Source organism: Micromys minutus (genome assembly GCF_963924665.1).
Source record: "Micromys minutus genome assembly, chromosome: 18".
In the NCBI taxonomy this organism is placed as follows: domain Eukaryota; kingdom Metazoa; phylum Chordata; class Mammalia; order Rodentia; family Muridae; genus Micromys; species Micromys minutus.
Genome location: NC_137953.1, coordinates 32,152,762 through 32,224,249, shown reverse-complemented (window position 1 = coordinate 32,224,249; position 71,488 = coordinate 32,152,762). Strand labels below are relative to the sequence as shown.

Sequence of the window (71,488 nt, the reverse complement as noted above, 5' to 3'; positions counted from 1 at the left end):
GAGGGTGTTGGCTATCAGCCTAAGAGGACAAAGGGGAACAGCGATGTGGAGCAAGGCTCCAATGGCCATGAGTATGGTAGAATGACCTCTGGAGACCACTGCAGCTAGAGAAGTTATTTGTTGTTTCAGGGATGGGATATATAAAGGGTTTTTTAAGGGGCTTGAATGGAAAGGATTAATTGGTCATAGCATCAAATGACTGGGAAGAGCTGGTGAGTTATAATACAACATCGAATTGCCTTGTGAGTAGGAAGCCAGAGTGAGATGGGTGCCTGAGTCATGCAGCCTTGCAGAAAGCCCTGAACAAGGTCACTTTTAAGACAAAGCAGACAAGGTCGACCAGCTGTGTTCAGGGACACTTTCCAGACAAAGACAAGCAGAGACAGAGAAGGCCCACTGAGAAAGGGTGACATGCAGACAGACACAGTGCTTAAGAAAGTGCTGAAAGTTCTGTATCTCCATCACAGGCATTAGTAAGGGCAACACTGGATCTGGCTTGAGCATCTGAAACGTAGAAGCTCACCCAGAGACACTCTTCCTCCCAAAGGCCACACCTACTCCAACAAGGCCACGCCTCTAATAATGCCAGTCCCTATGAGTCTATGGGGCATGACTTCATGAAAAAAGGAGGGCTAAGTTCCTTTCTATTTACTGTGAATTTTAAGTTTCTGTTTCCTGGAATTTGACTTGTTTCACATCCTGACCGTGCTTTGACCTCTACCATCTACAAAACCAAAAGATGTTCTGCCAAGCGATCTTAAACTGCTTATGTATTTTGCTTGCCAAATTCTTCTGAAAATCTTCCAAGCCTTGGAAAGCCCCAGTATTGTGATTTTGAGCTATAAACCCTCCCATTCCCTGTGTTTGGGCTTGTTCTTTAGAATTCCACCTTAGGGAAAGACAGCAGCAGTCTGGCTCTGCTGTGCACAGAAGTCAAACTTGCTTTAATTCAATTAAGAAAGGTCACTGGTCTTTGCTTTTATTTGGTGGAGTCAATAGACATTCTACCATGTTGGTCATTTTGTGGTTAATAGGCCTGACAATTAATTGCTTACTTCACTTGTCAGCTTCTATAAGCCTACCAAGATTTAGTGTCACATCAAACCCAAATTCTCTGAGTCTCATGTCCAAAGTACTTGGTGTTTTAGCAATAGAACATTATTCTAGACGTTAGGAATATTAGCAGGCATGGTAGCCTTTGATCTCATTAACTAAGACAAGAGTCAAGAGAAGTTATTTGAGTTCAGTATCAGTCCAGCAATGCCTATGTAGCAAAACCTGGCCTGTGAAATCCAAACAAATTGAATATGAGAAATGGATTAAATAACTATTGATTGAATAGTTGGAAACATCAGAGAGCGAAAACCACATTTTAAGAAGTCTCCTTTATTTTGGGCTCAAAATAAGGTCTGTGGATTTCACAGTGTGAAATAAGAGACATTTTTTTCATCTCTCCTGAGTGTCTCATCCCACTGGTTTTTCACAGTGAATCAAATCTCAAAAGGCTTGTGCCTAACATGGATCAACTAACATTATGTCCTAATTTCCATTACCAGTGCTCTGATGAAATGCCATGGCCAAAGCACATCTAGGAGGAAAGGGTTTGTTTGGCTTATCCTTTTCATCATGGAGGGATAATGGACTCAGTAAGGAAGGAACATAAAGACCTATTCACAGGCCACGGAGGAATGAATACTGACTTGCTCCTCACAGCTTGCCCATCCTGCTTTCTTACAGAACCCAGGACCACCAGCCCAGATGCAGCATGACCCTCAATAGGCTGGACCCTTCCCCATCCATCACCAATTAAGAAAATTCCCTAAAGACTTGCCTATAGCCCCAAAGCATTTTAAGTTTATTTGCCGTGTGTTGGATGTCGTATCTGAATCAACACTCCTTAGGCCATTGAAATAGGAAAATTAAGATGTTTTTAGGGGAGGGGTTGTGACGTCACCTGTGAGCTGCTGTGCTCGCTGCATCCGGATTTCACCAGTCTCTTGGGACCCCACACATCCTGTGAGGCTGGTACCAGAGAGCAGGCAGAATCTGTGCCTGAGAGTTGCACCCTCGGTGCAGCCACCCGCGCCCGTGAGGGTTATTAGCAAAAGATGGTGGGTCACCTTGCAAACAGTGAAGCAAATACTAGGCACTTTAGTATTGTGGAGAAATCTGGTCAGCCCTTGACTATCCCCAGATGGGTGCTGATCGGCGAAGGGGTATTGACTAAGCTGTGTATAAAGAAGCCTAAAGCAAGGCAGTTTTTCCTTTTTAATGATATTCTTGTATGCGGCAATATTGTTATCCAGAAGAAAAAATACAACATATTCTTTCCTTGGAAAGCGTCACCATTGAGTCCATTAAAGATGAAGGGGAATGACGGAATGGGTGGCTTCTTAAGACACCGATTAAGTTGTTTGCTGTTGATGCTGCCACTGCCACGCAGAAGTCAGAGTGGATGAGTCACATAAATAAGTGTGTCACTGATTTACTCTCCAAAAGTGGGAAGACGCCCAGCATGCTGCCATCTGAGGCCACCGTGTGTATGCGCTGTCAGAAATCAAAACTCACACCAGCGAATCGGCGGCACCATTGCCGCAAATGTGGCTTTGTCGTTTGTGGTCCCTGCTCTGAAAAGAGATTCCTTCTTCCCAGCCAGTTTTCTAAGCCTGTGTGGATTTGTGACTCCTGCTATGACCTGCTTTCCACAGGAAACCTGGCCACGTCTCAGCCGACTAGACCAGGCTCTTAACCAGTCACTGAAATCTCCTTTAAATGACGCATCTGATGACGACGATGACAACGATTGCAGTGACTAAGGACATTCTGTGAAATATTTAATTGACTGCTTGAGATTCAGCTTCATGGCTCTCTTTTTGCTCTAGCTATGACTGCCTGGGCAGGTCTTGGCCTCTGTGTCTCTGTATCCAACAGAAAGCAGCCCTGCGCTTTCTGCTCGTCTCTGTATCCTTACAGGGACAAACTGCTGCAGAGACATCCAATGGGATCTTTGCTTTCTGCTCTCCTTACTTCTAAATTCTTTTCTTGAAAGTTGGAAGAGATGTTTCTTTAACCGACCTTGTATTACATCCCCCCCCCCCCAATATGGAAAAACTAAAGGCACAGAATGGTGGGAACAAGAATATGTTGTGCCTGATGTCCGTGGCTTTCCCCCAAGTGTTCTATGTGATCGTTAAGAAAGACACCAGTGACAGAACACGGTTTGGACATTGTTTCCTTTCTTTTCTCAATACCAAGTGGTGCCTTACTGTGGCAGCATTGTCACTGAAATAAACGTAAGCCCTGCCTTCTTCTTTGATTGATTTCAGCATACTGGTACTCTTACAGATGGAGAACAAGCGTTTAATACATGTAGGTAAGAATATTTATTTGACAGCTACCAGGAACTAAATTTAGAGGTACCTCCTTATGCATACATATTTTTCATAAAATAGTTGTGATTATATTTTTATATCTTTTGGGCATCAAATTATATTGGTCGCATATATGTTTAAAAATAACCAGTTGCCACTCTTTGGGATTTGATCTGAAATTCATCACTAGTATAGAAGGGGTATACTCCACTAGCTTCTACTTTTCTAAGATATTTTCACATATAACTTTATTTGCTTTACATTGTTTCCAAAATAAAAAAAATCTGAGGAAACACTTATTTTTTCCACACAGGGTTTCTCTGTGTAGCTTTGCTTGTCCTGGAACTCGGTTTGTTGACCAGGCTAGCCTTGAATTCTCAGAAATTCATCTGCCTTTGCCTCCCCAGGCACCACTACCACCTGGTAAAAATGAAAAGTTTTAAGAAAAATTTCACAGTAGAACATAGAGCCTTACAGATCTGGAAGAAATCAGAATTTGACTAGATTTTCTGTCTGCAAGAATCTTCAATTTGTGTGTGTGTGTGTGTGTGTGTGTGTGTGTGTGTGTGAAATTATCTTGATTTATACGTGGTGTTGTATTTTATAGAGTTTATGAAGCCCCAAACAATTTTTTATTTTTGTAAAACAATTGCATGTTTAAGCTCTTTCTGAAATCATTTTGCAATACATGGAGATACAGTAGCAGTTATTATTTCTAACTTGTGACCGTGGGTCAAGACTGCTTTTGAAAGGCCCCCAGAGCAGAGAGACCCTTACTGAAGTCTCAGGATGACATGATTCCCCAAGAACTCACGAGAGACCGTCCTTGCTGTAATCACGCAAGGTTTATTTGGAGCCAGTGCACTGGGGCCGAGACTTATATCCTAGGCAGGGGTAGAGGAGTTTGACCCCAGTAGCTGGGAGAAAGGGTATTTAAAGGAAAAAATAACTACAACCCAAAAGAGGTAGGAAGGGCACACCTGGTTTCTCACAATTGTTAAATACTTGTGAAGAATCACAAGGGAAACACCTGGTTTCTCAAGATTGTCCTGGAGCAAAAGTCACTAAACTGGCTAACCTATATTCTTGGCTCTATTCTGCCTGCTGGGGGCTGGGGGGGGGGTCTGGATTTATAGTGGTCTTTCACTTTGAGAACTGGTAGTTATTCTTTTTATGTTTGGAAGCAGCCATTAGGCTCTAAGCCTATTCACTGCATAGCACTGGGCATGCTGAGCACATTCTGGCCATGCGGTGGTAACGAGGTTTCCAAATGTGGAAAATCAGCAGGATGAAAGAATTTTTTTCAGAGTTTTTTTTTCAAACCTACCCCCCTTCTCAAATTTTAATACCTGCATAATTCTGCCGACGTCCTGGAGTTTGATTCAGTAACTTGTGAATGGAAGAGTCATTGGTATTTCACCATGTGGTTACAGTACTAATTTTGCTTTTCTGTTTAGTTTTGAAAGGGTATGGATTATATAGGTCTCCCTGTAGGAAATGTGAGAAAAAACACAATGGAACATGGCTTGTTCCTGCTTTTTGTTTTGGTTGGTTTTACGGTCAAATGGATTTTTGTTTGTTTCAAAGCCACATATATGTAGTCATTAAGCATGCTTGAGAACACCATAAAAAATCAGAGGAATGCTGGTGGGAACTTGCAAATTCAGGAACCAAAGGGAAATGTCCTGAGGTAACATTTGCATTGTTGACCTCTGTTGATTGTTTTTACAATAAAAATATTTTGCTGCTGAAGAAAATATTTTTAGGATAATTCTTGGCTTTTCAGAGCCGGGCAGTATCAATCCATTTTCGAATCAATCTGAAACAAAAGGCAGTCGAGGATTCTGTTGATCCAGTAAGAAGCTGAGCCTGCTGCAGTCTTTTCTTCTGTGTTGCCTTCCTTGCAGATGAAGACAGTAACATAGGGATGGATTTGAATATAGAGATGGAGCTTGGAGAAATGTATGGGTGGTGCCAAGGACCAGCCTCAGCTTGGGTTCTGAAGAGGGAGTGTTCAGGAGCAGTTAACGACTCGAAGTCAAATTGTGAGGTGCAAGCTGACAGCCTGCGTTCTGCTTGAGACAGCTCTCCCTGGAGGTCTTTCAGGTACCTCATCCAGATAGCTCAACTCTCAAAGTCCAAAGCCCAGTCTTCTATTTATATATCAGTTCTGTTGTCCATCTGGGATTCCCTTCTGATTATCAGCATTTTACGGGCCTAGTCCCTTGACTCCTAGAAAAAGACTGTAAGCACATTTTTAAACATTGCAAATGAATTCATACATCTACCTCACTTTGTAAGCATAGACAATAAGTTTAACTGGGTGGAATCCCATCCTGAAATTACCATTTCCACGATGCCTGGGCCTGGACCTAAACTCACTCGGTCCCAGGCTGACCTTGAACTCAGGAATCTGCCTACCTTTGCAAGTATAAACGATAAACTTAGCTGGGTGGGGATCTTGCCCTTTGATCACCCCTCCCTTCATCTTTTAATCTCCTTCCTTAACATCTTTCTGAGAAGCTGGCTCATAGTGCAGCTGCCTTTGTTCTTATAGGACCATGAAGCTCCTCATACAATTCACATTGCATCTTTATATGTTTTGCATAGTTGAGAAATTATATTTGAGCTCATGTTTTCAGAGTTCTTTCCAGTAGTGCTAAGGGCTGTCCTGAAGGTCTTAGCATTCATCATTTTTTGCTAAGGATATAGATACATCCTTGTCTTCCTGATTCATGGTATTTCTGATTACCATGGAGTCATTAACTTTGGCAGAGAGGATATTCCTGGATAACTTTGGCAGGGAAGATATTTCCAGATAATATTGGCAGGGAGAATATTTCCTGGAGGAGAAATATGGATATACCTCCATCTATCTGTCTGTCTGCTGGCTTTGCTTCAGGGGTGGGAAGTCATGTCACATGGTTCCTTCTGTGTGGCCATACAGAACTCAGCAGGGTGGCATGGGTTATAGGAGAGGATAGGGCATATACCCTGGGATGTCAGCTGGTTTAAAGGTTCAAAGTAGCTCTCCCTGTCACCAGAGAACCTGCATGACCAACATGATGTAATGTTTGTGATCACGACTTTGTAAAAGTATGGCTTCCTATACAGGATCAGCTCTTGCTCCAAATAACCACACAGAGATCTTAATATTTGAGAAAGGTTTTACGTAAAATAGCTGGGCAGATTCTGACCTATTCTAACTCCACAATACTGACCTGGTCTCCTTCCCAGTCATGGACTGCAACCAGATCTCTTGGTGCAGAAATTAAAATTAAGTACAAAAACATCCTCCACATGATCTAAAGGCGGAGGCAGGGGCAGTGAAAGAAAATGTAGAGGAAAGCAGTTCTGCTGCAAAATTTTACAATGATGACTACCCATTAAGAAGTTCCTAAATTTTATAATGAAAATAAAACCACAGTTTTCACATTTTCCTTCTCCCTCCCTGTCTCTTAAATCTTCAGCATCTTTTCCTTTATCAATGATACCTACTTACAGATAAATACATAAATGTTTGCTGAGTCTGTTCAGTGATGCTTGCTTCAGGTCTGAACACTAGGAATTGGATCACCAGGTAGAGGACTCATTTCTGGAACGATTAATTCTCCCTCTCTGAGCTGCTCTTGTTTCTAAAGAGCCAAGAGTAACTCCAGGCATTGTCTGCAGATATATCTTACTGCATGTCCTCAAGCACCACTTTCTTTACAGTTGCAATAAAACCAAAGGATGAGATAAGACCACTGTCTTAGAATAACCCAGAGCCTATTCAATAGTCTGCCATCCGCCACACCCTGGGCTTGAAAACTAATCTTCGATTTTTAAAATTTCTTCTTATTATCCCCTGAAATCTATCTGCTTATAAATTTATGCTTCAAAATGAGACTGCTCACACCTTTCCAGGGTCCTGTTTTCAGTTCTGAGCCTGACTGTGACCCTAACTGGAGAGAAGTGTTTTCCTATGGTGAGTAAAGTTGCTTTTGGTTTATTTCTAACTTCAGTGGCCCTTTCCTCATTATTTGCACACCCTTGGACCCCAGCAGCTCATAGCTCTCTGTCTCAGATGAGTCCCATGATGTACCTATTCACACTACAGTGCCCAATGGCATTGTCTTTGTTTAGGTCTCTTTTAGGTAGTCATATTGTTGTGATTATATGAGTGCAGCCTCCACGTCATTCCTAGAAGACACCAGCCCTGCGGTTGTGAGGATAAATATGGAGAATGTAGTCAGGAATCACAGTGGTTTAGTAAAGTGTCAGTAGTAGGTTCTGACATAAAGTCCATATCCTTAGTAGCCATGAGTAGTTTGCTAGGATAGCAGTACCAGGCAGGATTTCCTTCCTGTTGAGCAAGCCATTATTTAAGTCTAATTTGAAAGACCAGAACTGTATTGTGTATAGAAATGAAGACAGAGGTCCATAGAAATCAGGGAATAAGTCTAGATTCTTCATAGGCTCTGGTGTGACTTTCAGGAAGCACAGGAAGCTGTATTTCAACAGTTACCACCACAGGAGGGATCGCTGGATTTTCCATTACACAGTTGAATTAAAATTGTGTCTCTATTCCTGGGTCACCATATTCTTAATCCAATGGTTTACTTGATATTTCTAATTGGGTCTGGGTGAGGACTATGGTCAACAGGGAATGGCTAGGGAGCCTGAGATGTTAGGATAAGAGAGTTTGGACCACAGCCTTGCAATTAATGAGGGTAATATCACATACCAGACCACCAATGCTGGTCACTGTAGTGGTTCCAATCTCCTCGGAGGTCTTGGTGTTGGCTAACACACACATATATGAGATCATTGTGCTCTGGATCTCTTGAAGACAAAATAGCAACTGGGCACATAATGGCTACCAAGTGCCACCCACACACCCATTATGCCAAAATCTGCCCAGATTGTTTTTCTACTGAGGTCCACACATTTGGTGGTTCTGTGTCCTCTGAGGTGAGCATAACTCCTGGGTTTGATGAGTGGAGGCTGTGGCCCACAACCCTTCCTGGTGACATGGAGACCCAGCTTACACTGTTATAGACTGAGGCTCAGTTATCAGCTTAGGAAGCCTTGATTATGTATCTATGATTTTTAGTGAATTAAATATACCCTAGAAAGGGGTTGTAATATGGTAAGTCATGATCAGGCCAAGTGAAATCCAAACATTCTTGATATTTAGGTTGACTGGTCATTATAGATAGTCCTTTTCCCATTTGAGGCCATAATGTGTGGGCCTGGCTCCTTTTGCTGTAAGCATAGCACTGAGTCATATGAAGTGAGGGTGTGACCCACACACCCTTGAATTTAAACTGGACCCTGGGTACTCTGTGGTTAGGGCGCTGCCAGGATCCCACTGATGTCACTTTATGGCCTTTGCCATTATCCAGCTCATCAGACCAGCACCCCTAGTGGTTAAGCTGTGTCCAACCTTCCTGGAGTAGTGAGTGTGGCCTAGGTCACACTTGAGGTCAGTTTCTTCTCCTTGATCTCTGGAAGGCCTCATCTAGGAAGACCTAGGCACAGATGATTTCTGGGTGTGGCCCTCATACCTTTGATTCCAAGGTGTCCTCTAGTTATGTTCATATGTGGCCAAGACTACTTGAAAGCAATGGTGTTGCTCTTAACACACCTGATGTGAGAGTGTTGCCTCTATTGGAACAATGTCAGATGCAGCCCACAAACCACAGTGGTACCACAAGGAGCTTCCAGATTATCATTGATGAGAGTTCGTGACCAATGATCTAATGTCAGCCATCTGTGCAGGAATGGTTGTCAGTGAGTCCACATTTCTTGGTGAACATGGCCTGAACTAGTCACAAATGGAGCTTTTGTTTTTTCAACAAAAGAAACTGAAGTGAGGCAATGCCTGTTCCAGACCAGGTCAGGACTATGGTTGTATCCATTGCCTTCCATCATGCAGGTGAGGTTTGGTCCCTTTAAGGCTTGGATCCTTTGTGGCAGAATTGTGTCTTGGGTTACATACTGGCTGGTTTTGTGTCAATTTGACACGAGCGGGAGTTATCACAGAGAAAGGAGCCTCAGTTGAGGAAATGCCTCCATGAGATCCAGCTGTGAGGCATTTTCTTAACTAGTGATTAAGGGGGGAGGGTCCAGCCCATTGTGGGTGGTGCCATCCCTGGGCTGCTAGACCTGGGATCTAAAAGAAAGCAAACTGGGTAAGCCAGGGGAAGCAAGACAGTAAATAACATCCCTCCATGGCCTCTGCATCAGCTCCTGCTTCCTGACCTGCTTGAGTTCCAGTCCTGACTTCCTCTGGTGATGAACAGCAATGTGGAAGTATAAGCTGAATAAACCCTTTCCTCCCCAACTTGCTTCTTGGTCATGATGTTTTGTGCAGGAATACAAACCCTGACAAAGACAGGTTGGATAGAGGATGTGGCCCACACACCCTTGTTGAGAATATGGGCCCAGGCTACTTGGAGTTCAAGGAGCTGCCACATTTCCTTTGAGGTCTGTTTATGGGCTGGCACCTTTGTTAACAACAAGGTCATAATCAGGATCTGCTTCCTGGAGATAGCATGTGTCCAGATATCAGTTAATTGGAGCAAGACCAATTTTGGCTGGTCCAAGATTCTTGGTGAGCTGGCTGTGTAACCTGAGTTTCATCCCTAAATAAATAAATCAGTTGATAGCAAGTTAAGGTCTTGCCTGAGAAAGATACAGTTTCAGTATAATACCCTTCTTGGTATGCTAAGTCTGTACTGACAAGTTATTCAGGTGAGCCCTTGGCACATTATGGTGATAGTCATCTTTGCTCACATGTGTTCGGAATGTTGTCTAGATTGAATGAAGTATGTATGTGCGAGCCACAGAGCTTGACCTCTGATTGCCAGTTTATGGAGTATTATAGATGGATCCAAGATGGTGGATGAATAAGCTGGGATTTGTCTGCATTGGTGACTTGGTTAGTTGTGAAATAAAAATTGAAATTAAGGCTTGAGATCAGAGCTCCGCATGACACTGACCATGTGCTGATAATCTCCACAGGCTCACAGTGACTGTAGCTGCTTGTCTACTGTGGAAGGCAGCTTGTATGTGGCAGTGTATGGACACACACAGTGCCCAAATATTTATTAGAGTGAGAAATTGTTCTCTCTGCCCAAAACATCTCCAACTCTTGAGGGTTCAAGAACAAATTATTTAATCAAACTTGATTACAACCCTAGGATTAGAGCTTAAAGTAGAGTTAATATTAAATTCATATGCACTAGCATCAAAGGTTCAATGATGTGTTTATTCTATGGTGAAACTCACACGTGTGGCATGGACTAACTGATATCCATGAGTTCACCTCACAGTTGTGTTTCTGCTCTAATGAAAGGGTATCCTGGGACAAGGAAGCCCAGGGACCATGCAGTTCTCAGGAAAGAAGGTATCCCAGTAGAAGGGCATCCTGAGACACCGGAGCCCAGAACATCACAGCTCCGAGGTGGGGCAGTGTCCCAGTCCTACGCCTTCTCTCCACTTCTTCATGTCTTCTCTCCTCTTTATTGCTTCTTTCCTTCTTGGCTTCTTCTGGTGAGTGAGTCACATCAGGCAGAACATCACAAGAAAGAGATTTTTTGGAGGGTCCAGGCTGTGGAGGGATGAATCCAGGGCTTGCTGCCTTTGCTCCCAGAGACAGACATCAGGGAATTAGACAAAGGGACAGCTTATGTAGGATTTCTGAGGGAGTGGAGCTTCATAGAACAGAGATTTTCAGAGTGAGGATTTTTGGGATTTTGAATCCTGAGCTTTTTGGGAAATGTGGAAGAAGGATTGGGGATTGGTTTTCCTGTTCAGGGATTGATGGCTTTGTTTTTTACCTTCCTTTCCCTCCATCGGGTCCATAGGTTAGGGTGGAAAGTTCTTCTAGCCTGCAGTCAGTTTTTGCTGAGGCGCCATCTCTGTCGGACTGCTGGGGAGTGGGGTAGGCTGGAGAGGAGGTGCTGACACCAGGACGGCTCCTGCTGTGGTGGTTCACAAAGCTGTAGGCTGATGCAGGAAAGAAAGTATTGCCACCGTGGACAGCTCCCTATAGGAAGAGGCAGTAAAGGTGTGTCACTGTGGACAGCTCCTGCAGCTCCTGCGCAGCTGAGATGTTGCAGAAGCAGCCATTTTGGACAGCTTCTGTGGAACATTTCTCTGAGGTGGCCCACAGGGGCTGTAGTCAGTTGAAGGTTTCTGCTGAGGAAGTCAGTTTTCTTTAAGTGATGTGTGCGACTCCTGGTAAATTCGATATTGTCCTATGGATAACATCAATCCAGCAGTGTATAGACAGCTCCAATCAGGATAAAATCTTATTTGTTTTTGTTTTTCAAAAGAGGACACCAAGTTGGGGAGTCAGAAAGTGAGGGTGGGTCTTGAAGGAGTCAGTAGTAGGAGTGTGAGGTAAATATAATCAGAACACGCTGTATCAAATTCTTAAGGGATTAATTAAAACATTTAAAAATCAATTTAATTAAGCAGAAAATCAAAACAGAGACATGTTCATATTTCTTACTATTGTTAGGCTGTGGTTATTTCTGCAACCACAAACTTTAGGTGTGAACTGCAGTCCTTCAAGGACAAAGAACGTGAAGATAGAGCTGAAGTCAGCAGAAAGAAAATCTTCAGCTGAAGGGCATCAAAGTCGTCTGCCCATGTGGGACCACGTTAAGGTCATGTGCACCAAGGGAGAAGGTATTCTATGAAACACACAGAGTCCTGTGTCAGCAAAGAGTGATGCATGCTAGCTGCTTTGACCTGCACACCTGCCATAGGTGCCTCTGAGCACGTCTTATGTCTTATGTTCCCATCTTCTTTTACTTCAGCTCATAGATCAAATGGATCCAGCTTGTGTTAACTTTACTAATGATCTGTGGTTTTGCCTGGACCCTGGCACTGGAAAAGACTCATTCATCCATCTTAAGAAGAGACTGCATTTTTTTTCCATAGGGCATCATAACATGCACGTTCCTATTAGAAGGCTAAGGTGGGCTTAGGGACCAGACACCAGAACTATTTATCATATGGGTTTGTTTTCAGGCTATTTTCTGGACTTTTTTGATCAGTCTAACAATGTAGCTAATTTTACAGGACATAGTATATTTAGATCCCACTAGTACTAATCTTTCCTATGAAAATTCTAAATTTATCCCTGTTCTTCAGTTCAGATGAAGATTTCAAAGGGAAAATAAAAATATTGATTAAAATTATTATATGTTAATTGATTAGAATCTTCATGGAAATATGTTTCTAACTGTTCTTCAGATAATAGTTAATGGTGTAATTATGATCAGTTGGTTCTATGGCATGTTCACAAATACACTCATTTTTTTTTACTGTGAACCCAGTGTTAATGAGTTGGCATGCTGGAAGCTTAGCTCAGCCTAGGCCTAGGATTTAGTCTAATAATAGACTGGGACTTGAACAACGACACATATAGAAAATTCCTATAGGATTAATTCTATACAGACATGGTCTGGTAATTTTACATGCACTCATCCCATTAATTATACATTTAGTTTAAAAAATTCCTTTGCATTTCTTAGTAAATTTGCCCTATGGTTACCCTAGAGGTGGCCTTAACATTAATCTTACTGTAAATAGTATTGATTATTTTGATTGCAAATTATATACATGGCTTAATAATACTATTCCTTTCAATAAGTCACTACATTCTATTATTTTTATTAAAGTCTAGCATAGAATTATGGTTAGCTGTAATCTGACCAGGCCATTGGAAGAAGGGCTGACGTAGCACTTCATACATCAATACAAACTAATGACCTTGAGGTTGAATAGTGAGTGTCCTGGGAGGTCAGATGGCTGTCAGACATGGCTTCTGGACACGGTCACGGACACGGACATGGTCATGGTAAAGCAGAGCTTCCAGATTACAGACAGTGGGAAATTGAAGGAATGCCATTAGAGATGTTGCAGAAGAGGCTTGCTGCACGAGGTCTGAGGATCCCTGGACTCGCAATGAGGCTTGGAGATACGTGGGTGGCTTCCCCAGCAATGTCTCCTTCACGAGTGTAATGTTAATAGGATTCAGATGGGGGTTTGTTATGCTTGTGGTAGCTTGAGGGACTGAACATTTCCTGGCTTCCCAGAATGATCAGAAGCATCACTGAAGAGAGCACCTTTGTCTCTTTCATAAAAACGAGATTCTCTCACTGTAGCATCCTTGGCTGTATGTTTGTCCTTGAAAGAAAATTAGTATGGTTTAATAAAGAAAGAAAAACTGTGAAAAAAAAAAAACCCCACAAATGAATGATCTTGTAACTGTTGAGGCCTGCCCTCCTAGCATAGCGGCAGCCATTTTGTTGCACGCCCACCAGCTATTTTATACTGTTGCTGTAATCTGCCAGCCAGTCATTGACACAGAAAAACAACTTGACTCAGCAGGGTCATGCTGACCACATATCTCGTTATGTTCTGTATGTTATGAGTTTTGTTATGAAATTCCATGACTATAAGTTTCACATAGGTCCCATCAAACTAAAGGTCAATATGAACTGTTATGTCTAAAATGGCTTGAGTCAGGGCCACTTCCAGGAAACACTTCTAGAACCTGTGTATGAGCTTATTGTGTTTTTTTGTGGCTTTAACCTTTGTAAGCTGGCCCTGAGAAATGTCCAGCACACAGCTTTTAGCTTTCAGTTCTGAATCCGTTGCCCTGGTTGATCAGTCTTTAGGTATGATTCAATGAACCATCTCTGTTTAACTGAGATCGGGGTTCCTGTGGTTTGTGGAGTGACTCCTAGACCCCAAGGCAACAGGATTACCATAACTCATGGGTAAGGCAGACAAACATTGATGAGCAGACAGAATAAGAGGCAGGAGAGTTACAACCGACAAAGTTAAATTCCCGAAGGATCAGATCATAGATGTGCAAAAGCAACTGTCTATCGGGTGTGATTGAAGTTTCACTTTCTTTTGCCCTACTCCCACAAATTTTGAATCAACAAAATCATACCTGAGAACAGATTGAATCCCCTATACAAGATTTTTGAGGAAATTTAAATTTTGATGTCAAACAGTAATGATGAGAACTTTTTGATACATCTTTACATCAATTACCAGGCATTTCCTACTTACGGCATGGCCGATGGATAGCTAGAGAATTACAAGAAGTGGGTCTTCGTTCCTGGCGACTGAGTGTAGCACACTGCTCTCACACTGCTCATTGTGTTTATGATTTTCTTACCTATATGTGCATCAAACAACAGTTAGACCATGTCTACCGTGTCTCAAATTAAAAAATCACTCTGAAATTAAAAAATAAAATGGGATGGGGAGATATTGGAAGATGGTCCAAGAAAGGTTCTGTTTGAGAAGAATTCTGAGAGCTTGTGAGAAAACCCCAAAGAAATGAGCCAAGAGTCTTCTAAACATGTTCCTTCTAAACATGGATTTGTCTTTGTGTGTGTTTTCTGCCCTTCCTGGGTAAATAAAATGAATTTACTTCAGGTTACCCATTATTTTACTTTTGTTATCCCCAAATGTTAATAAACACGGCCTGTCCTTGAGTTCGTATACCGCTTGACGTCCTGTGAATTTTGCTCATGTAACCTTGCTTAATCCTTAGAATATAAATTATTGCTCTCAATAAAGCTGCCTGTGGAGTGAGGCTTCCGTCTGTCTCATTTTTAGGTTCCATTCTCCCATGCTCACACTGCCCAGTAGAGTGGTGATGGGGAAATTTGCCCAGATTTGGAGATTGTATGGCTGGGGACTCAAAGAACTTTATATAAAATACCAAATTCTAGTTGGTAAATTGGTTCTCACAAATCAACAAAATACTAGGGGCTCAACAAATAAGTTGGCATAATTCAGAGGATGGATCTGGGCTTCTCCTTGCCAGAGAACAAGTTACACAGAGTCAAAGGGCTAATGCTGGAGTAAATTCTGGTGTTGGACTGGAGCATGTATGTCAAAGTTTTCTCATGGGGAATTTCTTTCTTGTAGAAGAATAAACATAGATATGCTTTGACTGTCAGCTTTATTGGTTCAAGAAATACTGAGAAAACTAAGTCCCCTTTCTAGGCGTGTCTGTGAAGGTGCTCCAGAGGGTGATTGGCAGGTAGATCAGCAAACTGAAAGTGAGCAGAGCCATGCAGAAGATGGAATAACAAAGCAGAGGCACACAGCTCTCATGGACCCACATGGGGCCTTTGGACAGGAATGTCCTCTGCCGCTGCTGTGACCTGGGTTTCAGACACCGGACTCCTTAGCCTTGGGCTATGGCCTTGCACCAGCATCTCCCTGGAGGTCTCGGGCTTTCACCTGGGGCTGGGGCTGCATACTTGGCCTCGGTTGTTCTGGCTTTATCTATTTTAGACTGGGGCTGGGGCTGCATACTTGGCCTCGGTTGTTCTGGCTTTATCTATTTTAGACTGTAGGCAGATGCTGCAGGACCACTTATCTTCTGATTGAGCCAATAAACCCACTCTTTTGATTATATTATCTGGGTTCCATTGCTCAGGAGAGGAAGTAATACAGTGTTTGTATGTGTGATGATACATATTACTTATAGGTAATTTGGTAAAACCAAGGTGGCGTCATGTTATAATTCCCAAGATATCCTCAATAATGTCTAGACTTCATTAGAAGAGAAAAACAACCACATACCTTCAGAAGAAAGGGCACGCACTGTGAATCAGCTAGGGTACTGTGGGCCCTGAATGTTTTATGTTACTGAGTATATGATGGTTAATTTTCACTGTCAACTTGCTGTGCTTAGAATTGCCTAGGAGGCATATTTCTAGGCAGGTCAACGAGACCGTTTCCAGAGAGTTCAAGGGAGGAGGAGGCTCCATCTTGAATGTGAGCCACAATCACTGAATGGAAATAGGAATAAAAATAGAAAATGAGAAAGTCACCTGAATGTGACACGAGCAGCCACAGTACATTATTGCTGCGATACCTTCTCCTACATGGAACGCACTGCCACCAGGTGTAAACCTTCCTTCCTTAAGTTGCTACCTGTTGGGTGTTTCAACACAGAGATGAACTAAATGAGTAATACAAAGTGGTTGCTAAGCTTTTAACTGATAATAACAAAGGAAGAGATTCCACAATTTGGAAATATGTGCAGAAATGATTACAACATCTAAAACTGCCCTTTAAATTATCAGAAGGGATAAGGACTTAGATGACACAAGATGCCTACCCAAGGCAACTGTTGACATCTAGCAATGTGTGAATCAAATTCAGTGTACCGTTTCGCCTCTTCCTCCTTCTTCTTTTTCTCCTTCTCCTTCTTTTCTTCCTCCTCCTTCTTCTTTTCCTCCTCCTTCTTCTTCCTCTTCTTCCTCATCTTCCTCTTCCCCCCTCCTCCCCTACTCCTCCTCTTTCTCCTTCTTCTTGGTATGGACATCTTGTCACTTAAACAGCTGTTTGAACCAGTTTTATTTCTGTTGCATGATAAACACATGACCAGAAGCAACTTGGTGAGCAAAGGGCTTATTTGACTTCTCCTTCCAGAAAATAGTACGCTACTGAGGAAACTCAAGGCAGGAACTGAAGGAGAGGCCATAGAGGTACATTGCTTGTGGGCTTAATTCCTGGATTCTGCTCTGCTAGCTTGCTTATGTGGCTAAGGCTCACTTGCCTAAGGATGTTGCCTCTCACAGTGGGCTGGACATCTCCTCTCTCCCACCAACATCCTTAGTAATGTAGAGGATTGCCACACAGACACGCCCACAGGCCAGTCTGATCAAGGCAGTTCTTCCGTTGAGGGTCCCTCTTCCCAGGGACATTTGGTTGTATCAGGTTGACAGTGAAAACTAATACATTTTCTAAGTAGATTCACAGCAACTACTAAACTATTAAAATTCACAATATTTCAACTTTCCCAAACATTTTAGATTGATTAGTTTATCAGAATTCTTCTCAACTCAGAGATAGAATTTACAGTCATTTGATAGGTCTTGTTAATGGTTTTTGGTGTATGACCCAGATAGTGACGAACAGACAGGTTCTAATGACCAGCTAGAGACTCCTCTGCAAACCAAGCATTTTCTATCATCTTTTTTTTAAACAAAAAGGAAGGCAGATGTGTCCATTAATGGGCCACTAAAAATTAATGATAGACCTCCAAACTGTCTGGGGCATTTATCTTAAAGGAGTGCAAAGAACCAACAGGCATCACTATAGCAAGATTGTTCCCATTCTTGTTGATTTATTTATGTGACAAAGATTGCTCACTAATCAAAACAAGGGAAAAACAGGAGTTATATTACATTAATTACAAACATTGTCTTGTTCTAGAACAATATGATATCGATTGTGTGTGTGTTAAAAAAGACATTTTTAGCCATTGAGAGGTTCATTCCCCAAACTTGAGAATTACTGACCAATAAGTTTACAAATGTTTTCACATATTTTCGTCATTTTGATTGTGAGTACTAATTGATAACGTGAGGAAAATGTCACAGTAAAATATTTTGATTGTAAAAAATACTTTAATGTTAATGTCTTATTTGGGATTTCTATTGCTGTGAAGAGACATCATTTAATTGGAGCTGACTTCCAGGTTTAGAGGTTTAGTCCATTATTATCATGGCAGGAAGCATGGCAGTGTGCAGGCAGACATGGTGCTGGAGAAGGTCTGAGAGTTCTACACCAGGTCAGCGGTAGCAGGAAGAGAATGCCACAGTAGGCCTGGCTTGAGCTCCTGAGATCTCCAAGCCCGCTCCCTAGTGACACGCCTCCTCTAACAGCTTCATACCTACTTCAAGGACACACCTCCTAATAGGGTGTCTCCTATGAGCATTTTTGGGGGTCATTTTCTTTCAAACTATCAACTTGAAAGTTCGATTGTCTTTACTGGGGTTAGGGGAGGGATAAAAGGAGGAGGAAGATGGAATGGAGAGAACAGTGAAATCCTATGAGCAAGAGGCATGCTTTCGAATTTTCTACATAGAGAACAGTGGGTTTTTAATTGCACACACTTGTGTTATCTTAGAAACACTTTTTAAAAGATGTAGTCATTTTCTTTTCTTTTAAAATGTTAATATCTACAACATGCTTCAGAAATCATATTCTTTGCAAATGCTTTTAGTGAAAAAAATAGATTTAACCGTTATTTAAGCAAATAAACAAAGCTGTAAAGTGCTTTGCAGAAACTCCTACAAGCTCACATCTGAACATTTTTAGTAGAAGATTCACGTCAATAGAATGCAAGGAAATTCACCAACAGTCAAGGGAACACACAAGCTCTTAGCATTCCTGTTCAGCACAGTGACACACAGTCACAAATACCAACAAGCTACACGGATGTGGTTAAATTCTGTGTACATCAAGAACAGACATTCTCTTCCCAAAAGAGGACAGAGACCCATCTCATTTTCTCCAAGGTTAATCATAGGGAAAGTCTAAATTTTCTATTGTAGAGAGAAGCAGCAAAGCGCTAAAACCATAAAGAAGTATAAGAGCATCGTTGACCAAAAAGAACAGAGAGTGATTCCACCCAGGAGGGCCAGGACAGAAGGTGCGGAAAACCATCAGGAGGGTGTGGCGAACCAGTAGGAAACTGAGGCAGACCAAGAGGACAGGACACAGACACTTCATAATTAGTTATAAAAATGCAGCCCCACTAGAAAACCAAAATAAAGTCTGTTTAAACTGGAAATACACCTTGTTCCTGTGTAGAATCACTCCTCATGATAACAATATTTACTCTTTAAAAACTGACACAACTGAAAGTTCTGTGTATAAAATTTGATTGTTCATTGAATTTTCTTTTTTCAGTAATGAGGAATCATTTGTGGCTCCTCGTGCATGGTAGACACATCCTCTGTTGCCTAGTTGTGTCCTCAGCAATTAATAACGCCTTTAAAAATGTTTTCTCTACTTTACTAGGTACTAAACATATTCAACATAAAGGCTTAACCACATAAGTAATCAAGAAAAGTGGGAGATATTCCAGATAGTGAGAGCCCTACATAATTCCAGATAACAGCTAAGTAAAAAGTTGGATGATTATTGCACACAAGAAAGAGATGCTTCAGTTATTTCAGAGCTCTTTGGGAATGTATTTATTAACAAAGAAGGTTCTTTTCAGTACTTCTTGTAGTAAAAGTGTTGGTAAAAGGGCCAGGACTGGAGAGATGGCTCAGTGGTTAAGACGGTGAGCTCTTGCAGAGAAGCCAAGTTCAGTTCTCAGCACTCACAGTAGGCAGCTCACAATTAACTCCAGCTCCATGAAAATCTATGCCCTCTAGTGGCCTCCATGGGTACTGTAGACATGCAGCATACACAAATTAAAGGAAACAGTCTTTTTTTTTTTTTTTTTTTTTCTTTTTTAATGGTGCGTATGGGTCGAGGAGGTGACTCGGCAGTTTGGAGAGACATCTGCTCGTCCAGAGGACATTTGCTCAACTTTTAGCACCTCTATGGTGACTCACAATTGTAACTCTCATTCCCGAAGATCTGACACCTCTTCTGGCCTTTGAGGGGGCTGCACACACATACATGCAGAAATACACCCATTAAAATACACATTAAAAACAACAACAACAACAACAGTCTTTCTTGCATTTGATGATAGAACTGCCTACTTCCTGCTAAGAAACTAAGACTTGGTCTTCTCCCCGTCCTCCCCAGTTTCATAGCTCTGTTTTATAATTCTTAATGACACGTACCAACCGTAAAGCTTTTTGTTGTTTTGATTGTTTTATTTTATTTTTATTCTAGATTTCTTTGCCCCCATTTGGGATGGTTTCTGTTTCTGTGCCCTTTGCTTTGTAAATGAACAGGACAACTCAGGTATGAGAGACTTGGCTTTCTCTTGGAGTCTTGTACCGATCCTTGCCACCGTCTTGGCTCTGGGTTCACCACTACTTGGAGGTTATCAGCTCAAATCCTTCACCTCTTGATCACTGGTCAGTAGAAAACCAGGATCTGAGTCTTTCAGATGCCTTGAGGTCTAATCAGGATCCCCAGAGGGGCTTCTGGATGGGACAGACTTCATGTTTCCATAGTGACCCCCAGCAAGTGCTGGACACTCTGATCTCAGGTAGAAACCCCACATCTGCTGGTTCACCGTGGGTACTGTTTGCTTCACTGCCACTTACGTGGACTTTCTGAATGTTTTCCAGCCTTTGTTCCAGGGCCCTCAGCTTATCTCTCAGCTACCAGAGTTCCTCCTTCCAACATTAGACAATCAGGGGTAGATTGTTGGGGCTGAATTCCACCCCTCCCCCTTAAGGCAGCTAGACACACCACTGCTAGGCTCTTTCCTTGTCTTGGTGCATTTCCCATAAATACAACATGAGTGGCTGTCAAATACAGCATTCCCAGTGCTGGCTTTTAAAAGATACTCTGTCAGTCAAGTAGATATTTTCGGCCACTGGATGAGTTGGCTGAGGTGCTCCCTGGATGTGCTCCACAGCTGACCAGCCTCTCCTCTCCAAAACACTTGTCAAAGATGCCTCTAGAATCAAAGTGAATCTCTAAACACAACCAGTCTGATACCGGCACAGTTGGTCCCAAGAAATTCTGGGACTTCATCTAAATGTGAGGACAGAGTGACTATTGAATCAGTGGGGTGACCCCAATCCCAAGCAGATGAAGATGAAGGTGGGAAGATTACCTCACACTGTGTGAAACTCCAAGAAGCTGCTATCTCAGGACATGGAAGGCCAGAGCAGGAGGATCCTAAACTTTCAGTCAGGGTTACGGAGAAAGACCCTGTAGGAAGGAAGACAAAAAGTCCTCAGTCCTACAGGAAGGATTTAAGTTCAGATCCATGTCAAATAAATTAGGTAATGAAACCCTTAAGCTAAAATACCGCAGACTGTATGTAGAATTCAAGAACCAGGCATACTTTCTTCACCAAGACATGAATCCATAAATTATTTTTTAAAAAAGAATACAAGATTTTCATATGCCAAAGACATTAACAAAGTTGAAAACAAAAGATGATTTTAACAAAAAAAAAAAAAAAACCTTATAAAAATATCTCCCAACTTAACATGTAAAGCCTGCGCGGACTTCTGTCAGATGGACCATGAATGGCCAATCCCAGTTTTTAAAGCATCAAATGACGACTTGTAATTCTTTGAAGGTTATGACGTCTACCGCTGGCACAAGTGAGTGTTGAATGGGTAAAAAAGGGAAGAGTCCCTTTAATGCAGGCTCCGCTGAGAACATCATCCCTTGGTGGTCTTTGGCAAGGGCTCTCTGATCAAACTCACCCTGGGTTTAAATATGTGCACCCTTCAGTGCAGAAGTGGTCGTAGTACTGTGAGTCTGGAATAGATTCTTCACTGGTATTTCTCCTACACTGGTGAGGAGTTGGCTGTGCCTTTTCTGTGCACTTTACTTCAGGCTTCTTTACTGGGAGCCCTTTGCCTCAGCCATGAGCACCTCCAGTTTGTTTGTGGTCATGTTACTAAAGAAATAAAACAATCAAAGCAGGTGTAGTGACAGAGTCAGATGTGTGCTGTTAAGAGATACTAGGGAGGACCAAAGGAACATATTCCTTTATCTTAACGTTTTCTTTAATGCTCGAAGTTACTTTGTAAGCCAAGGAATAGTTAAAACATATAAATAAGTACAAAACGAAAAACCTCACTCACCAGCTTCACCTTTTGGACATGTTCTACCTCTAGAGGCAATCTTGGTTGCTGGCTTGGGTGTTTCCTTTCCAAACTATTTCTATGTATGAATGAACAAATAAATAAATGGTGTTTATATGTGGGGAATTGTATAGCTCACAAACATATACCAATTGCTGTTTTGCAATATGGTTTAGTAAGGCAAATTAATTTACAAAGTATTGGCCAATAAAAGGAATGGTGAAATTCAGAAATCACATTGGTACACAGACTTAATTTTTTCCTTTAGTTTTTTATCCGGAGAGGCCACAAACCAGAGCGCGCGCGCGCGCTCTTCCATTTTCACCAGTAGGTGGCGCACTCGCACTACGTGTGCTGTTCACATTCTCGGTTCTCTTTTTGTGATTTTTCGGTCTTGAAAGAGTTCCACCAAGGTTTCTCTGATGTGTTGTGCTTTTTGGTTCCATAATTTAGTAGATTGCACTATTGCTTATAAGCACTGCTTTCCATCAAGTTGGTTTTATTTTTTTCCCAAAAAGTAAAGCCAAGGTCTTATGTATCCTAGGCTGGCTTTGAACTGTGATGCTGAGGGTGGTCTAGAACTCCTGGTCCTCGTCCCAATTCCACTTCTCAGGTACCGAGATTACAGGCGTGCACCATCACACTGAGTTTGTGTGGTGATGGGGATTGAGCATGTGTGCTAAGCAATCACTCTACCAACTGAGCTACCACAGCCCTGAGATTTTATTACACTGTGTCTTTCCCATTTATAAGGAACTAACTAATTCATCACTTTCATTATTATGTGGTGTTTGGGTTTTTGCTGTTTTTGTTTTTTGTTTTTTTTTTTTTTTTTGTTTTTTGTTTTTTTTAGCTTTGAACTCTCTACATTCAGTGGCATGGATTCTCAGCAGGGGTCATGCTGATCTTCACATGCTGGTAGAGGTTATTCGTATAACATTTGCAGGGCACCGGTCTTCAAATGCAAAGATCTTTATCAGGAATTACCACCCTCCCCCAACACACACACACACACACACACACACACACACACACACACACACACACCAGCTTTGAACAAATAACATGCACTCCCCAGAAGTAGACTGTATGATACCGACATTTTTAAGACCTGCGACCAATGTAAACGCTGCATTAAGTAGGAGCGCCGATGCCAACGAAGTCGCGCTGGAAGCCAAGCCGGGTGGCGGTGGGCAGCTCAGGGAAGACTGATGGCTGGGTGTGATTCGCCAACCGCGAAATCAAGTGCACAGAAGGTCAGTTAAGAGGGGGCTTGATTCACACCGTGGTCACGGGTGAACAGGGCTGAGAAAGTCTGTTGTGCTCTCCGGGGTACCCAGGTCCTTCCCGGGGTAAGGAATTCAGCACCAGGGAGGAGCACTCGAAGTTATCCTTAAGAAAGGCGGAGTTCGCTTCCTGCCGATTTCCTGATCTGGGGAGGCTGCGGATGTGGCAGTCTACGGCAGCCCCGCTGTTGGTTACTACACTGGGAGTAAATCGGAGGATTTCTTAAAAGCAGAGTCGCAGTGAGCAGACATCAGGGCCCTGAAACAGGGCAGTCTGTTGCTTATTCTTTTTTGCTCCTTTAGGACATGGGTTTCAGCCATTGGATTTTGAGTTTATGGACAGTTTGTGTGTAAAGTCTCACAGTTGCCAAAGCAGACGCTAGAGGGACACCAGCAGTTTTAAAACCAGACAATGAGACAAATCCATGGACATAAAATAAACATGCATGGATTTTCAGAAACAGGTGTTAAAGAAGGAGTAAGGTGCTTAGAAGACAAAGGCCAGCTTACCCTGCTGTGCATGCTGTGTGGGAATACTATCAAGGAAGCTGCTGGGAGTAGGGTCAGAAAGGGAGGCTGTGCCCTGGGGTGTGGCTAGGGTTAAAAAACGGTGAGCATTCTGAGTTTGCAGTTCTAAGTAATATGTTAGAACCCACAGGCAGGGCTTGAAGGGTTTCTAACCATGCACACCAAGAGGGTCACAGAAGCAGAAAGCAATCAGTTCTAACTTGAGTGTAGCGTATAGCAACGGAAGCCAGGGCCATTTATGAGGAACATGCAGTGTAGACAGAAGAAGAGGGGTGGGGCCAAGCTGCCGAGAGGCAGAGGGGGCGGAACAGGTGTCTGAGTTGAAAGTTCAAGAGCTGCAAGACCCTGAAACAGAGCTTTGGCTGGACCATGAGCAGATGGGAAGGAGTTTGGAAGTGCAACACAGAGAATTAGAGGGGAAACAGTTTGAGGAAGAGAAAGCAAACTGGGGAAACCAAGAATGTATCTTTAGAACGGTCTTCTTGAGTAGAGCTGTGGCAAAAGAGAAGAGAGGCTAGGTGTATGTGTCCGCCACTTACTCATTTGAACAGTCTCTCTGCGTGGCCCTGACTGGCTACAAGGTCTTTTAGACTTTATTGACTATGCACTAGCTGCCAGTATGACAGCTTGGACATCAGTGTTTGTTGGATCCATTTGACCAGTCTGCGCCAGTTTTATCTATAATGGTGGATTTATAGTGAAAAAAAATATTTTTTGTTGTTATTGGTCTGGATGGAGATTTAAGTGACTTGAACTTTCTACAGTTCAAGGTTCTTAAAAATTAACAGCCATCAGTACACATTTGTATTCTCTTTTCCTTAGTTAATTAAAAAAACGTTTTCAGGCTTACTTACTTACAAACATGTTCTGGTGGTTTGATTGTTTACAGAATATTCCCCCCCCCTCCACCCACTCCCAAAACGCCAACTCAGTGGTTCATAAAGTTTTCCCCATTTTAAGTCTCAACCAAAACCGGTGGGAGAGCTTGAGGAAACCCTAAGGTGCTTCTCCTTCTCTCTGTCGATGCTTTTCCAATAGATGCTGAAGAACATCACCACATTCAACTACTGCCCAGTTAATCACGCCGGTCACTATACAAACTTAAGTACAGAAGGCACAAACCACACATCTAGATAAAAATAGTTCACGGCGTTTCTTCATTTACCCAACAGATACTTGGAGATGGCCTCCTGCTGGCCCTCTGACGACACTGCTGCTGTGTACAGAAGACAGACACAGGTTGTTGCTATTGAAGTTTATTGTCAACTCTCAGATTAATATGTACAAACGTGTAAAGTACAGCAAATTTGCCTCTGCCAGTGGCACGCTGTAGCTTAGTATACAGACGGATCCCTTACCTAATGTGTGAGCACAGTCTTGGGTAAATACAGGAGTCTCAGCCAATCAGGGCACCGAGAGGTGGCCAACTGTCCAGACACAGCCATGAATGGGGCAGGCTGGGCTGTAGCCAACCTGTTTTCTCTCTGTGTCCCCTTTTTTTTTCCTGTCAGCTTGGGCTGACAGTTGCCTGGTGGTCTTCTCTGAACTTTTACTGGTTCAGGCTACTGTCCAATTCTTGAATCTTTGTTAAATTTAATCTGTCTCACAAAACGAAACAAAACAAAACAGGGCCAAATGATTAAACTCCAAACTAATGAGCTCAACTGTTTTCTCAACATCTCAATTCCTCTTTCAACCCACATTCACACAACTAGGAAATGTTATACACTGCCCTAGAGATTTATTTCTTTTTTTTCTAATTTTATTACTTCTTTGAGAACTTCATATAGTATGTTTTGATCATATCCAGTTCACTCCCCCAACATCTCCCAGATCTATTCCCTTCCACATCCCCCCAACTTTGTGTTCTTTTAAAGCTTTTTTTCCCGTACAATATACTTTTTATCAAATTTTTCTCCTTCAACTTCTCCCCAATTCTCCTCACTCCCATACCCACCCAACCTCCTGCTCTTTCAAAAAGGCATCAAGTACTTTTTGATTCGATTACTGCTCTAATTTCTTCCCTCTCACGATTAAGGTCTAAAGTCCCGCCGGTGTTTGCCTACATTACCACAGGGATTTATTGCCGTATTGCTCAATCTCACTGATCCCCATGAATCTCTCACCCCACCCCCAGTTCCATACACTCCTGCTTACCCCGAGTCTAAAAGGAACGGAAGCAAGAGACATCCAGAACTGTTTTTCATAAGAGGAAAAGGTCCTCAGTTGCTGAAAGCCTTAGTTGGCCACACGCCCCTGTACTTGACTCTGGGATCATGCCTCTGATACAAGACACTGGGAAAATAAGGACATGGGGCTCTGTGGGTACCCCAGTTTCCCTATCTCACACTCTTCTCCATCTTCCCGTTGCACTAGCCCGCACACCAGCCTCCATACTTCCCTCCTTTACTTTTGTGCTAAGTTTGTGTTCTCTTTTCAGCTTTAGGACTGGACTTAAATAAAGACCAAACCCAGATTCCCACTGTCTGCCAAATGTGGAACTTACTGGCAAAGACATTTACCCCCTGAAAAGGAAGGGTTAGAAGTGAAGACACCAAACAAGTAGAAGCTCCTGACAAATAGAAACAGTCATAGGCACATTTGACAAAGAGGACTTCAAACAAAAAACCAATCAGAAAAGACAAAGTAACCTTCCCTATATTAATTAAGGAACCCACCCATCAAGATAGAATTCCTGCTATAAACATAGGTGCACTGAACATCGCTGCAGCCAACTTCACGTAGCAGACGCTGCCAGACATAAAGGGGCAGATGGTCCAATAACATTGGGTGAGTGTAAAAAAGTACTTTCATCAGTATATAGGTCATCTGAGTTAAAAAAAAAAAAAAAGTGTCAGAGAAATTTCTGAATTATACTGTACCATAAATTAAACGAAATCAGCAGACATCTACAGAATTCTGTTGTATTCTGTACAACAACTGTAGAATATTCATTATTCTTAGCAGCCCATATAATTATCCCTCAAGTGGATCACATTTAAATCACAAAGCAAGGCCCACGAGTGTGAAAATATCATATCACATAGAGTCAGAATCAAGACCGGCAGCAGGAGAAATGAAAAGACATTAGGTGATGCGCTCTTACATGGTCAAAGAGTCATTCAAAAAATCAAAAATGGAAAGCTAAAAGTCTAGAATAAAATGAAAATGGAAGTGTGGCTTACCAGAATCTTTGTGATACAAAAGATGTAGTTACTCTAGAAAACTGTTCATAAGCATAGAGGTCAGGAGATGCCGAGCAGGACGGAGGAAGTCAGAGAACAACTCTTTGAACTCACCTCTTTCCTTCCACATTTATGTGAGGTCCAGGGATGAAATTCAGGTCACCAGGCTTATGTGGCAAGTGCCTTTATCATCTTGCTGGCTGGAGGAAAGACAGTTCTCATGTGGAAGAAAGCAGCTATGAGTGTTAGCATTTTAAAATTATAGACTTGGAGGGAAAGGGGGGATACAATGTAAATACATTGTATCTACATATGAAATTACCAAAGAATAAATTATAATAAAAGAATTTTTACAGTTAAAAAAAATCAGAGACATCACCAACATAATGATGCAACTCTAAAGTTTCAGAAAAACAAGAACAACCCAAGAATTCTTTAATTCTTCTTTATGGTCAAATAAAACTCCATTGTGCCCTGAATGATAATAATAGCAACATTAGCCTATATGTGCATCACGTTTTCTTTAGCCATTCATCTCTTTATGGACATCCAGACTGATTCCAAAACCCAGCAATTGTGACCGGGCTGTAATAAACATGAGTGTACAAATGTATCTTTGGGACATTGACTTATGGTCCTTTAGCTGTGTGTGTGTGTGTGTATTTGTATGTGTGTGTATTTGTGTGTATTTGTATGTGTGTATATGTGTATAGGTGTATGTATATGTGTATATGTGTATATGTGTATGTGTATGTGTGTGTATATGTGTGTATATATGTGTATATGTGTATGTGTGTATAGATGTGTATGTGTGTGTATGTGTATATGTGTATGTATGTGTGTGTATATGTATATGTATTTGTGTATATGTGTATGTGTATATGTGCATGTGTGTATATGTATATGTGTGTGTATATGTGTATGTGTATTTGTATGTGTGTGTATGTGTATATGTGTATGTATGTGTGTACATGTGTATATGTGTGTATAGATGTGTATGTGTGTGTATGTGTGTGAATGTGTTGTGTATATATATGAACTGTGTAGTTGACCTTTATTGCTAAGAGAGAGAGCTGAGTTATATAATAATTTCAGTTTAATTTTTTTCCAAAATTTTTATTGATTCCCATAGTGGCCAGAGTGGTTTACATTCAAGACTCCACAAAAATACCTATACAGCCAAAGCAGTCCTCAAGAAAAACAAAAATAAGGCTGTAGTTATCATCATACATAATTTTAAGTTATAACACAGCCATTTGACAAAAAAACAAAAAACAAAAACCCATAGTACTGGCAGAAAAGCAGGTGTATGAACCGATAGGCTAGATCAGAGGACCCAGAAATAAGCTACATCAAAGACACCTGAGTAAAGGACAAGGAAGAAAAAGTAATGGACAAGGAGAGTAATGGAGGGAAAAGATAAATGCCACATGCATTCTCTCGTATGCAGGATCTAGATCTTATGTATTTGTATGTATGCATATATGTATGCTTGTAATGAATACATGTATATAAATTTGACTTGGTTGGTTAAACAACTATTATGGAGAATGGAAAGGGTCAGCAGGAGAGAGGAGAGAAAACAGGAGAAGCTAATGGGGTCAATATGAGCAAAGTATATATATATGAAAATAGCCTAATGAACCTCATAATTCTCGTGATAATTAAAAAAAATCATTCTAAAAAAGAAGAAACTATAAAGCCTGAACCTGATGGATGAAGAACAGTGATCTTATAATGACATCTTTTTTCTTCAGAGAGGCTTCAGTAAATTCACTCAAATGTCAAATTATTGAAGCATCTAATGAACAGGATTAAAATAAATCATGATAGAACTGAAATTCAAAACAAAATTTCCTTGCCTTCTTACAGTAGTATGTTATTCAGATAGAGGAGCAAGACATTAATTATTGTAGAATTTAATTATGAACAAATAAATTTTATTATCCTAGTTAATATCTTTAAATAAAAAATCATTTTGATTATATTTACCTTATCTCCCAACTTCTCCCAGATTCATCTTTACTTCCCTACATACCCAACTTGATGCCTCCTCCTCCTCTTCTTCTCCCCTTCCCTTATTTTCTCCCTTCCCGATCCCCTCCCCTTCCTACTCTTCTTCCTCCTCCTCCTCTTCCTCCTAATTCTTCTATTTTTCTTCCTATCAAGTTTAGTTCATGCTGTCCAGACACTCTTGAATGTCTGGTGAACCCACTAGGACCACTCCCTTAAGGAAACTAACTTCTGTCTCCCAGTAGCTACCAGCTGCTGATAGCGCCTTCTAGGATGGACTCAGTGTCTCTCTCCACGCTGGAATTCTGTCTGGCCTGAACCCGTGCAGGTCTTGTGTTTGCTGCTCAATTGCTGTCAATTCATTTGTGCCAGTGTATCTAGAAAACACTGCTTTCTTATAACTGTCCCCAGCCTGTTATAATCATTCTGCCCCTTCTGTGATTATCCCTGAACCATGGGGTGGAGGAGGTGTCATAAATGTCCCATTCTGGGATGGGTACCCTATAGTCTCTTATTCTCTGCACTTGACCAATCGTGGTCTCTGCACTCATTGGCATCAACCACAATAAAAAGATTTCCTAGTGAGGGTTGATGAACACATGCATGTATTTTTAAAATAAAAGTTTCTAGGGACATCACTAAGTAACAAAATGTCTCCCAAGTGTGGAGAAGGAAGGGAAAAGAGGAGGTGGGAAGAAACCTGTAAGTAGTGGGGAAGTGAGGGTAGGATGGGAAATCCTGAAGATCTTCCAAGTAGAGACAAGGGATTTTAGAGTCTTAAATAGGTTATGGAAGAAGTGCGATGACTTCATCTCTTAGTGAGGCTGATGAACACAAGGAGACACATGGGAAGAGAGAGGTTTGTTTTGTGCAGCAAGTGAGGGCAGCCCTAGAAGTAATTTTCTAATTCCTAACAAAGAAAGCAAGCTGCTTTGACTGGGTAACTCACAGGTGTTTGGATAGGACGGCCTCATTTACCGTGGGGGTGGGGATGGGGGCACACACTCCATTCCAGGGGGGGATGGGGCACACACTCCATTCTCAGTCCAAGTTCACAGGTCACACATCTGACAAATAAGCAAACAAGTGGTGTGGCTGCAAATACCTCTGGGAGTATTTTGCATTAATAATGAGCAAAGATTATTCTGGATCATCTCAAAGAAATACGTACGAATGACTCAGAGCTTTTGGCTGGTTCTTGGACATTTCTCCGAAGGGATGCAAGTTCAAGGCAAATCAGAACAGAGCACATCCCTAAAGGCACTTTGTGAAACATTTAAAGTGGCAGCAGGTTTTATGTAAGTATAGCAAGTTGCTCCTAAAAGCGGCCACCTAGAGTACTTTCAAAAGGGATCTGTGTTTGTTAGCGTAGGAAAACTAAATAAAGCTTTGTTGCTTTTTGTTGTTGTTGTTTTCAGTCTCTTCTTCAGATATGAAAGTCTGGAACCTTCTCTGCAGAGTTGAAGGCAAAGAGTTTTGTCAGAAATACCCACAGAGACTTGCAATGACAGGTAGGGCAATCTTGCCAGAGGGAGTGGCTTCCTGCCTCCAGCTCAGATTTCTCTTCTTTAAATGTGGCTTTCCTGGCAGTTAGAAAGCCCAGGGGGCTAATGCAGTGGAGAGCAGGGAAATTCCAAAGCACTTCCCAGAGTAAGCAATAGTACATGTGCCCATCACCCACTGCTTATAAACCAAACCACAAACATCCTTTGGGTGAAGGAAAATTAGGACAGGAACTCACAGAAGAGGCAGGAAGTGAAGCAGAGGTCACAGAGGGGTGCTGTTTACTGGTTTGCTCCCTATAGCTTGCTCAGGCTGCTATCTTATATAACCAGAGCCACCTGCCCATAGGTGGCACTGCCAACAGTAGATGTCACTTTCCCATATCAATCATTAATCAAGAAAATGTCCCATAGATTTGCCTACACACCCCTCTGATGGAAGCATTTTCTCAACTGAACTTCCCTTTTGCCAAATGACCCTGGTTTGTATCACGTTAACAAAAACACCAACCAGTTCACCCTTTAATAGTCAATCTGTGAAAGTTAGAATCTGATCCTGAGGTTAGAGAACTCAAGAGCCAGTGTGATACACAGAAGGAAAAACGGAGAGGGGGAGAGAGGAGGACAAGGGAGAGAAGGAGGAACTTTTTCCTGTTTATACCCTGTGGATTTAAATATGCCACTAAAAGCATTGTATATAAACAGGCTGGAGAGGATTTCATGACTCCGTCAGGGACCCTGCGTCATTCCCATCTGTATAAACAACTTCACCAGCAAGGCACAGCTTTCTGAGGAGAGATGGATGCCGGCTTTTTCAACTAAACAAAAGCAGGAGGGGAGGAGACCTGTGATAGTCTACAGAGAAGAAAAACATCCAAAAAAGATTCTGTTATTCAGTGGGTGGAGGTGGAGCCCCAGAGTAAGACGGGCACAGAGGACATGGGGGAAGAGGAACCAGATAGGCAGGAAATGAGCCTCCCCCAATGTGGAAAAAAGGGTTGCTGAAGTCTGACACAGACCATTTTGTGCAAAAACCACCAGAACAAAAGTCAAACAAACCGATGTTTGTTTTCTAGAGTGGAAAAGCAAAGGACGATTTCTCTGATCTTGGTTGCATAAGACTGGGGTAGAAATACTGAAACAGAAATTAATACCACTGAAGCAGAGGGACATAATGCCTTCTGTGGGTTCGGCATTAACTCAGCCTTGCCTGTGTTTCTTTGGACTGAGACTTTATTCCAAAATCCCATGCTGAACAAAAAGAGGTAAAATTAGCTGAGGAGATGGCTCAGTGGTAAAGAGTTCTTACTGCTTTTTCAGAGGACTGGAGTTTGACTTCCAGCACCTACATGGTGGGTCACAACCGCCTACAGTCCTACAATTCCAGCTTCCAGGGAATCCCATGCCCTCTTCTGACCTCGCTCTGCAGGCACCAGCACTAACACATGCATGTCTACACAAATGAATAATTTTAAAAACAATAACAATAACAGCAAAACAGGGGTCAAATAAAATAAGAAATTCAAGTAACCCTGTCACATATGATAATTCCTCCCATGAGGCCATCTATGTGACATCTGTATACTGTTAGGTTACATGTCCTCTAATCAAAAATCACTGCAATCAACCCCAACCCTTGCCAGCTACAGAGAGCCACCATGGCCTTGGCATTCTCCCAAAGAGTTGAATCTTCTTCCTCATTGTTGCTGCCAAGAGCCATCCCAGCTGCTCCTGATACCCAGGCCTAAGACAAGTCACATGTAAAAGTCCTTATGACTTTTGGCTTGGAGACTAGGTCACAAGGTATGACACTAAATCCCCATCCTTGAAAACTTCTAAATGCAAGAAACTTTCTTTGTCCTATGGAATGAAAAGGGGAAAGGTTTGTTTCATCCTTCTGGGCCCCTTCATGCAATTATGAGATGATGCTATAAGTCTCCTAGTGGCTGGAACTAAAGGGAGTTGAGGGTATTTCCTTTTGGAACCACATCATGCTATATATGCCAGTTATCTCTCCTCATGCCCTCCCACGTGAAGGCCTCATCATGGATGTCAATAGCTATATTGCTATGACTCTCCTAATCAAGAGTCTTTGAAGGGTAATTTATCTCACCTTCCTTTCTATGAATCTACAGATTTTTAAAAAAATATCTTTAGCAGATGCTAGCATCAAATCATCCTGGGGCGTAAACTCATAGTGCACCATATCTCCTGCCTCTAATAACTTCATGATTTCAAAGAGCAAGTGTGGTTTCTACTAAGTCTTTTCTCTCCCTGAATGGAGTGGCTCTTTCCTCTGCCTCATGATGTACAGAGTCACTCCAGGTAGCACATATACCAAACTGGAGACTGGAGCACTCTTTTGGGGCTGTCCTGTGGTACAGTAGGGTCACCTACTGTGAGTGGAAACAGAAATGGTAGTGTTTCAAGTAGAGGAGGCAAGGTCCTGTTCCAGAGAAGAGAGGATGCTCAAGAGGATGGGAAATCTAACAGTCCCTTCAGTGACAGTGTCATGACAGTTACAGACAAAATTTTTCTGAATTGGAACATTTCATTCTGGAAGGTAGCTCCATTAAGATCCAAATGTACTAAAAGAAGGCTTGCTAAGAATAGAGAAATAAACAACTTGAAAGTCTCAGGGAGTTCCAGAAACTTACAAGTCCTCTCTCTCCCTAAAATTATATAAGTAGGGAAGATTACTGAGGAAGCTTAGGCCAGCCAAACTGCCTAGAGAAAATCATCCTCAAGCTACCTGTAAGTCATGTAGATAATTCTATGATCCCAGGTCTTACAAGTTGTCACTCATGCTAGGGTAGGTTTTAGATGATGGTGATGCCTTTGAGCCACCCATATTACTGTAAGTAGCCCCTAACACACACTCCTATAAGTAACCTCAGTAAACTCATTGGGTCATGAAAGTTGGACTCTGGTGGTATTCTTATTTTGGTCTGTTGTTACTTCCCTATTTGTGCTGAGAAGACATATGTTCATGTCTCCTCAGGAATAGTACCTCAGGACAGATAGACTTGCTGACTGAGACATTATCAGTTCCTTTTTCTAACATACTCCTCTTCCTATTTTTGACTTAATAAAAATATGCCTGGAGTCAAGGCACTAACGATTTTTCTTTGGGGTTTTTGTCTCAACAATGACTGTCTTCCCCCTGTATCTTCGGAATGTCCTCTTTCTATAAAGACCAGTCATATTGGGTTTAGACCCATCCTCATTACTCCATTTCAACCTTCTAAGACTTCTATGAAAAGACTTTATCTCCAAACATGGTCACATTCTGAGCCACTGGGGACTGCACATTCAATTCAGATTTTGAGGGGAACATAGTAATTGTAACACATAATGCCCATGTCCTCCAACTCCACCTCAGACGGTGATGAAATTGTGTCTCTCCTGGACTGCCCCTGCTACACGATGGGCTGGAATATTTGCAGGGGGAATTCTGGGCATCTATGAATGGCAACTAAGAAGGACTCCTAAGTGCTAACTAAGCCATAGTTTCTTGAGATTTAGCTAATGACCAGGTAACTGGGCACTACCAAGTGTGCCAGGCATACTGAGGCAGGGGAGTGCTCATCACTTTGTACTGCCCCAAGTAGTCAAGCACCAATAGTAATTGGAGCCTCCCCTCTGAGTGTCTTTATAACTGTCCTGTGTTCCTCACCTCTGACAGAAACTCAACAAACACTTCACACTACTTTTTTACCCGGCACTTCACACTCTTTGTGGTGTGATGCTTCATCTTCTAAACTAAATTATATGTCTTTAAGTCCATGAGACCCAAACCCATAGGCCAGTGGACTGGGTTCTTTGAGAACTTGACAGTATGTAGGATCACCTGAAAGATAGGCCACTCAGTATACAGGTGTTTAGGGGAGCAGGGGTAATTTGATCATGTTAATTGGGGAAGAGACCCATCCACCACAGAGCCACCGTTCCCTACGTATGGAATCCTGAACTAAGCAGAGAAAGTGAGCCAGTCACTAGTGTGCACACATTTATCATTCTCTGCTTCTGGTTAAGGATGTGATATGACCAGCTGCTTCAGGCTCCTGCTGCTTTGACCCGCCCCCCTCCCCATGATGGACAGCACACTGAGGTAAGCCCTCTCTCCCACAAGCTGTTTCTGCCAGACTATTTATCACGGCATCAGGACGGGAAACTAAATATTGTCGGAGAAGAGTCCAGGCACTTGGATTATGTTCACTTTACATAGTAGAGGGGAGGCAAACCCGCAAGAAGAGTGACAGTGACAGCTGAGACACACAATTGCCACCAGGCTCCACTGCTACTCTTCTGCCCATGCAGCAACTCAGTAAATGGCCTTTTCTGGCTCATTGTCTGTATCAATGAAGAGCCCACACCTTTCTGTGAGATGGTATTTTTTTTTCTGGTTGTTTCTGCTTTATCAGCATTAGGGAAAATGACTTAATATCTGTTCATGAAAGAAAGGACATTGGTGTTAGGACAGGTGGAAGAGAGGAGGAGAAAGAGGGCTGGGTAGTGGCAACATCGGAAGTAGGTGTGTGCTGCAGGGCTAGAAGAGGCCCTAGGAACAGTGTCGTCCTCCCTGGATTGCTATGGACAGGAACACATGCGGGTGTGGGCAGTTCACAGGATAACAGGGATCTTCTCTTTGATTGGGGAGGAGGGAGTTGAATCCCCCCCAAGAAGCTTCTTTTCTGTCTCATCATCCTGCAAAGGAAGCAGGAGGAAGACATTAATGAATGGAAGATAAAGCAAGAGGAGGCAGTTGCCTTCTGCACTTGAAACGGGGGGAGGGGGGACAGCAGTAAGGAGGGGGATTTCCCCGCAGGAAAGATGAGGGGCGGAGCAGGGGAAGCCAGGCACAGACTCCAACAGTATGGAATGGGCGTGAAGGCACAAGGTGGCAGAGGGATGAGTGAGGATCAGGGACTTCCAAACCCACCTGCTCCTCTCTCCTTTCCACCGCCCAGACCCGTCCATCAGGCCCCTTCCTGAACACTCACCAGGGCCGGGGAGCTTCGGACACACAAACTTCGGAGACTTAGTCCCAGGGAGGCCACAGACACAACAATCTTGAGGATACAAACAACCGTGAGCATGATGCAGAATGCCAGGAACAAGTTCTAGAGGCAAAGGAGGAACAGACTCAGTCAAGCGCTGGCTCCTCTGACTCACATTGCCACCTTACCAAAGCCACACTCAGTCCAGACACTTTCCAGGTGGCATCTTCGAGTGATGGGGTGGCCACCATTTCTATTCCACTGGCTTGGCTGGTGGAAGTGACACCATGCCATCAGTGGGCAGCCCTTGGTCTGGCAGCTTCAGTTCCTGCCTCTTGACAGGCCCACCACACCCCTGGAACCTGATTGCTGTGCTGGGAAGCCAGAGGCACATGAAAAAGCTGCTATGGGTTCCCAGGATGACACCCCAGCTGAGCCATATCATCTGCCTGCCACATGAGTGCCCCAGTGTGAACACCCAGCCCCAGTGAGCTCTTGGATGATCACACCCACCCTCTCTTTAGGACAGCCCAGGTGTGAACTGCCTCAACCCAGCCACCCCAGAGAACTGTGAAAACTCTGAATGAAGTGGCATTTAAATCTATTATATCTGGGGGTAATATTTTAGGCATCCAGAAGCAGGTATGCAGAACAGCTATTCAATAAAAAGGACAGAGGGGTGGCCTACAGTCTCACCCCCCCCTACACTTTTAACTCAGGGATCTTCATGTATAAAGGTCTGAGAAATGTGCTCAACTTCAATGACAGCTTTCTAACCAAAGGCGTTGGGGTAAAGGCCAAGTTCATAGAGCTTGTTCGTGCCTGCCCTCCAGGGCTCCAGTCCCTGAGAGCAAGGGTTGGTGTGCGATCTGTTCTCACCATCATTATATTCAGGTACTGTCTGCACCTTTCTGTCTTCCAGGTTGAGTCGTCATTGTACCGAGTTGACCCATACCCACTATCCATGCCTGCTTGCAAGGAGTCGCATGTAGAGCTGATCTCAAAGTAATAGAAACCACTGGTTTGCTGGATCAAGCTGCCCACACCCAGAACAGTGGCAGCTACAGCTGTAGCAGCGCAAGCCAGGGAGAGCAGACGGGATATGTGGCCCTGGAAGAGAGAGGTCCAGTTGCAGATTCTGCTCCTCAGTGGCAGAGTCACAGAACCACAGCCTCAAACCTGCCCAACTTCCCCTGCTGCTGTGTCAGGAAGCCCCTTCTAACCTACCGGGAAAGACCCATTTTATTGGTAACTAGAAGGAACAGGTAGAAAAGTCCAGGGACGGTAGCCATTTTGGAGGGCTAGGGTTAATAGAGGAAGCCAAGACTCACGGACAGTTTCCCCTGCTGCTTCTCATGGACAACGGCACCAACTCCAGCTACAATTGCCTGAAAAGAGAAGACACCAGAAAAAAAAATGGCCTCCAGTTTACTGTTCTTGGCTAGGTTTGCTATCATGTCTCCACTAATAGCTTCTAGAACAGCCTAACTAAAGCAGGGTTCAAAAGGCACTCAAGCCTCACCCCCAGCCCCTCCACCCTGCTCCCAAGGCAGCATACGAGCAGACATTTGTCACCTGTGTCCTGCCCTTTCTAACCTTGCCCTAACTAGCTCCTTGCTAGTTTCTTACTTACCACAGACCCTGACCAGAAGGCACAGCCAGAGTCACGCAGCTCAGTCCAAGGTCCAAAGTAGAGACACACTCCAAGAACACAGCTCACAAGCCCCAGCAATATCTGGGTCACCTGCAAGACAGGAGGAAAAAAAAATCAACTCCCTTAATATCCCAGGGATAACTGTACAGCTCCAACCCAGGGGCTGGGCTTCATCTTTTCCTCTGCCTTGGCCTCTTGAAGCTCTGATTCTGGAAGGATCTGTCCTAACATCCGCTGAGTCACACTGGTCTGTGTTGCTCTCTGTCTATCTGTCTTTCATTACCGTTCTCCAACATCATCACTTTCTGCTGATTCTTGCCACTCCCATCCCCTTCTCCCTCCAGAATATAGTCCTGTCAAACCCAGCACCTACCTTCAGCATCTGACCCCAACCTAACCCCTCACAGGGCTCCATGTAGACAGGATGTAGTGAGGAGGGGCAGGGGATGAACATGTAGAGACATAAATGAGCCCTTGTATTCAATCCCCAGAGCCAGATAAATCTTGATGAGGTTATCCATGCCTGTAAGCCCAGCATTGGGAAAGGTGAGGCAGGGAATTCAGAAGTTCAAGGCCATCTTTGATACATGGCTAATTTGAGGCCAGCATAGAATGTATAAAATCTTATCTGAGGAAAAATAAAAGTTGTGCCAGAAAGCCCCCCTTTAGGAATAGCCTACCTTGAGGGACATGCCCAGTCCTGCAAGCTCAAGGTAGGCTTTCTAAGGAATCATCCCAAGCAATGATTAAGCAACATTGCATTTAAAGGGCCATTTCCTTGAACCATGGAGCTTCCTACTGTGTGATGCTCCCCACTGCCCAAGCCCACCCCCCATATTCTCACTTCATCTTTGCAACCCCAAATAAACCACAGGAAGCCCTAACTCTGAGGGCTTACTCTTAGTGTTTCCCTAAAAAAAAAAAAAAAAAAAAAAAAAAAAAAAAAAAAAAAAAACCAACTGTCAGTGACTTCTGTAACCCATCTGCATGTCTTTCCAGCATCTTGGGTTCATCCAGTAGATTGTGCCAAGCCGGATACCCCAAGGATGGTCTCTCCTGTCTTTCAGTGCTCTCATTATCTCTAAACCTCTGCAGGTCCTTGTCCTTATTTCTTCCTTACAACCTCAAAACCATCTTATCCCAAGTTAGGGGCGCCCCCATTCAAAAGATCTGGATTCCTGTTTCTTCTCATTACATTCACTCTGACACAAAAGCGCGAAACGGATTCTTTTTTCCTTGGCGCCTCCTGGCTCTGAGGCAGCCTGAGCCCCGTTTATGCACCGAAGCTGGTTCTGAGTCCTCCCTGCCCGCGCCACCCCCCATCCCTGGTTACTCTCGGCTTCTGACAAAATGGCTCCTTTTCAGTCAACGAGTCCCTTTCCCTCCAGTCTTTCCTTTCACAGCGCTGGCTGCCCTGTTGCTGGCACCGTTCCTTTACCTTGGAAGTCCTTTCCTTTCCGCATTCTGCTGCTCCCTGTCTAAGCCTGTTTCCACTTGCTCTGGGTCTTGATCAAGCACCGGATCCTCAGGCGAGATGCCCAGTGCTTATGTCAATGGATCCACCTTTAACTCTAAAGATGCTGAGCGCTTCTAGGCAGCAGCTCAAGGCTCCTCTCTGTCCCTCTCTGAAGGGTTTGGTTAGTCTTGTCTTACATCTGCAGCCCTTGGCCTGCATGAACTAATTTCCCATGAACTCGAGGGAAGAACTGAACTCACAGTTCTGAAAATCTCCTGTCACCCAGTCTCTGACGGACACAGCCCTCTCTGCGCCAAAGAGGAGGTTGGTTATGCCTTTTCATCCGAATCCCTTGCAGAGAGAGTTCCAAATCCTTACCCCAAATGCATGAACACATGAGCGTCTGTGTTCTTCCCAAGGATTCAGCACACTTTCCTTTGAATCCAATCCAAGAGGGGAGTCCCCACCTTCTGTGCCACCTCCCCCTCTGTGCCACCTCAGTAACCCACGACCACTTCACTCTTACCCCTAGAGACAGCTGCCCGTACTGGATTCTGGCCTTGGAGGGCCCAGTGGCCTGAGTGCTGGAAAGAACCTTCTTCAGGGAGCCCAGAGCTCCCAGCAGCTGCTCCAAAGCTGATTTGTGGTGGATGTGGATGCTGATATTAGCAGACTGGGGGTGTGTGGAGGCCACTTGGACTCCGTTCACCATCACTGTGGTTTGGGCCATCTTTCCTGCCGAGGAAAACAACAGAGACAGATGAAGTGTCAGGATTAGGAAAGGTAAGGTGGGATAAAGAAGGGCTCAAAGGCAGAGGATCTTCCAAGCAGAAATCATTGCCACAGTGGCCCTGATTTGAGATTCAAATCATTTCTAGAGCCTTTCCTGAGGTACAACCCCCGGCAGGCCCCTTCCCCAAAGGATTAACGGGATGTTATCCTTTAAATGTTTGGTGCTCTTATGTGATGTTCCTCACAGGCTTACACAGCTTGTTTGGCTGGAGGTGCTTGGAGGGAAGGGGGAGATTGCGGAGATTTAGGAAGTGGGGACTGGTTGGAAAATGTAGGCCAATAGGGTGTGCCTTTGAAGAGTATCTAATCCACCTAACATTCATCTCTCCCCCCTCTCTGTCCCTTTCCCTCTCTCTTCCCTTCCTGACCTCCTTGAGGCAAGGAGCCTCTAGAACACATTCCCTCTGCCCTTATATTGGCTTTGCCAGGGGCCCAGAGCAATGGCCTGACCTCAGCTCAAAAATGCAAAAACAGCAATCCAGGTAAACAAACCTATAAATCTACTCTTTTTCAAGTTGTCCCATTCACAGTAACATAAGGCTGTCTAACATAGCTTGGCTCGGGTCTCTGTGGGACAAAAAGGAATTCAAGTTTACACACACACACACACACACACACACACATACACATACACACACACACATACACACACACATACGCCATGATACTTTTAATAGTTAAAAAGATGAAAAGGAGGGTCAAGGAGACAGCTCATTGAATAAGAAACTTCTGTAGAGCCTTCAGATCCAAGCATCCATGTAAATGCCAAGCAGGCATGACGGTTTCCTGTGATCCCAGCACTTGGGAGGTAGAGACAGGATCCCTAGGGCATGCTGGCTAGCTAAGCCCTGCATTTAGCTGAGAGAAACCACCACCATTAAATAGATATTAATCAAGGAAAACATGCACTGTCAACTTTGGGCTTCCACAAGCATGCTCACACACATCACATACATATGTACCTACACATACACATATGTCACATGTGCACCCATATACATATCAACACACACGCACAGAGACTATACACATATGCACAAAAGTACAAAGGATAAAGAAGAGAATAACTTAAAGGCCTTCCTTTGTATCTTCTCCTAGTGACCTCACTTCCTTCCACATGAGAACATGGCCAGTTTCTTGCAGAGCCTCCGGTGGCATCTTTTGTACACAAGTGTACGTAAACATATTCCATCTCAACCTTTCTCACACATGGCCACCCATCATACATGGTTCTGTACAATAAGGCGAACCATGTTTGATGTGGCCATATGTTTTAGCATCATACACCAGTGACTGTACAATACCCCTGTGTGTGTGTGTGTGTGTGTGTGTGTGTGTGTATGTGTGTGTGTGATAGTATTAGAACAGTATTCTATTGACAGACACTCAGGTTATTTCCAACCCCTTTGTATCACAATCAGGGTGGAAGGAATAATGCATTTTTAGTGACCGTTGTTAGTCACACACTCCCCCCCCCCCACGAATGTTGTAGCAATGACCATATAGGAGTGTTATCCAAGAATGGAGCCACCCTTCCCACTCCCCAAGTATGCCAGCAACTTCTGCTTCCTTCGGTTTTACCTAAGAGATATCACTTTTTATTATAGGTTTGCATATAATGCAAAAACTTGCTTCATTTTCAATGCTTATCTTGAAGTCTGACGAACATCTATCTTCATCCAAACACAGCTACAATCAAGGCATAGAAATGTGTGTATTGCCGAAAGTTCCCTCCAGGTGTTCCCTCCAGGCACACACCTTTAATCCCAACACTCTGGAGGCAGAAGCAGGTATATTTCTGTGAGTTGGAGGATAGCCTGGTCTACATAGCAAGTTCTGGGCTGGCCAGGTATACACGATGAGATCCTGTCTAAGAAATAAAAATAACAATTCCCCAGGGCCCTCCCCAGGCAAAGCCACTTTCTAGCTCCGTTCTGTCATTGTTTCACAAGCCTCTCATTACTCAGGCAACTGGCTGGTTTTCAAAGGCATTTTTTTTAAAGTTTATATTTTGAAAGTTCCGACTTCTCACACTTCCTGATTTTTTTTCATAAAAGTTCTTTTATACCCACATGAACAGGTGTGTTTAACTTACAGACATAGTAATTTAAAAAGAGATGTTGATCTTTGAACTGTGTCATAATTTGGTAGATACAGAGACAAGGACCCATGGTGCTGGTCCAGGTATTAATTTCTGAAAAGGTCTCTACTGTGGCACACCACCTTTCTCCCACTGAGAAAAACCACTGCCCCAAGTTTCCGTAGGGCCTCGGGCCCATGAGGTCTTCACATTCTGCCTAATTGAATGTCTGAGTACTTCCTTAGCACTGCTTCTGGTCCAGTCAGCACAGAGCTTAACACAGCTTCCTGACTCTCTCCCATTACTGGTTTAGAACAGCTATTTTAGCCCCTCGGATGAGTCGCCTCTTTACAAACGTTCTGCACAGTGGATCTATCTCCTGGGCAGTCTGGTTAAGTCTCAGTTCTGACTGGATACTGACAACCACCCAGTCTCACCTCCTTTTTCATCTCCCCACACCACGGACCACCTTTCACTCACCTCGGAGCTGAAAGCACAGGGATCTGACAACTCTTCAGGGGGGACTCACAGCAACACAAATGACGGCCTTGGATTCTTGTCTTCCCTTAAGGTTCCAGCAATAAAGTCTCAGTTGTCTGTGTGCTGGCCCTCTCCAGCCCCTCAGTGCTTCCACTGTCCTGGCCACCCAGAATCCCTTTGCTTCCTCTGCAGAGCAGGAATCCCAAGAAACCTCTCACCACCGTGGCCAGGACTCCCAGATAGTGGCTCTCTGGTATCTCTCTTCCCAGAGCCCAGAAACAGAAAAGAAGCACCCAGTATCTTCACTCCATGGCCATCTCTGTTCTGCATGGTCTCAAAGGCACTGGTAAGTATGGAATGCAAAGCCAGACTCTGGCCTCCCCAGCCTCAGCACAACCTCTGTCCAACATGTCCCTCCCTCCCTAGAGACCTACAGGAAAGCAGCAATAGAGGGAAGAAGAAGCATCCTGGGCCAGGATGAAGCTTGAGGAGTAGGTTTGGGGAATCCTCCAGAGAAGGGGCCCTGTTCTCCAAAAAGGGGTTACCGTGGGGCCGTGAAGGGTCCTGCCTCACCTGCTGTCCTGTCCTCTGAGATGGGTGGGGCTGGAACTGAGAGGTCTGGGAGGAGTTAACAAAGCTGACCCCAGAGGGAGGAGAGCAAGAAGGGGTGGAGGGATGGGGAGGGTTGACCTGGAGTCTCTTAGTTTTCCAACAAATAGATAACAGGAAAGGGCCCCGCTTAAGGGGGTCCATCAGGAGAAGATGACCATGCCTGCTGTAACCGGGATGCAGGGGACACAGGGACAGTCATACTCCTGAAGCAGCACAGGCCTGCACTTGCTCAGAAAACTCCAGCCCTGACCCTGATGGAACTGGGAGAGAAAGCGCTGTGGAACCAAAAGACTCCACAGGATCGATCAGTGCCAACCCCAACTCAGTGCCTACCTCACCCACCTTCTCCAGCTCTCCAGTGCCCAGGGAGGAACTGGTTGCTGGAAAGCCCCTGAAGGGGCCCTCAGTCCCAGCTGCCTGCCAGGAAATGTTGAAGTCTGCCCATCCCTCCCCTTCTGGCTCCCACCCAAGTTCTTCCTCCTGCCAGGGCTGAAGCTCTCGACTACAGGCAGCTCCTCTCTGTGCGCTTCGGCCTTCCCTGCTGCACGCTCTCCGGGTCCCATAGGAATCAGGTAAGATAGCCCACCATTACTTCAGCACAGCCCAGTCCACCCAGATCCTTCTAGTCTGGCTCCCTGAGAACTTGCTAGGGTAATGGGTACACTGGGGTGTGCCTCCAGGAACAGGCATGGCCTCCATCTCCACCACTAAATTCTGTGGGACAGGGTCAGTCCTAGGCGTTCATCCAAGGAGGCTTCCGGGAGAGGTGGTCCCTGGGACTCTGACAGGGAAGAGATCATTGTAACAGCTGGAGGGGAACACTGTTTAAGGGGCTTGGGCTCTGACATGGATTCAGAGAACTCTGGGGAGAAGAGACCCAGTCAAGGGTGGGGTGGAGAGGTAAGTGGGTTCTGCTTGACTCAGACGTCAGGCCCCTGAAGGCCATGGCAGTGGGGGCACAAAGCAAATGTGAGGTGAAGAGTGTGCTCCAGCATCAGGCTTCCCTGACAAACAGACCTCCAAAAGAGCCAAGGATACAGTTCCACAGCCAGGGACAACCTTTCTGTCTCTGTCGCTCCCCGACTTCAAGAAGCTTCTGAAGAATCTGCCAGATATTTCTTCCTGCTGCTCCCTTTCTCCCTCACAGATGATGTCCACAGACATGGGGACTGCAGACGTCGGCAAGGTGGACCTCGAGGCCCCACAGCCTACCCACATCGACGTGCACATCCATCAGGAGTCTGTTCTGGCCAAACTCCTGCTGGCCGGATACTCAGTGCTAAAAGTTCCAGCGTCTGCTTCCACCCAGTGCCAGGGCAGCAGCAGAGTGCTTGTGGCCTCCTGGGTGAGAGTAGCTACTTGCTTGATGGGCCAGGGGAGGGACCACAGGGGAAGGAAAAGTTCCTTCTCTTGCTTGCCATACTTTCCTCTGGCCTTCTCTGTGTCTAAGACATGGAGTTGGGTTTAAATTCTTACTACGAATCAGTCTAAGCTGTGTGTGCGCAGACACTGGCAGCCAACTGGTAGACCTGCTGCTGGAGAGCTATGTTTCAAGTCCTTTCTCTTCCAGGTGGTGCAGACTGTGCTGGGGGTTCTGAGTGTGGTTCTGGGCGGGACCCTCTACATCTGCTGCTATTTAGCCATGAGTACCGAAGGTGCCCCTTTCTGGACTGGCATCGTGGTGAGTGTGGCAACATGAAGGTCCAAGGCTGTCCGAGAACACAGGGATGACATTCTCTTTGCTTCCCTCCCACCACCACCATTGACGTGGCATCCCAGAGTGTGTAGCCAAACCAGACCTGGGTGACGTTAGTTTGGTGCTTATGTACATCACAAGTGAGGGAATGGTTGCCTGTGCAGCCACAGGTCAGCTTTGTCATTTGTCCCATGCTTCTCCCAGCAGGCTGGCAGATGCTCCCGGCACTCAGTAATCACCAACAGTTAAGGTTCTCAGGGCTTCCCAACTCTAACGCCTGCCTCAAGAAGGGGGAGTCGAGCATGTCAGGCAGGGGGTACTGTCCTCTGACTCTTCCTTATGCTCATCCTATAAGGCTCCAGGGATGAATTCTGTCGGAAGAGTGCTATCATATTTAATGACAGCTGATTAGGTTGAGCTGGTTCGGTAGTGAGTATAATGAACTTTCTGACAGACCCACACTTTCAGAACAGCAAAACATATGTATTTATTGAGAGGAGAGATTAAAATAACCATGCTAATCCATCCAACAGCAGAAATATATGGTTAGTTATAGCTTAATCAAGTAGGATCAGGACCCATATATCCACTAAACTGCATCAGACTTCCTGTTCTTCTATCTTAGTCACATAGACCCTACAGCTGCTATGACAAATGTCTGCATCTGAGGCTGCCTAAAGACACATTCTGCATTCCCAGCTTTTCCAACATGGGACTTTGACCCACAAGATCCCTGGTCCCTGGAACGTTCATCAGGAATTTAGTGTGACTTTAAAAGAAGGGTGTAGGGATGGATAAGAAGGTTCCCACCTGGCTTAACTATGTGCACTTAGGTGCCAATAAAACAGTGCCCTACAGCTTCACATCTATGCTCTAGGCTCATTGCCCCACACAGTTACTCCACCATAGGTAACAAAATGTAGCAAAGCATCTGGGATGCAGAGGAAATGCTATGGGACATGTATGTGGCACTACAGATGGCAAGCACAGGGGAAATGAAGCAGGGGATTAACAGTCATTTGTCCTATACTGATTCTTTTGGTTCAATCTCTCCTTAGGCTATACTGGCTGGAGCTGTTGCCTTCCTTCACAAGAAACGAGGTGGTATCTGCTGGGTGAGTTTTGAACCAGGCAAGACCCAGGCTCTGCTTCAAGGCTATGCTAGACCTCCTGCCCCATCACACACAGACTGCCTAAAACTGAATCTTTGAGGGCTCCTGCTATCTCCTTCTCTACCTAGGCCCTGATGAGGACCCTTCTTGTGCTGGCAAGTTTCTGCACATCTGTGTCTGCCATTGTTCTTGGGTCTGTCGAGTTCAATGATTACCGGTACTATCTCAGAGATGATGTCTGTCAATCCGACTCTTCATATGGCTGGTCCACCATGCCCAGCAACACTCCAGATCCCAAAGATGCTGATAGGATAAGCTTATGCATATTCTACACAAGCATGCTAAAGGTAAGCGGCCATGGAGAAGGGCAAGTACAGGTAGCGGCAGAGAGACTAAGATGGCTGGTAGGAGAAAGCACTTTATCAGCAGTAGGTACCCCTCCTCCTAGTCTTTCTTGGTGATTGTTCCTAAAGATGCAGAAGCAAGTGAGCAAATCAGAAACTGTTCCCACTGCTGTGGGAATCACATACTATTAGGAAAGAAACACTACGAGCTGCAAACCATGCATGACCCAGGATTGCAAACTTGGCAAGGGTTATCAACGTGGTAGAATGTGTGTCCTTCCTGAAGCACTCACTCCTGTCATAGCTCAGGCTACTGAGGAAGGAGAATGGAAAGGGCTTCTGGTGAGTTCTACCCTCTATGTCCATGATTCCCCATTTCAGAAGTTGTAGACTTAAAGTGATGGTTAGAAAGTGATGGTCAGGAGAGAAAATGGAATGGGGCAGGAATGTGCCCATTACTTCAACATGCTTGTCTTTTGCCCCGTGTTGCCAGACTCTGATCATAAGCCTCCAGGCAATGCTCTTGGGTGTCTGGGTGCTGCTGCTCCTGGCTTCTCTTACCCCTGTGTGTGTTTACCTCCGGAGAAGATTCTTCACAAAGGTGGTAAGTCCCTGTGTTGGCATGTTTGGGGCAGTGGTACTGTACAGATGAGACATGTTTAGGGAAGAAGGGAGTTCATTATGAGAGTTCCAGAAAGAATTGTGTCTTTTTGTCCTACCCAGTACAGTCCCTGTTTCCAACCAGTGTCCCTATCCAAAGGAGCCAAAGAAGGCCACATTCATCCTAGGCCTGCGGAGCTTTTAGTCACAGGTCCTATGTTACTGAGGTTGGCTCTAGCTGGATCCAGAACTACCTGGCCCAGAGCACAGAACCTTGTTTTCCTTTCTCTTTCTGTCACCAACGTCTCGCCCTGGCTTCTTCCTTAGGAAACAGAGGAGAAGAAACTGCTGGGTGCAGCTGTGATCTAGCCTCGGCTTTTCTGTTGCTCTGGGTGTCCCTCCTTCTGAAGGCTGACAGGGGTAAGACCCTACCCCACTACCATGGCCATGACCGCTACCTGGCTCTGCCCAGCACCACAGCAGCTCACAGCAGCACTTGCTCATCTCTCCTCTACCTTCAGCAGCCTACACCCCTTCTCAGGCGGTGACTTGAAAATAAACTCTCGTCCTATTGCTAGAAGATTCTCGCTGCTTTGTCACTCCAGGGAATAGTCGCTGGCTGGGAGGCAGGGCAGCGTGGGGACAGCAAGCTTATGATGCTTCCCATAGCTCCAACCTCCTACCCAGGTCTAGAATCATACAACCTGTAAACAAGTGACCTGTGCTGGGTGAGGGGGTAGGGACTGTCCCCAGAATTCTGATTTAAGAAGATGAATGTCTGGTAGTTGGATAAATAGGTTTTTATTTTTACTGTTGAGCAAAACCAAGACATAAACACCAAGATACAATCATTTCAGAAGTCTCATTGATTTATTTTGGTGTTGTTGAAGATGGAGACTTTCTATATAGCACAGTCTGAACTTGAACTCCTGATCCTTCTGACTCAGCCTCCTGAGTATTAGGATTACAGATGTCTTTCACCATCCTGGTTCTGAAAACCTAATTTCCCCCCAAGTTAGCTATGTATAGACATGCTGAGAAAAACTCCAAATTGTCTTGTAAAAATACCTAAAACTTTAGGACAGCATATGATTTGTATATTTAAAATTTCCAAATATCTATATTATCAGGACTATAAGAGCAACCTTAAACGCTATAACAGAAGCAGGAGAATGACTCCATAGAGCTGAGCCTTGAGTTGGCCTATATCAGGGTTTCATGAGCACTTTCACAATAGGATTCTCCTGAAGAATCCAGGGGGCTCAGCATGTGTCTGCATTCATGGATAACCTATAACATCAAAAAGATACCCCAGAATGAGAGGCTGAAAGACATCCTAGTGGACTCTAGGAAAACACAGTGTGACTTCTTAGACTCCCCTCTGGTGAGGACCAGATAGGCGAGGGCCCACTTCTGTCAAAGGAAATAAGTTTTGAGATGAGGATTTTATGGAAGGCTGAACACAGGGATTCTCTCTCTCTCTCTCTCTCCCTCCCTCTCTCTCTCTCTCTCTCTCTCTCTCTCTCTCTCTCTCTCTCTCTCTCTCTCTCTCTCTCTCTCTGCAATTGAACAGATTGTGATAATCAAGACTCCCTGAGGGGAAAAGCAGCCATTACTTGCATAAGCTAGGCAATCTCACGGTGCAGAATCATATGCCTGTGCATACAAACCCACCCAGTTGACAAACGAGTGTTCTTAACAGCCAAAATCTGAGGAGACAATCAAAGCTGCCCACCATGACGAGGAGGGTGGTGTGTAGAAGAGGAGGCAGAGGCAGCTGTGGCCTCTTCACCTCTACGTCCCATCTCAGAATCTCAATGTGGCCGCCGAATATGAAAATTAACCAACTCACTTACATTCACTCACCACCTGCAAACTCTACTACCCCACAACACCACCACATGCGTTTGCAACAGGGGAAGAAAGAAAGGAACCAAAAATTCCAAGATCCTACCTTTTATTTTTCTGAAAATGACTTTAAAAAGGGAAACCGATATTTCTCAATTCTATCTTGCGTGCTTGTATGGGTTGCCAGAGGTCATGACACAGGCAGCCTAACCAGCCCCCGGAATGTTCTCTGGTTTCCTGTCCTACACCTTTACTGTCTTTGCCTGCAGTGTGGGTATGTTTGTTATACTTTCAAAGAAGGAAAATAAAATCTTACTTAAAAAATAAAAAGCCCTACAGACTGGAGGGAGGGCTTAGTAATGAAGAGTGTGTGCCGCTCTTGCCAAGGGCCTGAGTTTGTTGGGATTACCCATGTGTCAGGCAGTTCACTGTTACTCCAGCTCCAGGGGATCTGACACTGTCTGCTAGTTTCTGTGGACACTGCATTCCTGTGCAAATAAATACCCACACAAACACACATAGACACAAATCTTAAAATACCACTTTTTTTTCTCTTTTCTGTCTATGGAGAAATGAGGTGTATTTCTACCACACCCCTGAAATCACCATGCATGCATTTGGAAGCATATATGTATATACACACACAAAAAAACAATCACATATTAAAAATAAATAAAATTTAAAACATTAAAATGTTTTTTTTTTAATTTAAAACATTAAAAATCTTCCTAAGAAGGATTCACAAAGCATGTCGGACTACAGCTCATTGCAATTGGGTACAGACCTTAGCAAAAAGCCAGGAAAAGGCACTGCTTGGTGAAACATGGAATAAACAGGTCAGAGGAAGACATGTGACTCTTACTTCACCTGACTTGTCTCCATCACATGCATGGTCCTCCTTATCTACCACCTGCATTCACTGAGGACATTCATATCGATCCACAGACATGTTCTTCAGTCTCTCCTAGTGTGATGAAGGAGAGGTCAGCCATGGTACTCTGAGGGCCACATACCCTCTAGTCCCTAATGCAGCTTCAACAGCCACTTCAAGTGTGAATTCTTAGCTCTCAAGGCCAGCACTTAACCTTGTACTGCTCTGTCTCCAGCCACAGAAATTCCTGGGGAAGCTGAGACAATTCTCTGACCTTTGATTTATAGTGATCTTCCTAGATTCTCTCAGTTCTGTGTTCTTTCTCACTGCTTCAAAATTGAAGAATGTGTTGCTTTTACCTATATAAAATCACAGCCCAAAGGAAAAAGCAGAGAGAGAGAGAGAGAGAGAGAGAGAGAGAGAGAGAGAGAGAGAGAGAGAGAGAGAGAGAAGAGAGAGAAAGAGATATCATGGAAGTCAGCATCATGGGCTCCTTGTTGCAGGGGTTGGTGAATAAATGGAAAAGGAAGAAGACTGACCTATGGAATCACACAGGGGTCTACAGTCTCTCCCACTCTTAACCCAGGAGATGTGTAAGGGTTATTAACAAAACATATACCCTCTTCTGCATGAATACTATAATCACAGTGTTGCAATAATTATTAAAAGAGAGAACTACCAACCCTTGCTATCACTGGCATTGTAGAGCCAGACATGGCAGACTCTGTAAGTTCCCAACTTCCACCTCAGTCTGCCCCCAGCTATTCTTTGGTTCCAGCGGCGGCTGCCCTCCTGTGACTCTGCCGTGAACTTTGCTCACATTCCCTGCAACTGCCCTCTGTGGTTACTGTCACAATCCCCACTAGCCCGACAAAATCAAAACTCTAGAAACTTGTAGTTTAATAATCAGATTTCTATCAGTAAATTCTCACTCCACAAAATGTCTACGCAATAAACTCAGATCAAATTAATACGATATAATTTGCCCACCTAGATAAGACAAACTGTCCTATAATAATCCATCCCTTATAAGATATTCTTATCGACCTGTGGCTAATTAAAACCACAAGGAGATTGATCCTCCTCGTCTTCCTCCATCTTGACTTCTCTCCCTCTCTTGGCTTCTCTCCCCTTTCCAAACCTCTGTCTCCACCTTACTTTTTCACTGCCTGTATATCAACCACATCACAGCACGAACAATATGCTACAACTTCCGGTGCCAAGTTAACACCAAGATTATAGAAGCAAAGACTAGTGTAAAAGTTTTTTATTGTGTCAGCTAACACACACCAGCTGTGTCTCCTTGAGCATTCTGCATTACAGGAAAAACATTTCAGAGTGATGTCTGGTCACTTCCAACTGTAAAAGTTCTGATAAGACAGTTTCTGACAACTGTTTCCAAACATACACATCACTACAATGTTTATAGTTGGCTTGATTGTCATCAGCTGCAAAAGAAGGAGAAAAGAATACTATATGCACCCTTGGAATTTATGTTTTAGTTCTAATGAATCATGGCTTTCTGAGGACTTAAAAATACAGATAATTCAAACATACCCATAGACTCATAGCAAAGACTAGGCTGACTAGCATAGCAAACAGTCAAGTGAGGACTTAGCAGAAAACCAAACGAAACATCACAATGTTAAACAGGAGTTAGTGGACACCTCTTACCAACGATTCTGGGTGTTCATGGCTTCAGTCTTCTGGATAAAGACAGAGATTAGCAGGTTGAATTTAAAATCATCACACATCTAGTTGTAGCCTGCTAGCAACACACCTCCTCATTAAAGGTGAACACAGCTTTAGGGGAAAAGGCTGGGAACTGATATTCTAATAAGATCAAAGTAGAAGACAGGCCAGTACAGTCATACTAAAATCTAGCTAATTAGATTTCAAAGCAAAATTAATCAGAAGAAGAAAAAAAATTATCAAAAGGAAATTACAATTCTAAATATAGATATATTAAAAAATTAGTTAACATCAACTAATATTATAAAAGTAAATAATCTGGCTGTAAAGTCACAGACTGGCCTCAGCACCACAATAAGCCATGACTTCCCATCCTTCTTGAGCCAATAAACTGATTATCCAGAGCCATATAAACAAAACCAGCAAGGAGGACACAAACCACATGTGTTGATCAAGGGAACAAATTAGTTGACCTGGACATAAACCCATGCAGCCACAGCCTCTTGATTTTTGACAGAGATCCAATAAAACATAGAATGGAGAAATTACAACATCTTTAATTTAGCAAATGGTTCTGAAAAACTCGATATCCACACACAGAGGAATGAAACAAACTCCATGGTCTACACCCTTGTAAGAAGGCTTCAAGGGATGAAGACCTCAATGGAGGATCTGGAGCGATTTCCTACTAGGGGAAAACACTCCCAAGTACAGGTGCAGGGAAGACCTTTTGAAAACGGTTCCAATAGCTTGGTAATTAAACCAAGAATCAACTGAGATTGTGTGAAATTAAAAAGCTTTCCCAACAAAGAAAACAGTTAATGGAGTAATGAAGCAGCCTATAGAGTGGGGGGAAAGATTGTAAGATAAACATCTGGATTAATATTTAAACTATATGAATATTTAAAAGATTAAATGCCACCCCCTGAAACAACTAGTGGAATAAATAGACAGTTCTCTTTTTCTTTTGGGGGGGGGGCTGGGGTGGGGTAAAACAGCATTCTCTGTGCTGCCCTAGCTGTCCTAAAGCTCACTCTGTAAACCAGGCTGGCCTTAAACTTAGAGGTCTGCCTGTCTCTGCCTTTGAGTGCTGGGATTAAAGGCTTGTGACAAAACTGTCAAGCTGAACAGTGAGTTCTCAAAAGATGATCTATAAATGACCAATAAACGTCAAATATTCAATACTCTAGGCACCAGAGAAGTGCAGCTAAAGTGTACTGAGCGGCCCAAGTGCTCTTCATTTTTAACAACACTCACTGCTCTTGCAGAGAACCTGCATTTGGTTCCCAGCACCCACACCCATCCTTGGGCTCACACCTGTCCTTAATTCTAGCTCCAGCAGGTCATGCTCCCTCTTCTGGCCACTTACACACACGCACGCAAAGCACTGATAACACACAAAGTAAAAGAAATGTTTAAAAACTACACTGAGGTTCTAACCTACCCCAGTCATGGAGGGACGAAGTAACAAGGACTGTGACCAGGACGTGTGTGGAAAGGGAGACATTTATTTGCCGCCACCGTGGATGAAAATTAGTTCAGCCACTATGGAAATCAGGATGAGGGTTCCTAAAATATATGAAAATATATCTACCATATGACCCAGTTGTCCTATTCTGTGTATTTACACAGCACATCACAGAGACACGTGCACATCCACATTACAGGCAGCTGATGCAGTAGCTGACAGAGGCCCAGCCAGCTGGAGACAACTTTAAAACAAAGGATCCCATAACATAAATACCTAAGCCACCTGGCAAGGCAATTGAAAAACACCCAGAACAATTACCTACATCTCCCCCTCTGTGTGTAGAAGTAATGGTTGAAAAACCCTCCACTGCATTAAAAGACACAAGCCCATGGAGGGAAGGCACTCAGTGTACTTCAGATGAGACAAAGTCAAAAACATATAAGCCGGCATTCACTTACCCGGATATAATCATCCAGCCACTTATGGGAAGACTGATCCAAACGCTTGGCAGAGCCAGGAAGCCAGGGGAAATGACAAAACGCTCAAGTGCTAAAAGAAGAAAGGTGCCAGCCAAGAGGCAATGCTCGGTGGGACATGTGTCACTGGGGAGGGCATGAGGTGGATTTCTGTGGATTTTAACACGCTCTCTTCAAGGCACACTGAGTGCAGAAAGCGAATAAGAAGCGGTATGATGTACTTTCCATGAACGTGAGTGAGACACATAACAGATAGGACATCCATGGGACAGGGCAGGGGACAGTGTGCTGGTAATGTCTCTACCTTCTACCGAGATTGTCAAAAATTGATTTTAAGCAGACTCTAAAATGTTAAGCATACATATTGTAATCCCTACACCAACAACCAATGACATGCCCCCAGACTAGTGAAAAAAATAAATATGCTATACATATTCAAATGGAGTGCTAACAAATGTTCATGTGACCTTGGGAAGAGAGCTGGGGGTAAGAGATGTGGGTAAATCAATCAACCAACCAAACAAACAAAAAACAGGAACAATCAACAAACAGTTAAACAGCAGTAAGTAACACAACCAGAAGATGACATACGGACCTGACACAGCCTATCCTGCAGACAGTCTAGTCACACTTAGAAGGTGGACCATCCACAATGACTTTCTTAAGTGGCTCAACTTATGTCGTATCTAAGAACATCACTTAAAATATAAGAGCACAGATGCATTACATGCGGAAGGGTAGAAAAGGGACACTGCACAAACACTGAGAGGAAATAGGAGTGGGTGTTTTCAAACTACACAAAGTAGGCCTCAAATCAAAGAAAAAGTCCAGGGTTAAGTTGGGTCATTATAGAATAATGAGAGGGCTCTGAGCTGCAGAGATTGCTCTGTGATTAAAAGCTTTTACCATTCTTCCAGAAATTCAGACCTCAACTCATGTTAGGCAGCTCACAACTCCCTGACACCCTTGCTAGCCTCCACGAGTATCTGAACATACATGTTATACATACATATATGTATGTATACATACATACATACATACATACATATATATATGTATATATATATATACATATATATATATATATATATATATATATATATATATATATATATATATATATATATATATATATACACAAACACACACACATATACACAGGAATAAATCTTGGGATGGAGAAATGGCTCAGAGGTTAAGAGCATTGGCTGCTCTTCTACAGGTCTCAAGTTCAATTCCCAGCACTCACATTGTTGGTAACTGTAATTCTAGTTCCAGGAGATCAGATGCCTTCTCTTAGCTTCCACAAGCACTAAGCATGCATGTAAGCATGCATGTGGTACACAAACATATATGCAGTCATAACACCTATATACACAAAAATAAAATACATTTAAAAACAAATCTTTCTAAAAGGGTAGGCTTACTAAGACAGAAAGACTAAATTAAATACATGTGCACCCAGTAACAGAGCTTCAAACACATGAAGCAACGATGCATACATCTGAAGGAAAGAATCCATCTTTAGGGTAGGAGCCCGCAGCACTCGCCTCTCGGCGGCAGACAAAATAAGTAGAAGTGAGCGTTTAACTCAATGGAGTGCTTGCCTGGGAGCACCAGTTCCAAACATTCTAAAGCAATTATAGACAAAAGAATGAGTTTCCAGAAATGCAGGGCGTAGAGGAACTGAGTCACATCATTGATAACTTGTTCCTACTAAACTCACAGAATGTCTTTCTGCATTCTCTGAAAATCACCAAGACAGGTCTGCAGGATGGCTCAGTGGGTAGCGGTACTTGCAGACAAGCCTCAAGACCTGAGTTCAATTCCTGGTTGTGGAAGTGAAGAGCCGGCTCTCAGAAGTTGTCTTCTGACCTCTGTAGATATACCATGGTGTACCCAACTACCAGGGTTTGCACTGAGATCCTGCCTCAACAAGATGGAGGGGCAAGACCCATTCTCAAAAGTTGTTCTCTGATCTCTGCATGAAAGCTATTTCTGCTATTTTATGTTGGCTATCCCTAGAGCATCCAGACCATGTTTCCTGTCTGTACCTCCTATCTCATTAATGAGGTGCTGGAATTACATATTCGAGTGAGTCGTTAAATCCAGTTTCTAGTGGATTCTGGGGAATCAAACTCCGAAATCTCACATTTTCCCCAAATCTCACATTTTTCCCAGTGCTCAATTTGCTTTTGATTTATTTGTTTATTTTAAAATGCAAGGCAAGTGATGGGAGCCATTTTGCCTGCTTCTATGAAAGCCTACCTGTCAGACAGTGTCAAGTCAGGCCAGGGTATACTGGCAGATTTCCTGGACTGCTGGCCTATGGAACGACAAGAGGGGATAGATACACTTGAAGCTCAAGTGGAGGGGCTGAATTCTCTGTTAATCTTGGAGAAAGGAACAGGGAGGGATAGGGAGGCTTCCGGATGGGTACAGATATCAAATGTACATCAGCCATTGTCTCTGCTGGCTTGTGACTTTGTTTCCTACGATGCTGTAAAGTATATAAAGCCTAAGAGAACTAAACTCCAGGCTGCTATAGTACTGACTGGACAGCCCTCCTGATTTTCTAAGCTTTGTCTCTGAGTCTTCTTTTCTGTCTTTCCTGTAAACCCTCCCGCCCCCCTTTAGAGGACTGTTCCACTCTGTACGGGCTGCGCCAGTACAGGGAAGATGGAAGGCAGTGGTGGGACAGAAGCTGGGGAGCAGGCAGGGCGGGCCCAGAGATGGAAGGCGGGACAGGCTTCCTGTCTGCCCCTCCTCTGGAACCGTCCAGAGGCGGTAAACAAAGCAGCTTGCCAAATCCTGCCAGTAAAAGTCGATTTCCTAGGAACAAATTGATTTACTAAATGTTTACAGTCTGGCCACAAAAAGATCCAGAAATGCTTCGGAAGCTAAGTCCACACCATCTTTAAAAGCTCAAAAAGGAGACGCTGCCTGGGTCTTGTCTCAGCCTCACTGTGTAATCACAGAAATACGTGTTTTAAAACTCTGTGGCTGATGAGTTCGCAAACAGAATTAAAGGAAGGTTGAATTTAAATCCAGATGCCTAGTTCCCTCCATAACCCTTTGACCCCTTTGCTGCAAGCGTCCAGTTGTGACTAAACCTGCCATCTGGTGGCTGTTTGAAACAAAATAGAACAAACCCTGTTGGTAGCGAGGGCTGCGGCAGTGGTAGTTGAAAAACTAGACGCAGCTCATTCCCCGACTGAGCAATTGTTTCCTGCGTGGAGGGTCCTATCAGCCTGGGAAATTCACGGAGGCTGTGCTGCGCTGGTCCCTGTGGATGCTGGGGTGTGATGGCCTCTGTCTTTCTAGTGCGTTTGCACCTGTTCTATGTCAGCAGCGCAGAGCTGTACCCCTGGGTCCCAATTTCAGTTTTCCTACCCCTCCACTGTCTTCCACCCACTTCTTCCGTAATCCGCCCCACTCTCCTTGGAATAAACAGAAAACAGACTCTCTAGTTCCACGTGGGAGTCACCCCATCCCAGCTCCCCCTTCCTGACCATTCACAGAGACCCTCAGCCCAGTCCTGACCGGGACATTAAGAGCAACCTCTTCCTCCAAAAGAAAAAGGTGTAAATGACCTGAACGATTTTTGTAAACATGGTCGCCTTTCTTCTGTCACATAGAAGCCGGGGACACTGTACCCACACCACTGAAAGCAGTATGAGCAGAAAGCCAAGACCAGAATTTCTTGAGAACAGAGTCATAAACCCCTTGTACTACCTGGTCACATTTGGGCTCAAGACACAGATTTCCCAAACAGGACCCAGAACAGGACATAAAAATGAAGGGCTGGAAAAATCTCCTAGCACTGGAAACAGAAACGTCTGCTTCCTCAAAAATGAACAAAGGAAGTGAAAGAGATACTCTATCCAGTGTCAGAGGCTATCTGTCTGTGTGCCCATGAGAAACAAGGGACGGGTATTCAGAAGCTTTCAAGTTGAACTGTGCAAACTCCCCATTTGTAGTAGGACTAGAGTGTGAAGTACCAGCCATCACACACGAAGAGTTCATGTCATTCACTAAGGCAGATAATGCAACAGAAAACGTAGCCAAAGCTTTGGATTCTAGGTATCAGGAAAAATCCAAATGGATTGACACCCACATGGAGTCAAGTTTCGACCACAATAAGGTATCATAAACCAAATCACTATATCTGACAAAAGAAAAAGTGCTGTCCGTCATTACCAAGTGGTGGTAAGGATGGTACAGTGGGAGATGCCTGGTACCCTGGCAGGTGTTGGTGCAATCACGTGGAAAACCCAGTACACATGAGTATAAAGTTACAGCCTGCCTCTGATGACTCTACCAACACACCTGGGGACAGAGTCACCAGCCTGCATACACCAATATGGTCATAGATACATACCCCCAATCCAAAACCAAACCATCAATAAAATGAATAGGTCAGGTGTTGTTGTTGTTGTTGTTGTTGTTGTTTTGTTTTGTTCTTGTAGATTCCCAGTGTGAAAAACATGCAGGAGCATCCGTGAACACATGAAATTGAGAAAAACGTATAAGACACACAGACGCTGCCTTCATTAAGATTCTGTCTGTGTGAAGTTCGAAGCAGGCAAAGCCAGCCTATATCCTCTAGGCCTGTGGAAGACGAAAGCTGGTCTAGAGCAAAGGAAAGAAGAAATGCCTCGGCTCTGTTTCCTGGCCTCCTAAAGAACCAGAGGCATTTAGGAAAGAGGTGACGGTCCAGTGAGCTTAAGAAACATCCAGTTGGTCCCTGCCACGGGGAAGGGGGAAGTCAGCACCGGCTATACCCAGTAGGGCATTAAATATCTTTCCTGAATCCCAAACCCAACAGCAAGGTTGCCAAATTCCTTGAAGCTTCACCGGTCGGACACAAGGTGGCGCCATGCTCCCTCATAAAAGGAAGGTGGGTTTTACTGCGGCTAAGTGCGCCTGTGTCTTTATTGGCTGTTACAGAATGAGCGGCAGGCAGATAGGTTATAAAAATATGGCGCCGATGGTAAGGGCCGAGATCCCAGGGAACCTAGACTCAGCAGAGCCTTTACCGGTGTCCTGCCTCTCTCTGCAGCGCCCGGGTTGGATAAGGGGCCTGCACCTCCACCCGCGATGCCTAAAGAGGAGGCACAGGGCGGAGACGCCCCCCACTGTGGGCTATGGCTGCTTTTTCTAGGTGCAGCAGGCACCTGCGCTGCATTTTCTAGCCCTGACGGAGAGCCTCCTGGCTTCGCTGGGTTTTCTTTGAAGCAGCAATACACTTGCAAGTCTCCCATCTCTCCTCTGTTTGGCCTATCTCAGGTTGTTCCCACCTGAGCTGTCCTAGCTGGTGGCTGTCATCCCTACAGGATCCTGACTAACTTTTCTGTTCAGCAGGCTCCCTTGGGCCATTCTAGAATACAGTCAGCTTCCTCCACATTCTGTCCGCCTAGAGAGGGCATTGCTGGATCGCAGCACCGAAGTACAGCATTCCTTTTGAACTCAATTCTTTCTTAAGGGATAGTCGGGTAGATTTTTTATTGTTGGTTATGATTGTTGTTGGAGGTTATTTGGTTGGGGTTGTTTTTTCACTTGCTTGCTTGCTTGTTTTGAGATCAGGACTTGTTTTATAACCTAGGCTGGACTCAGATTCACATCTAAATTCCAGGCTCAGCCTCTCAAGTGCTGGGTTACAAGTTGAGGGACACCAGACCTCGGGGTACTCTTGCCCATGATGTGGCCCAGTCTTTCTGCCACAAGAAGTAGCACATATTCAGTTCTTGGTTATTAAACTCAGTCAGGCTGAACACTGGAGACTTGGTCAAGAACCTTCTTAGAAAGTCAGAAGTTTGGAGTTGGAAGATGATGGGCTCAATAATCCTGTGGCCAATAAGCTGCTAGTTTTAGTTTTCATGTGGACCCCTCAGAAGACATCTGTGTGAAATAAACTGAGAGCAGAAAGTGGAGCCATAGAGTGTCTCTTAGGGGCCTCGTGCTGCGATTCCAGAGAAAGGGTGTGACCCCACTTGCTTGGGGGAATAGGTACCATGTTCTCGTTCATGAGTACAGTTGTTTTCATTCATTGTGTAGGGGAACAAAGAAATTTTTGTTTTTTTTTTTTCTCTGCAGACCTACATTCCAGCTCTTCCCTGTATCCTGATGGCTGGCCTTTAAGGACTCCATTGACACATGGCCCTGACTTTGGGTTCAATCTGTAGGTAGCATGACGGGTGAATAAGGTCATTGTATCAACACTAGTGGCTTCATCTGTGCCGGGCATGGCTCAGCTCTGCTAAAGATCTCTGTCCAGCTAAGGGTGAATATGGCACCAACCCCTGCGAGGCCTGGCTGCTCTGCCAGCCCTTGCTGATTTCTTTAACCTTCTTCACCTTTGTCAAGTTCTGCTCTGCCAGTGAGAATGCCATCTGCCCCCTAAGAGGACCCTGGCTGACACACTGAGCTTCCGTTTCCTTCACCTTACGCTCGTTTGAACAAGGAATGGGTTCCACTCCCTGTGCCCACACACAAACATAACACCTGGAGCTGAGCTCAGTGACAGATGGGACAGAGGAGAACAAGTGGCTGACACCAGCCTGGTGACGCTAGAGTGAAGGACTGCAGCCCGTGGGGAATGATCATGTGCAGCAACCCAGGAACGAGGGAGGGAGGGAGGTTTGGGGCAGCTATTTCAAAACTAAAGGAGGTCGCGTGATAGGGACTGCAGGACTGACTGTCAGCGCACTCAGAGACATTGTTGGGGGCCAGAGTTTGGAAACAAAGAGTCAGGGTCCCACTGCAGAAAGGGTATTCTGGCAAGGACAGAGGAGTGGGGGTGGCGAGCTCGGGGACAGGGACGCCCATGGAGGACGCTTCTGGGATGCAGGCATACATAGGCCATGCACTAAAGCAAACGGGAGAGTCGTGGAGTAGAAGAGATAAACAAAAGTTCCTGGGAAACAGGCCTTGCTGCTGGGCACGCTTGCAGTACCAGCAGCGTTAGAGACTGGAGACGATATTGTGAGTTCTAGGCCAGCTTGGACTACATAGTAAAACTGTCTCCAAACAGCCACATCACCATCACTACCACCGTCATCATCAACAACAGCAATGTTTTCTAGTACTTCGGAAGTAGGAAGGAGAAAAAGGTGAATCTAGAAAATCACTTCTGAATGAATGGCCACGATATTCTCCAGGACAAGAGAGGCAATGTATTCTATTCCATTTTCCCGAGTTGGGTGCCTGTAGGGAAGGTAAGTAAAAAACAAACAACAACAAAACAAACAAAATCAAAACAAAGCAAAACTAAAAGACCAACAATAAAAAACACTGTTAGAAAGCTGTAGATAGAAGTTTGAGCTCACAGTAGTCTAGACTCAAGGCATACTCATGGTGTATTTTCTTCCTTTAAAAGAATTTACTTATTGTATGTGTCTGAGTGTTCTCCCTACATATATGTCAGTGTGTCATATGTGTGGCCAGAGCCCATGGAAGTCAGAAGAGAGGTAAGGTCTCCTTGAACTAGAGTTACAGACATGTATGAGTCTCCATGTAGGAGCTGGGTCCTCCGGAGGAGCAGCCAGTGCTCTGGTCCATGAGCCATCTCTCTGGGGATGTCCCACAGAAAGTGTACTAATCGTCTTCAAGAGAGGCATGAGCTGAGAATCCAGATGAGCTTTCCATGTTTCTGTGCTAAGAATGTGACCAACAGTCACAATGCTGTCTCATGAGTGCTGTCAATCCTCGGGTTCTGTGCCAGGTGAACACTTTGACCCAACAGAATGCTCACAGTAACTCTTTGAGACTCCAACTTGAGGAGAATTCAGTAACTTGTCTCCAGGCCACCCATCTAGAAAATGTCCTCATGGTTAGGAATCTAGTCATCAAAACTCAGGGTCCTGGTTAAGCAAAAAGCCCAGTTACTGTCTATTCAAAGACTCCATTTCCAGAAAAGGTAGCTCTTCTGCAGAGAGTAAGATTCGCTGCCTTTCCTGACTCCATTTGCAGAAGTTCTGAGGTTCCCCATAGGCCTCCCAAAGGTGAGGTTGAGAGAAGAAAGTAGTTTTTTACTACATTCCAGGTAACCATCACAAAGTCCCATGTAGGAGTTGGGCATAGTGACACTCTTCCATAATCCTAGCACCTGGGAAGCAGAGTCAGGGCAATATACAAGAGTCAGAGGCCAGCCTGGTCAACAAAGCTGGTTCCAGGCTAAGAGGGACTGTATTACCAGACCTTGTCCACAAACCTAAAAAACATGGAAAAGAACATTCATGGTGGGGTGCAACTTGCATCCTAAAAAGTTAAGCACAAATTAAATAATTTACATTTAGCTCTGCTAGCCTTAATACACACACACACACACACACACACACACTCATACACTCACACAGGCACACACACATACACACACATACACAAACACACACACACTCACACACACTCACACAGGCACACACAGGCACACACACATATACACACATACACAAACACACACACACACATATATATAGAGACACACATATGCACACACATGAACACACATACACACACATATATACACATATACACAGACACACACATATATACACATACACACAGACACACACACTCACACACATACACATATATATATATACATATACACAGACACACACTCACATACACATGCATATACATACACATACACACATATGCATACACATGCATGCACATACACAAACATATACACACATACACACACAAACACAGACACACACACTTACACACATATACACACATATGCACACACATGTACACATACACACACATACACACAAACACACAAACGCACACACATACACACAAACATACACACACACACACACACACACACACACACACACACACACTTTTGTCTCTTCATCTTTCTGTACACATTTCAGAACCAGGTATAAATATCTTTTGCATATTGTTAACCAGATTTCCATACTTTTTCAGTTTTTTTAAAACATGTTTCTCTTAAGGTAAACTAACACACAATGAAATGTGCATATCTTGTGTATGATGTATTCCTATTCTAGTTCCTGAAGTGAATTAGCACATTTTGTTTTTCAAATTGATAAGTTATCTATTCTTCTAAGAGCCCAAGATTGGTCCCCTGGGGTCAGAGTCAATGTATCAGCAGGGCAGGGCCCACTCCTGGAGACTCACGAAGCCATGCTGACACCTGATTCTATAGTTGTCTGGCCTCCCGAACCTTCTGACATCCTGCTTTCTTTTGAGGATAATCCAGGTTGCTCTCTCCATCAAGAGCTTCAGGATAAGCACAGCTGTGTAGCATCTGCCATGCAAGAGACACGTTCAAGGGTTCTGTGAACTCAGATGTGGTCATCCTGCGAGTCACCACACAGCCCACCACCAGTATCGTCTAATGAGTTTTAAAAAATGTTCCTACTGGTTAACTCAAACCCCCCTCAGGATGCAGAGTACTTCATCTCCCGTGGAAAGCTCTCTCTCAGGTCTCTTTGCAGTACATCACGTCTACTCTACCCACCAGAGGCAAACACTGGTCTCTTCACTTCCTGCTGGAAACGAAATAACATAACAGCACCTCAACCTTTGGCTCTGGCTTCTCCTACTTAGATGCTGTGTCAGGATCATGGGTTTTGTTTTTAATTGCTGCATAATATTCCAGCTAGACAGACCTTAGTCAACTTACCCTGCCCCCTCCCGTTGATGGCATTATTATCCTTGTTGCTGACATTGCTTGTCCCTTGGCCTTTAATAATCTCCTTGTCACTAACCTGTGGACCTAACACAAAGTCACACCCATAGGCCTTCCAAGAAGCAGTGTGAAGGAAGAAAGAATCTTTGAAAAACACATTGTAATCCACTGCCACACCTCAGTTCAGGGGATGCTGGCTCCTCTTTACCATGCACATACTTTGACCTTTGTCCTTAACTGTTTTATAATCTTCACTTGTTTATAGATTTGGCTCCTATTACTGGAGCCCACACCACCGAGGGCATGAACCAGGGGGTTTCGATCCGGCTTATACCTGGGGCTGCCTAGAACAGGAGAGGCTTAAGTCTGGCGGGTTGAAACTAATTCTATAGTTCTCATCATTAACATAATGATTCTCATGTGTTTCGAATAAAATGTCCCCACCAAGCACTTGACACAGAGAAAGTTTCTGAAGCAGGTGGGTAGAACTTGCTTGTGGAAGACACAGAGGGGCCTGTGGTAAAGTTAGTCACCTGCAGTGAAGCTGAGGTTTCTTTTCATTCTTATAGGAAGGAAAGATTTACTTTGTCTCAAAAACAGGCATGACCACGAGATAAGCAGGGAGTGGCACTTCCCACTTGCCCTCCTTTTCCTTTTATTGCTGTGATAAAAAACATTGCCAAAACCAAGTAGGGCATGAGAGGGTTTGCTTTGTCCTACACTTTACATCCATAATCAGAAGACAAGACAGGAATTTAAGCTGGGGGAGGAATTTGAAAGAGGCCATGGAGGAATTGTACTTACCAGCTTGCCTTCCAAGCTACATTTAAATTCACTTTTTATAGAACCCATGATCACCTGCCCAGGAGTGGGTCCACCCTTATCAATTATTGATTAGAAAATGCCCCACAAGCTTGCCTAAGGGCCAATGAAAAGACCAGTCAATGAAGGGTCTCTTCCCAGATGACCGTAGTGTGTGTCAGACTGATACAGTGTGCCAGGCTAGTTGGCACAATTGACCCCTTGACAGATTGACACAGGGACAGATCATTGTTAAACTACAACTTTTGCCTTCTTGACTATTCCCAAGATTTCATGCTAACACCACGGTATAAAACATATCATAACCTTAAAAGCCTCATAGTTTTTGCATTTTAAAGCAATTTAGAAGTTCATGTTCTCCTTTAAAATCCAGTGTCTCTTAACTATGAATTCCTATAAATTTTAAAGTAAGTTATATCCTAGTCCAGGAGGGAAGAATCAAGACACAGCTTCAATCAGATCAAAGTAAAACCCAAACTCAACAGTGGATTTGGCTCAGTATGCAACACTGAGGAATTACACATGAGCCTTCAGGCTCCAAAGACCTTGGGCAGCCCCACCTCTACAGCTCTGCCATGTCTTCAACTTGTCTTGTATGCTCAGGATGCCTCTACTACACACTTGCCAGTCCTTGGTGGCCATTCCATAGCCTCGTCATGTCTATACCTCACAGTCCAATATGCTGGAGTCTCCATTGCAACTGAGGTTGCACTTGTCACCAATGGCAATTTCATTTTCAGGGACTGCAACCCTGCTACCTATTGCCAGGACTCAGCCTCTCTCTTTCATGGCCCCTTCAACCCTAGAGTCTTCACAATAATTGAGGCCACACTATCACATGTGATCTCTCCTGGCATCTTCCATTTCAAGTCTCAGCTGCTCTCTATGACTCCTCCAATCCTTCAGGTTTCTGTACTATATGGGGAATACTTGTACATTGCCAAGTTTGGCTGTTAGCTTGAGATGCAGTCTTAGCTCCCTCTGGACCGAATCCTCTGTGTGCCAACCCTGTGGAAATCCTCCCGAGAAGATTTCACCTCAATGATGCTGATCTCTTATCAACCAGAGAACTGTAGGCTCTACAGCCTTTGGGATCTAAAACATGGCAGCAGCCCACCTGAGACTAAGTGCTATGCTGGTTCTCTGGTCCTGAATGCTTTGGAATAGGACTGAGCCTATCAATGTCCCTGGCTCTTCAGTTGGTCTGGCAGGGAGCTTCTCAACCTTAAGTGCATAAGCCAATTCTTCTAATAAATCTCTCCTCCCACCACTCTGTCTCTGTTAAACCTCAACTAATACAGATTTAGGAGACAAGAATGATTCTAGGAAAACACGAATTCAAAGAAACACAAACTTAATTGGTTCTTTAATCTCACCAGGCCTAAAAATGTTGAGGACTTCACTTCTAAATGTAAATGCTACTAAAAGTCCACGATGCATTTGCTAATATGTGCAAAGTCGTCATCCTGGGTTCTCCTGATCTGTCTTTTATAGGATGAGAGGAAGTTGGTGACTCAACTTAGATGTTTGGGAACACTAGTAGAGAACCAAGGGTCATGGCATACTTGCTGCTTCCAGCATCTCAGGACAAAGAAATGAAGAAAAAGAAGGACCCTGAAGATTTGGATTCTGCCTCCAGCTACACATAAATACCCTCTACATTTCTAGGTGTGCCTTCAGCTGAATTCTCCTTGTCATCATAGACTGATTGCTGAAATCGAGTGCTTGTCCATTGTATAGTTGCTTAACTACTGTGAACACTAAACTCTGGGGACACCTACTGTGCTGGAAAATGTCATTGGCTGGGAAAATGGGAGTTTGAAAGTTAAGATATGGTTGTGTGGAAGAATCTGAAGGAAGCTAGAGATGGAATTTCTAAATTCTGATGTCTTGCTTATGAATGGAAGTGGTTTTTCTGTCTCCACCTGCCCTCACACCCACAATGTGAGAAGTGGGTAGTGAGCTCCTAACATAGTGAGATAAGCCTTTCTACTTAGCTCTAGGGACCCAGGCCTGCATTTCTGTGAATACCATAATGACCTCCCCAGGAAAGTTGCTGTGTAAGATGATGTCAAGTTTCTCCAGGACCCAGACTCACCACTCCACTTGCTTGTAGACCTACAAGCTAAAGTCCAGCAGGACTCTGAGGCAAGGGACAAAGTCTGACTCATGAGTAGATGTGTTCTGGTTCAAAAATCTTCCTGAGTTTTGTACTTTATACAAACAAAAACCCAGGAAATATGCCTGTTGACTTAAAAGTATGAGATACTTGTGGAATGAACATAAATGTGAGTCTGGATGAATTTATTGATATACTTCCCGAAACAGAGAGTTTGTATTTAGCAGTGTAACTCAGTGAGTGGGGAATGAGGCTAATATACTGACTGGTTAACTAAAATGTGGACCAAAAGGTGGCCCACTGGGAGAAAGTGAGAAAGGTCTTACCTCCTTGGGCTAGCATAGGAAGTATTCAAATTTGTAGAGAAATTTCAATAGAGTAGTCATTAAGTCTCTTCCAACATACTGAGAGGGTTCAGAAGATATACTTTTGACCAACTCTTTGAACATTAAGTCTGTGAATAAAGCTACAGCCCCTTGCAAAGCTCTCTGAACAGTTTTCTCTATTGGCCAGACCTTACTGTAAGATCTGCTGCCTCACAATTAAAAAAGAAATAAGAATAACTTGACCTGATGATGATAGGGACCAAGTAATGACACTCCAAAATATGGCTACCAAAGTAGACATCAAAGGCAAGGTAACAATCAGAGCATGCTAGAGACCTCTGACAGTGAGCTGAATGTTCTGTTCCTAGAGGCAAAATAGATAAGATGTCTACAAGGTTCATGCTTAATCTGGATAAACAGAAAATTTTCATGCCAATTGAACAATGGTGTATCTCAAATCATAAAAACAGGATCAGTGGTACTCAATCAATCTTAGAACACTGAGGAGAAGGAGAAGCCAAGTTTCCTTTAAGATGACCCCACACACTAAGCATTTATACTGCTAATATCTTTTCTAGGCTTTGTCAAAGGAAACTGTGTGATTTCGTTACCCAGTGTAACTGCACTGGAGACAAAGAAATAATCAGACTCTTAGGAAAGTAAGGTTCTGAACCAACACCGATTTCATAAGACCCAAAACATCATCAAGCTCTAAAGCCAGAGTAGACTTTATGAAGATCACGTGATCCATGACGTTTCAGCTAAGCTCTGACTCACAGTGGGGGAGGTCGATCCATCTTGTGGTCAGTTCTCCAGTGATGAAATAAATAACCAGCACAGACTTCCTTAGTAACTGGCAGAATCTCCATACTAGTTCTCTGAGTAAGGGAGAATACGGAGCAAGGGCTGCTTTGGGAAAGGCTGGAGTGTCTTTGCAGCAGCCTCTGCATGAGAGCTGCATTCTTGACAGGGTTGTAGAGATCAGCGTCACCATCAAGGTCTTAAAAACACATAGATAATGACTATTGACACATCTCCATACAGTTCTCTATTGACCCTTACAAAAGACAGACCAGTGAATTCTGGCATCTGGCAGTGGTAAGCTTAACTAAGTGGAGATTCCAATTGCAGCTGCTCTACCAGATGTGGTTTTATTGCCTGAGCAGATGAATACATCCCTGGGCACTTGCTTATGTAGTTATGGGTCTGACAAATGCCCTTTCCACTCCCCCTGCCCACAAGGCCCACCAGAAGCACTTATCTTCAGTTGGCAAAAGTAATATAGCTTCATTATTCAGCCCTGGGGAATCTATCATCTCTCTAGCCTGAAGTCACAGTTTAGTCCACAGTGATTTGATCACCTTCTGCTTCCATGAGAAATTACTGATTTGTTATGTTGATGGTGTGAAGCTAACTGAACATTGTGAGGATGACATAGCACCCATCCTGGGTTCATTAGAGAAGCATTTGTGTGTCTTATAAACATGACTAAAATAGATATTTTCTGCCTCGGTGAAAAATTTCAGTGGCATGAACTATGGCAGGGACAGATAGCCTTCTGAAGGTGATGGGCAGGTTTCTCCTTCTCTCCAGTCTCCTGCGACCAAGAAAGAGGTAACTTGCTATCCCCTGCAGACTGACTGGCATGTGAGTGAAATCTAACCATTAGTCTCCTGGGTAAGCCTCATTCCTGAACAGGGTTTAACCATCGAGGAGATTTGAGTCCCATGTTGTAAGCCAAACATAGTCACTTGCTTCACAGTGGTCCCTTATCCTGCCCTAGAAAAAGCCTTGAAATCACTGTCATGGTGGTGTCCCATCCTGCATAAAAGGTGTCATGAAAGGCCTGTGCAGCCTCCAATCATCCTGTCTGAGGAAACCAACCTTTCCTTGTGTGCCTGCCAGTCACATTTTTTTTTCTCTTAATCGTTTCTCCCTATAGTCTATCTTGGTTCTAATTTCTGGTGAGTTAAAACCTTGTTGAGATAGAAGGGTACTTATGGCAGCTTCCCTGCTTCCTGGTCTATAGGAGGCTTGGAAGTTTTTGTGTTCACAGGGGAACCTAAAATTTTAAGCACACAGGGTCATTTCTTCAAGGGAAGAGTTGCAATACCTGTTAACCACTCAGAAAGCTGAATCTGACGCGCTCATTAGTCCGAGGACCTTCGTGCTATTTCTGTGGCTAGATTTTTCCTGCACTGGACCCTCTCCCAGACCCCCTAAAGTAAACTTGCTTTTCTCAGTCATCTATAGAGCCTATCTTCATGGATTTTACAAAGAATTTCCATATGGTCACATCTGATCTGCATTTGGCTTTCTTTGTTTCTTAAGGGGATTATGTGAATGTTTGCTACGCATGCAGGATTGAGTTCATTATCAGCAGAATAGTTTCCACCAAATTGTGCTGTGCTTAACTATGCCTATAATAAACCACTTGGCCTCCTGAAGTTTGAACTAACACTGGCTACTGAGTCCTCGTGAGCTGAATGGCCTTCTTGTCTCCCCCGACTTGCCTCTCTGCACCCTGTTAATGTTGCAGAGACTCTTACACTGGTCAACTTTTCTATTGTCCTCAGAGGTCTCACTCCCTTCCTTGATGACCCTTGCCATTAGTGACTATTTGTGTAGAGACATGAATTTTATCAACATGACCTTTCTCCTCAGTAACAGTTTTGGGCTGACATGTAGCTTTACCTGCAAATGTAGGTAACATAGAGTACGTTGTCCTCATATCTGTGAGAAGGTGAATCTGCTTTTTCATAATGGCCAGAGTTATGCTGGGCTTCTCAGAGGTGACGATATGATACTCTGGGGAAGGTAATAGGAATCTCTCTGGGCCTCCGTGGTCTTCCATGCCTTCCATGGCCATCAGAGTTCTAGATGTCTCTTGGGCCCTTCAAGACTTGGGACAGTCAATTCACCAATGCCAAGTGTCCAACCTGGTTTCTTGGCAGGTGTGACAGGGTGTTAGGTGAGACCTGGTGCAGTCTTACTCCAGGATCCCATCTCGAGTTTAAAGCAAGTTCCTCCAGTCTTCTCTGGAGTCACAGGCATCCACAGCATTTCCAATATGGCTGTCACAATTTCAGCTCTTGTTTTGACCTTTGTTTTGCTCTTCCCTTCTTTCCTCTGGGTCTTAACTGTTAAGGACAGTGAAGACCAAATTTACGAGCTTTATCTAGATGGCTCGGGATCCTATCTGTAGTTTTTGGAGTTTTCTCCTTACACCAGGGACTGCATGGATGATGTAATCTTGCCCCATTAAGTCCTTTCCCTCAGGAGTTGTAGGGTATAGTTAAACCCACCTTTCCTTTCTCCAATAAAAGGCCTTATGAATTTTGTTCTCACATGTGTTCATTTCTCTGTGTTTCACAAACATCTCATCTGCTTCCCTCCCACAGTCATTTCTTTGCTATGAAAAGGGGGAGAATCGACAGGGACTTTTTCTAGGTGTGTCTGTGAAGGTGTTTCAGAAGGGGCTGGGTCAGTGGGCAGAGTTTGGAAGACAAGCCTGCAGTGTGGGTGAGCTCTGTCTGATAAATGGGGCCTAGACAGGAGAAAGGGGAGTCCCTCTTGTGCTCTACTGTGCTGGTATGTCACTCCTGCATCTCCAAGGTTCTGTGATTTTCCACTGCTCAAGCAAATTAAACAATTCCTTCCTTGTGTTTTAAGATACTTTTCCTCATAAAAGATATGAATCAGTAGCCTGATTAATTTTTGACATCTCTGAACCTGGCAGTTTTATCCCTGTGGTAAGTGGGATAAGAGGCTAGGCATAAGGGGTAGGCACATTCTGTATACTTTCAGCAAGAGAAGGAATGGGTATACTTATATTTCCTGAGTAGGAATTACCTGTTCAAGAACCTATTTATCATTTTTGTTCCTGTGAGAGGCCCTGTCTTCTTCATGGGGTTATCAGAACCACTTCCCAGTAGAGCCACCAGATAGAAGAAAAGTCTCAGCTTTAAGGAGGAGCCACCATGACTAGACTATGATTTTCTACATGATTCTAAGAACTTAAAATAAGAAACTAGTAACTGTTAGTCAAGGTGTGTTCCAAGCCCCACTCAGCCTGAAGGGCTAGATCACAGGGATGGCTATTGATCTGACCTAATTACCAGCTTTCTTGTTGTTCATGTCAAGAATATACATATGCATATAGAGGTCAGGAATCCGTGTAGACTGTTTTCTTTGCATTCTCCACTTTACATTTTTGAGACAGAATCTTTCACTGAACTTGGAGCTTACCTATTGGTTAGACTGGCTGACCAGCAAGCTCTAAGAATACCTCATCTCTACATCCTCAGTGTTGGGATTATAAGAACACATCACCATCCCTAGCTTTCAGAAAGTCTTTGTGAGTGGTTGGTTATCTGAGCTGAGGTCCTCAACACTTGTCCTCAGTTGTAACCAACTGAGCCTCTCCTAGCCCCTTTCTTGCATTTTTTCAGGTGTTAGCTGCTGAGTGAAGCATGGCTTCCTAGCACGTCATCTGCCTCCCGAGGCCCAAATAGAAAGCAAGTGTTTGGCTGTTCCATCCAGCCTTGTTCTATCCAGTTCATCCTCAGATCCGCCCTGCACCATTTTCTTCCTAGAGAAAGACTCCCTGCTCTGGGTTTATTGCTTCAGCAAGTGGGAACCCTAAGTGGAATCAAGCTGAAAAAAAAAAAAAAAAAAAAAAAAAAAAAAAGGTGAGCTGGGAGAAGAAGAGTTATATCAGCAGGAGTGAAGCCCAGAAGCCAAGATCTGAGACTTTGGCCTCTGAGGTGTATCTGCTGTCACTGCCCATCTCTCTGGAGCCTCTCCTCCAGGTACCTGCTGATAATGGTTTTTCCTGGGCCCTCTGCATTTGGCCTCCTCCCCTGCCTGTCACCTCCTCAACCCTTCTAACCTACCCACACTACTGTAAGAGCTGACTCTCCTGCCTCAGTGCTGCTCCCTCTCCCATTCTCCATCTACTGAATCCAAGGCAGGGCACAGCAGGAAATGGAAGCCTGGTACCCCAGTGAAAAGGACAGTGGGAGGACCTGAGATGACACATGGGGACACTTTAACAAGAAGTCTGTCTTACACAAAGTGGAGGGATTCCATTGCCACACCAATAATATTAGAATTAGAAATGTCTGTGCAAACAGAGTAAGTTCAATAGCAAATGTCCGTGAAGTGGGGAGGGCCTGAGGGGAAAGAAGATGAGGCAGAGGAATGGGGAGGAGGAGCAGGAAGTACAAGGAAGGTCTGTGGAAGGAACGTGAGGAAAATTTGAGGGAAAAACACTGAGAGATTCATCAACCGCAAATCAGAAGAAAAAGCAGACACTTCTGTTGGGGTTGCTAGAGTCATCCAGGGTCTATCAACCTTTCACTGCTCAGAAACATGGTTTCTTTCAAGAGTCATCCTTATGTCTTGAGATCATTTTTTCATATAAGGTATGAAGAAATGTCCTGCTAATTTCTGAGCCTGTGGTGTTTTATCACCCATGGTGTGATTTGTCCTTGGGGCAAGAGTAGAGAGTAGGAAGGGATAGGTGCAGGGTCAGTCCATGCACAGCTGACACTGGAGAAGAGAAGCACATCTTCACTTTACAGACTATGAAGAAGGGCTCAGGAATCTGTCATCCCATGAGGATCCCTGTCTACGCCACTCTGCCACAAGAGGTTCTTCCTCCTTATCACTTTAAAATTCATTTATTGTATGTCTAGGGGTGTTTTGCGTGCATGTATGTTTGCACTGTATATGTGCCTGGTGACTGGAGAGGCTGGAAAAAGGTGAGCTATCCCTTGGGCCTAGAGTTGTGAACCACCACACAAGTGCCAGAACTGAACTTGGGCCCTATGGAAGAACAGCGACTACTTCCAACCACTGAGCCATCTCTTCAGCCATGTTTTTCCTTACTTAATCTTAAGGAGAAGA

General features: G+C 44.0%; 2 protein-coding genes and 2 pseudogenes across 7 annotated transcripts; 3 read left to right on the top strand and 1 right to left on the bottom strand.

Annotated features, from left to right (window-relative positions):
* The first annotated feature begins 2,108 nt into the window (after positions 1-2,108).
* Positions 2,109-2,816, top strand: LOC308432283 (pleckstrin homology domain-containing family F member 2-like; annotated as a pseudogene). Its single transcript has one exon. The product of its transcript is annotated as a pleckstrin homology domain-containing family F member 2-like (transcript).
* A 10,374-nt stretch (positions 2,817-13,190) lies between these two features.
* Positions 13,191-13,489, top strand: LOC308432118 (NADH dehydrogenase [ubiquinone] 1 beta subcomplex subunit 3-like; annotated as a pseudogene). The gene has a single exon. The product of its transcript is annotated as an NADH dehydrogenase [ubiquinone] 1 beta subcomplex subunit 3-like (transcript).
* A 21,356-nt stretch (positions 13,490-34,845) lies between these two features.
* On the bottom strand, positions 34,846-42,898 carry TMEM176B (transmembrane protein 176B). 4 transcript variants are annotated; one of them, XM_080932086.1, is made up of 8 exons: positions 42,874-42,898; positions 41,920-42,004; positions 39,094-39,302; positions 37,091-37,201; positions 36,789-36,845; positions 36,337-36,567; positions 35,461-35,580; positions 34,846-35,164 (listed from the first exon to the last, which is right to left on the bottom strand). In XM_080932086.1, the coding sequence occupies exons 3-8, from the start codon at positions 39,295-39,297 to the stop codon at positions 35,081-35,083; spliced, it is 807 nt and encodes a 268-aa protein (XP_080788212.1). In that variant the 5' UTR covers positions 39,298-39,302; positions 41,920-42,004; positions 42,874-42,898; the 3' UTR covers positions 34,846-35,080. The 4 variants fall into 4 exon arrangements, with proteins under 4 accessions (XP_080788212.1, XP_080788211.1, XP_080788213.1 ...); XM_080932085.1 differs by lacking the exon at positions 42,874-42,898 and adding an exon at positions 42,493-42,558; XM_080932087.1 differs by lacking the exons at positions 41,920-42,004; positions 42,874-42,898 and adding an exon at positions 42,493-42,528.
* Positions 42,899-42,925: 27 nt separating this feature from the next.
* Positions 42,926-46,863, top strand: TMEM176A (transmembrane protein 176A). The gene is made up of 7 exons (XM_080932344.1): positions 42,926-43,103; positions 43,679-43,876; positions 44,102-44,212; positions 45,286-45,342; positions 45,468-45,686; positions 46,177-46,287; positions 46,611-46,863. Exons 2-7 carry the CDS (start codon positions 43,679-43,681, stop codon positions 46,650-46,652), a joined length of 738 nt encoding a protein of 245 aa, XP_080788470.1. The 5' UTR covers positions 42,926-43,103; the 3' UTR covers positions 46,653-46,863.
* Positions 46,864-71,488: the final 24,625 nt, after the last annotated feature.

Bases quoted from the DNA above. Each gene is read 5' to 3' on its own strand.
- TMEM176A (XM_080932344.1), top strand. From the start codon at position 43,679: ATGATGTCCACAGACATGGGGACTGCAGACGTCGGCAAGGTGGACCTC. The intron at 44,213-45,285 runs GTGAGTGTGGCA...ATCTCTCCTTAG, and splicing joins CTTTCTGGACTGGCATCGTG to GCTATACTGGCTGGAGCTGT. The intron at 45,343-45,467 runs GTGAGTTTTGAA...TTCTCTACCTAG, and splicing joins AACGAGGTGGTATCTGCTGG to GCCCTGATGAGGACCCTTCT.
- TMEM176B (XM_080932086.1), bottom strand. From the start codon at position 39,297: ATGGCCCAAACCACAGTGATGGTGAACGGAGTCCAAGTGGCCTCCACA. The intron at 36,846-37,090 runs GTAAGTAAGAAA...TTCTCTTTTCAG, and splicing joins CCTTCTGGTCAGGGTCTGTG to GCAATTGTAGCTGGAGTTGG. The intron at 35,165-35,460 runs GTGAGTGTTCAG...CTTCCTTTGCAG, and splicing joins TCCGAAGCTCCCCGGCCCTG to GATGATGAGACAGAAAAGAA.